Source organism: Typopeltis vanoorti, chromosome 1 (assembly GCF_054136105.1).
Source record: "Typopeltis vanoorti isolate ZY-2024b chromosome 1, IOZ_Tvanoo_1.0, whole genome shotgun sequence".
Classification (NCBI taxonomy): Eukaryota; Metazoa; Arthropoda; class Arachnida; order Uropygi; family Thelyphonidae; genus Typopeltis; species Typopeltis vanoorti.
The window spans coordinates 9570189-9636196 of NC_143549.1; the positions used below are offsets into that span (position 1 = coordinate 9570189).

Sequence of the window (66008 nt, forward strand, 5' to 3'; positions counted from 1 at the left end):
TTTCTAATTGTGTTAGGTGGCTGTTTGATGTGTTTACATAGACTGTTATACCGTATCTGAGTAGGGACAGATACCGTGATATAGGAGTTTTTTGTTATCTTAGATGGAATAATGTCTTTTACTTGGAAGAGTTTTGCTGCGATGATCCGGAGTTTGGTGTGCACGTATGCTATATATTTTGTCCATTTAAGGTGGGAATCTATGTAGAGACCAAGGTATTTTGCATGTGTTGCAGGTTTGATTTCGGGACATTGGCAGGTATTTTTGTTGTTGATGCAGTGGTATGTATGGCAGTGTATCGATAGTGGTGCGGAGCACATGATTCTTGTTTTGTGTTGTTAAATTGTGAATGAAATTATTATGTATATTTTGTTCTTCATTCACATTTAACATAACCTATCATATATTAAGCATGACTTGTTTAAAAATTATTTGTTAATCCCTTGCCTAAGAATTATTATTCATGTATTATTCCTGAATTTTATCAGCTATTATTTGATTAAATAATTTTAATGTATATTTTGCTATTGGAAGGACTCAGTGATAAATATCATTTATCTTATTTACTTTATTCCTTCAATAATATTATGAGAAATTATATGTATATAATTTAATGTACCTTATATATATATATACTGTAACATATATTTTATTATTATTAATTGTAAATGAAATGAGAGAAATAAAATGGAATGCGCGTGGGTAGACCGTGAGCTTCGATAACGAGGAGAGAAAAAATATATATATGGGAGGTAATACATAAGAGTAAAAAAAAAGGTTAGAATACTAATGGGGAATCAGTCGACCGTGAGATGCGGTGATTGATTCATTCAATCCAATACCTTTGGAGGGTAATGGACGGCAATGCTGAAGCCAATGAAGTTCTAACTGAGGTTCAGCTATTGCTGTTACCCTCCTGCCATGATCAGAGCTTTAATAGCTTAATAACACCTTATCCCTACACTGCCCTCTACAGATAACGGGGAAGATGAAAAGCACCCTTTAAGCCAGTCCTTATAAGGACTAAGAGTAAAAAAGAAAAAGGAGAGTTTTTGGAAGCGGGAAGAAGGAAGGATATAAGCAACGGGGTGAAAGTAAATAAAAAGGACTGAAGGGCAGGAATTCAAGAGAGTAGTATTTAGAAGTGTGCAGAGATGAAGTGAAAATTTATAGATAGCTGAAGGTAAAGTCAGCAGTGGCATTAATAGGAATTTGGTGCCGAATTGGATAATCAAAGGACTGGAAGGTTAATGAAGGAATCAGAATAAATCCAGTTAGCTTAGAATTACTACTCATTTCTATATTGCTTTTAGGAAGAATTGTACGGAGCTTAATTTGTTGTGAAGTAGTAAACAAGGATATCAATCTGCCCCATAGTTGCCGTCGAGAATTGTGAAGCGCGACAAATAATAATCTAGTTATGACCTTGAAGAATTCTTTTTAAATGTGTTCCATAGGTGTAATAAAAATAAATTGAAGATGTGCTCACTTTAAATCTGACGTGCTGAAGATTAATTCCGGTAAGGACAGTCATGTTTTATTTGTTTCTGTGTATGAAGATTTGAGTGATAGTTCCATTTCGCTTATTCTAACATTTACTGTGGCATAAGTTAGAAGTTGAGAATAATTTGCCTTGAAATAATATCTGCCGTGATTAATGATATAATAAGTGCCTGCTGAGAGTTAAGTGTGGAGTATAACTGAGAAATATGAGCAACTAATTAAATAAGAAATTCTGTTGTATTAATCTGAGTAAGGAATCTTGTAATTGAGGAAACTGTGAAACTTGTATGTGAAGATTTTGAAGACTGAATTAATATGAATGATTTGACCTGATGTACTAACCTAATTGTAATGTTTTATTTTAGAAGTGGAATTCATATATTTGTCATATAACCTTATATTAAATGTTTTGTTTTGTTAATTTCAATAATGTGTTTGCCTGATTCTTTTTTATTGCACCGTTCATAAATAATTCGAATCTTGCGGGAGCCTCAATTGAAAAACATTAAATTTGGTCAAAATGAGTAAGGAGACTGCTAATTTAATTGAAAATTGATTCTACTATTTTATATAGACTAATCTAAATATAGGGTGGCGCAGTATAAATATAAATTTCCCTATATTTGGATTAGTGATCAAATAGCAATTAATTGATTTTATTAATAAGAGTATGTTACAACAAAATGGCGGATTCAAAACTAAGATGTACGTTCCAACAGAGTATTATCAACATCTGTGTTTTGGTGCCGTTGATTAGAATTGCGTTTTGGTAGACGTATGTTGTGATTTCATTTAGGTCTTGTGCATTGCAGAGAGCCGTGTTGATGTCTGTGTGGATTGCTAGTAGTGCAGTGTCTTCTGCGTACTGAAATATTTGACTTCTTATGGCCATGTTATGAACATCGTTAATGTATGTGTTGAATAGAGTGGGTGATAATATGGCGCCTTGAGGAACACTGTGCTTTATTTGTATGCCCCGGTTGTGACATGTACCTATTTTTGTTACTTGTGTTCTGTTTGAGAGGTAGTTCTTGAACCATGTATGAAGTGTTCCTCTTATACCTATTGAGTATAGTTTGGTGAATAGTATGTCATGTTCGAGTGTCTCAAATGTTTTAGTGAAGTCAAGCAGTATAAGGACCGCGTAATTGTTTTTGTCGAGAGCTTTGTTCATTGTGTCGGCGATGTCTTCTAATAATGCGATGGTGCTTTTTGTTTTCAGAAAGCCGTATTGCTTTTGTGAGATGATGTGTACTTCTGTAAATAGTTCTGTAGTCTAGTCTGTGTTAATTTTTCTAGAATTTTTGAGATGACTGGTAGGGTAGCTATTGGTCTGTAGTTTTGAGTATCGTTTCTTTTACCAAGTTTGTAAATTGGCGTAATTACTGCAGTTTTTAATTGTTGTGGAATAATGCCTGTGTCGAATATTATGTTCACGAGTCTCAAAAGTATTGGAAATGAAAACAAGCAGAAATAGCCGTAAAAATAATGGTATTGGATTTATTTGTTCAAAGTGTGTTAAAAGGTCTGTTGAGTCTTATTTTGTCTATTCCTGGAATGGCCTTTAGTTTTAGTTGTAGGAGTGCTTCTTTCAGTTTCTGTTTTGTTACGGGTGGAAAATACGTAGTTTTTTGTTGACTTTGTGTCTGTAGGTGTTTGTTGATCGTTATTAGATTGTCTTTCTTGAGTAGTGTGATATTGTTTGTGAAGGCATGGTTGAATGAATCTGCTAGTTCCTCTTGGTTCCTATTAATAATAATAATAATAATAATAATAATAATAATAATAATAATAATAATAATAATAATAATAATAATAAATTTAGTTTATCCCAGTGAGAGCAAACAAAGTTCGAGCCTGAAAATATCTTCAGGACTGAATATAGTGTTGTACTATCTTACCTGGTTAAGTAGTACAACACCAGGCAACTGGAGTAAGAAAGTTTGGTAGCTCGCACCACCTTTGCTACGAGTTGCCTGGTGTTGTACTACTTACCCAGGTAAGATAGTACAACACTATATTCAGTCCTGAAAATATTTTCAGGAGCAAAATTTGTTTGCTCTCACTGGGATAAAGGATTAAACTAAATTTATTATAGTCTAAGCTGGTGAAAAATAAACTTTCAACAATAATAATACTTTTTTTTTGTTTATGTCTCAGATAAATTACATACATAGATACAGTAATAATTATATATACAAGTGTATATATATATATATGTATATATATATATATATAATATTTAAAACACATTACAATTGTGAATAACAGATACTTGCAGTTAATAATATTTTTAAATAATAATAATTTTTTAATTAAAATTTATGATTACATATTTAAATTACATGTGATACATACATACATTTGATTACATTTGATATATATTACATGCGTTTCATTACATATGATTTGTATATTACTTTACCTTACATGCATTTGATTTATTTATTTATTTATTTTTTTTAATTTAATCCTGTTTTTATTATTGAAATTATGATGACATATTTACAACAGATTTATTTATTTATTTATTATTATTATTTTATTTATTTATTTATTTTTGTAACAATGACATTCTTACAGATTTTTCTTTATTTCTGTATAATGTATTACATTCTTTCTTTGGGAGGCATTTCTGATTTCTTCCTCCAAGCTTAGCAGAGTTTATCTGAGGAAGATAATAGATGATAGATGGTAGTGATTTCGTGGTTATGTTTGTATATTGGTCGCAAGCCAGGTGTTGATTTTACCGTTTGTTAATACGTGCTTGGAAGACTTCAACTGCTATTACGCAGTTTAACTTTTTTTTTCCAAGTAGGGTTGGATTTGGACGTTGTGTGTTTGTGTCCTTGTAGTGGTGTTTTTGAGAGAAGTTTGTCATAGGTTTTGTGCGTGCTGGTGTGTGTGTGTATGTGTGTGTGTGTGAGAGAGAGAGAGAGAGAGAGAAACAGGAATTGCTCTAATTTTCTTTCTCGCTATAATATTTATATAGCACCTATTCCAGCTCTCTGTATGTTCCTAGGTTTCTGTTGTCGAACCGCAGTTTGTTTATCATGTCAGCTACGTAGAAGTTTCGGGTGGCTTTGCGGTAGTGATCGTTGTATTTATATGTTATGTAGTTTGTTGACTGACTGTGGTCTTGTTATTTGATATGTTGTTCTGGTTACTCTATATGTTGGGCTGTAGTAGTGTTTTAACATGACTGTGTAGTGGCGTAAGTGTTTCACCTTAAATATTTTGTGTTTTGTCCATGCTTCCTGCATAAGAGTGGGTTGTTCCCAGAATATCAGTTTTACCATTTTATCTTGCAGCCACTGTAACCTGTTAAGTCTGTAGTCTGCGCAGAACGAGTATGATGTGATTGCATATCTTAAAATGTTTTCACATAATGCTTTATAGATTAATATTCTTATGTGGATTGCGGCAATATCTTTTAATCTGTATAGTTTGCTTGCTATTATCCTACGCTTGGTATGTAGGTAGTTTGTATGGCTATTCCAACCTTGATCTGCATCGAAGTGAAGTCCAAGGTAGCGTGTTGTTTTCACCTGTGTGATGGTTGTGGATTTAGGTTCAGCGCTTTGTGCATAGGAGGATGAATGTTTGATAGTGAGATATTTAGTTTCTATGGGCAGGGTTTGGGGGTTTTTGAATATCATTAGCTTTGTTTTTCCAGGGTTTATATACATATGACGTTTTCGGTTAACCAGTTAGTGATTTGATTGATGTCGTGTTGCATATTTGTGTAATCGATATTTGCGTTGTTGTGAATGGATACTATGGCCGTGTCGTCTGTTTACTGGAAGATTTTACTTTTTTAGGGGATGATGGCTTTTGTCGTGTGTGTGTGTGTGTGTGTGTGTGTGTGTGTGTGTGTGTGTGTGTGTGTGTGTGTGTGTGTGTGTGTGTGTGTGTTAAATAGAATGGAAGATAGGACAGCTCCTTGCGATACTCCACAGGTTACCGGTACCTCGTTGCTGTACGCTGATCCTATATGTGTTATGTGCTTCCTGTTTTTCATGTATGCTTTAAACCATTGGATTAGATGACCTCCGATTCCGATATGCCTTAATTTTGTTAACAAGGTTTTGTGCGTTAGTGTGTCAAATGCTTTTGTTAGGTCAATGAATACGACTAATGTTATTCTGTTTTTATAATGCAGCATTTACTACGCCTGTGAAATCTTCCAGGAGTGTTGCTGTTCCTTTATTTTTTTTTAAAGCCATATTGTGTTTTGGGTATGATTTGAAATTTTTCAAAACATGTGGAGAGTTTACAATGCACGATGGGTCTGTAATTATTTATAATGTTTCTTTTTCCTTGTTTGTGTATGGATGTGATTAATGCAGTCTTCAGTGTTTCAGGTATGTATCCCGTTTCGAAGATTTTATTTAACAGTTTTTGAATAACTGGAAGTAGGTTGGTTGAGTGTTTCTTGATGTAGTTTGGTCTCATTCCGTCTATCCCCGGTCCTTTGTTAGGGTTAATTTGTTGAATTGCCAGTGATAGTTCTTCTTTTGTTACTGTGGGGAACCACATCGACTGGGTTGCTCGTGGACCTAGTGGAGAATGTTCGTTTGTGTGAGGAAAGGTTGTTTCTTGTAGTTTTTGGACAGGGTTCACAAAGTGCTGATTAAAGTTGTTTGCCAACTGTTTGAGGGATTTGGGGTCGCAAGCAAAGCTGTGTTTCATAGTTTCTGAGGCAGTTGTTCTGTGTATGTTGTCCAGAATTTCATTAATCAGATGCCAGGTTTCCTTTATATCATTCTGAGCTGTTGTTAATTTGTTGCTGTAATACTTTCTTTTTGCCATTCTAATTTGTGTTGTTTGGAGATTCCGTTTTCTTTTGTATTCAGCATTTAAAGCGATATTGTTCGGCGACTTCTTAAGTTGTTTCCATAGGGCATCTTTTCTTTATATGTCTGTTAATATGTTGCCGGTTATCCATGTATTTTGTTTCGTTTGGGGGCGTATTTTTATTTTTGTTAATGCTTTGTTATATATTTTGTTAAATGCAAGTTTAAGATTAATATATATAGCTTCAGCAGAGTCTAAAGATGCTATCTGCATCCAGTCTGTTTTTCTGATTTCGTCGTTTACTCTTGTTTCGTTTAGAATGCTATAATACTGTTTTGTAGTTTCCGTGAGTTTTATGTGTTCTGGTTCAGTGTGTAACTGTAATGCTGTGAAATAATGGTCTGCCAGTTTGCATGTCATGACGGCTGCTGTGTGGCTATTTGGAGGGGCCCATATATTTATATGAGCAATGCAGAATGAGGTTGTTATGGTTCCGACTATCTCTTCTCGTGTATACGACTGTATGGATAGGGTTTATGTTATATGCTGATAAGAGGTCTAGGTATTGTGTTGTGTTGATATTTATGTCCTAATACTTATATTCATGTCTCCTTTAATTATCAGGTATTCTGAGGCGCCTTATTTCGTGGCTGAAAGCCATCTGTTTAGTTCATCTAGAAATTTTGTGGTGCTTAAGTTGGGTGGTCTGTATATTGCGCTTAATATCAAGGAGTTTTCATGTTTGATGTTTTTAATTTCGATGCATATGTTTTCTGCGTATTCTAATTTATAATTTATTTCTCTTACTTCTAGTTTATGTTTGGTAAATATGATTATACCAACGCCTCGTTTTATTTGTCTGCAGTGTTTGTGTTGTTGGAAGTGTGGCATTTGGTAGGTGGATGCCTCTTCGTTTGTCGTAGATACTTCAGTCAGTATTAAAATGTCTATGTCTTCCTTCAGATAAGCTTGCAAGGTCAGCCAGTATATTTGAATGCTTCTGATGTTGGTGTGGAGAATAGATAGTCCTTTTTTTGGGGATAATCACTTGTTTCCATTCTGTTATTGATTTCATAAGCATGCAGGGTCAGCCAGTATTTTTGAATGCTTCTGATGTTGATATGGAGAATAGATAGTCCTTTTTTTGGGGATAATCACTTGTTTCCATTCTGTTATTGATTTCATAAGCATGCAGGGTCAGCCAGTATTTTTGAATGCTTCTGATGTTGATGTGGAGAATAGATAGTCCTTTTTTGGGGATTGTCAGTTGTTTCCATTCTGTTATTGATTTCAGAATGTGGCAATTATCATGTTCCGGGGTAATTACATCTGCTTGATGGTCTGCATTCATTTTGGTTGGTGTGCTGTTCCCTTTTTATTCCTTTTAATGTGGCAGCCTGTTGAGGTCTTCTGCAGATTTTATTTGGGTTGGTTTTGCCTCTTGTATCTTTTAAAGGAATATTTTGCTGTCTCTTATCCATATAAACTGGTAATTGTTTTCTGTTTTTACTTTCCTTGCTTGGTAGAATCGTTTCTGATAATATGGCGTTAAAGTATATTGGAGTATTGTCGTGGGCTCCTTTCAGATTCTTGACAACTAGTTTTTTAATCCTGCTAGCTTTTATAAGTGTACTTTTTGTTGGGCTGTTGGTGAATCGCACCACGACGGGAGGAGGACGGGAATTATTTTCTCTTTTCCTTTTTTGTTGTAACCGATGTACTGACTGGATATCTTTTGATTCATTTGGAGCGCCAATTTTTTGGCTTATACGTAATACAACTCTTCCAAGATGGGAGAGTTGTATTACGGTGTATTTACGGTACGATGTATTACGGTCTCTTTTAGGATGTTCCGTAGAAATTTCCGGGAGACCATCTATCAGGAGATCATTTTTATATACTGCTGTTGATTTAAGAGTTCGTACTGTTGCTTTAAGGAGTTTAGTTCTTGTCGTAGTTCCGTTGTCTCTTTAATTAAATGATGCTGTCTTTCTGTCAGCTCTTTAACGCAGTTTTTAATTTCTCTGACGGTCTGTAATACACCTTCTACCGAGTTATTATTAAATTTAATAAATTCCGGTTGAATTTTTCGCTAATCTATATGGTGTGTTTTTCAAATAGTTCTCCAAGAAAATTGATTAAAGAGTGCTTCAGGTTTTTTTAATCTATTTTCAAGCAATGCATTCAAAGTTGGCTCACCTGGGTTTCCGTTGTATAATAATAATAATAATAATAATAATAATAATAATAATAATAATAATTACATATATTCAAAAGTGGGTCGTTAAACAGACTTTTACACTACGATACAAAAGTCTGTTACAATAAGTAGAGTATATATATATATATATATATATAATTACAGATACATATTAAGAAAATCGCAATAGACACATTGACATGAGGAGTATCAGGATAGCGTATTATGATGCAATAATATGTGCATTGAAAATGTAGTTACCTTTTAACAAATGCATCCAATCATTATTTACAACAACGATGCATTTCCAAGATGACAATGCTCCCTCCCCCATGAATAAAATGTTATCATACATTTTACAGTACTTGCTATCATATCAGCATCGACTGCTATTGTTTTCTTTTGTTTACGCTCTGTGGTTCTCATGCAAGCGTATTACGGAGCGTAATGAGTGATAATTCATGTTAAAAAAAATCGGGAAATGGGAGACTCGTTCGACTTTGAAAGAGGACACGTCGTTGGCAGTCGTTTAGTGGGAGCGTCAGTGACAATAACTGCCACATTATAAGGTGTATCGAGATCGACAGTTTCTAAGTTATTGGTAAGACATCATCGAAGACATTGGGCAAAGATCAAAAATGTCAGAAGGAGATTGGCTTGGTGGACATTGAGGATTGTTTTTAAAAATTAGAAATGGTTGAAGTAGTGAGTGCAGCAACTGAATATTCGTCTTGCAGATCACATTTCTACAAAACCTGTCCGACGTGAGCATCATAAATCCAATAATCTGCTTATCTCTGCAATTGCTAAACTTCTGATTGCTGAAAAGAATGCTCAGATGCGTCAACGATGGTGTCACGACCATCAAACGTGGACACTGAAAAACTGGTAGCGTGTGAAATTGTGAGGAGTCAACTTTCGCGCTGTTTCCTATATCATGACGAGTTTACGTTTGGAGAACACCGAAGGAAGCTTACAATCCGGAATGCGTGGTTCCAAAGGGAGCCGTTCTCTGATGGCTGGGAAGCAATCTCGCGGTATTCTGTTGGTCCAATTATTACTCTTCATGGCAGAATTACTGAAAGTGATTTTTTGGACATCAAGTGATCAAGTGCATCATGATCTAATCGTTATTTACAACAACGATGCAGTATTCCAAGATGACAGTATTCGGTTGACTCTCTCCTCCCATGAATGAAGCTTGGACAGTCGTAGATTGAAGGCGAATGAACTTGAACATATTCTCTGGCCAGCGCAATCACGAGATGAGAACATTATGGAGCCACTCTGGGGTCAGTTTTGGAGACTAGATTAAGAAACAGATTCCCACCTCTGACATGTTAAAACAATTTGAAGATGTTTTCAAGAAGAACTGTAAAATATTCCACCAGAAACTATTCAAAACTTATTTGAGCCCATTCTAAGAAGAATGCAGCCTGTGCTGAAGCAAAAGATGCTCCAACACCATACGAACAAAGAAATACGCATGAATAACAAAGTTTCCATTATTTCGTCTAACCCCTGCGGATTGGACAAACTAATACGAGCGTCATCGTTATTGAGGTTAATGTTATTAGTGTACGCTTTAAAACCAAACAATGCGAATATTTTCTTTTTCTTTGTTTCCGTTCTCTAGGTTGGATGCCAATGTGGCACAAGTTGTGTTAAGTAGCAGTTAGTCCGAACTGTCTGTGAAATGAGTGACTTGTCAGACTTCAAAAGAGGACAAATCGTGGGAGCCAGTTTAGTAGGTGCATCTGTAACCAGAACAGCCATTTATGTTGCGTCCCATTTTATGATTTTTATTCTATCTAGTAATTTCCTCTTATCTATGTTCTACTATTATCTATGCTCAAGATATCACCAAAATTTTTACTAATACTTAAGTTATTTCTCCCCTTAGTATCCCTAATATTTGTATTATGCTGCGCCTTTTGGCGGTATGACAAGAACAGCAGTCTCCACGGTGATGACTGTGTATACAATGCATGGCAAGACTTTATTAGAGAAGAAGAATAGTGGCCGAAAACAGAAATGGAATGACAGGGGACCGTTGAACCTTAATAAGGACTGTGTCAAAACACAGGACTACTGTGGCAAAAGTGACAGATGAAGTCAATATCCACCTTGAAGACCCTGCTTCCACAAAATAAGTCCCCAGAGACCTTCACAAAGCCAACATCTATGGACGATCTTCGACTGCTAAACCTTTAATCACAGAATTCAAAGCGATATTGCAAAAAAATATGGTGTCAGGAACATGAAACCTGAACAGCTATTCACGAGAAACTAGTGATATGGTCCAATGAGTCGGCATTTAATTTATTTCAACAGCAGATCAGGTTTATGTTTGGAGGATTCCAAAGGAAGCGTACAATTTGGACTGCATTGTTCCAAATATCAAACATGGATCAGTGATGATTTAATCTACCATATCTTGGTATTCAGTTGACCCCATCATAACTCTAAATGGTCTAAGTTACTACCGGCCCATGTGTGGACATTTTGGCTGGTCAGGTGCATTCTATGGGTCAAATGATGTTTTACAACAATGACGTCATTTTTGAAGATGCTAATGCTTTCATACACACTGCCAAAAGAGTTCGTTCTTGGTTGGAGGAACATCGAGAAGCACTTCAGTATCTGTCTTGGCCAACTCATCACCTGACTTGAATGTCATCGAACCGGTGTGGCAATTTTGGAGAGAAGAGCGAGAAGTGGATTCCCTTCTTCGACATCTCTCAAGCAATCGGCAGATATTCTGATAGATGAATGGTAAAGCATTCCACTGGAAACTATTAAAAAGTCGTGTGAGTCTATTGCAAATGGTTAGCAGATGGATTAAAGGCAAATTAAAGGAGACGCACCCACGCACGCACGCACACACACACACACACACACACACACACACACACACACACACACACACACACACACACACACACACACACACACACACACACACACACACACACACACACACACACACACACACACACACACACACACACACAATAATGGAAAACACCTGGGAAGTACCTGTGTAATGTATATACTGTATAATTTTTCTCACAATTTATATGGTTTATATAAATGTGCATACTGTCAGCAATACTACTACTACTAGCAGTAATAATATTAATTTAATATTATTATTAACATTGTTATTAAGTGAAATGAACAAGTAAAATTGGGTGATAATAGAAATTTGTTAATGATAAAGTAAGTTATAAAAAATATTGATAGATATGGATTAAGACAAAAACAAGCGTTATGATCTACACAAAGATGTTCTCTGATATATTTAAGAGTTAAGTACAGGGGCGATGTTCAATAGATGATACACTTCACATTCCATAGATAATATAGCTTAAGGTAATGTGGCCTGGTTGTTAATTGTAGTAAAAGGATTTTAGTGTGGTTTTATAACACAACCATCATCTAAGCTGCTTTTGCGAAGAGAGTGGGAATATTGCTTACTGTTTCTGTTTTATGGAATGTTTCCTCTATAATCTGCTAGATAACTGTCATGTGTTTCAATTCTATGGGTATGTTGTGCTAGTTATGCTGGTACAACTTCATTAGTTCTTGTTTGGGTGTTCGATAACTGGTTAGGCGTTTTGCTGATCAGAGGCTGATATCAGATGATCTCTCTCTCTCTCTCTCTTTCTCTCTCTCTTTCTCTAATAGTTGCCCCATGTAAATTACTGAAATTCCTGGCGGTGTAGAGAGCGATAGACACAAATGATTGTGTAGTGTCTCACATTTGGTTGGCTTAAAATTTTATGTGAGGCCATTTAAGAGTTTGTCAAAGTTTTCTGTGCACTGGCTGTCGAAAGCACCACGGAAATTATTCTTTTCTGCAACGCATAAAATTGTACATAGATTCTTGAATTAATATAAATATAATATAATATAATTAATATAATAATAATATTTGGGTTTTGGTATTGTTTATTATGACACTGAGTTGTTACGAAAGTATCTCGTTAATTCATTAAGATATTGCTGTGCTTTGGGGAAAGCTATTTTGATAGCTCTCTCGAAATCTTTGCAGATTACACTGCATTGCACTGCTCCCAATCTGCAAAGATTGGCAACAGTGCAATGCGGTGTTGATTATATCTGCATATCTGATTCTGTACAAGAAGACTGTGAACATTATTTATGTATATGTTGAAAAGGAGCTGCCACAGCTCAGTCAGTATAGACGAAGCCCTTTGGTCGGAAAGACGTGGGTTCGATTCCCGTCAGTGACGTGAGGAACCTTTCGACTGGTTTCCTTCGACAAAAGGTGCTTTAAACAGTGTCATACCGAGATAGAGGGTTTTTTTCACCCGGAATCTCGGGTTTTTCGTCCCTCAGAACGGGCAAACCAGCCCCGTGAACACATGCATCTACAGGAATAGAACACACCGGGAGGCAGAGGGCCAACCATCTTATCCTCAGGTTACAGTTACGGTTGAGAAGTCCACAGCTAAGAACTTAAGGGTTCGTGAAAGCTTAAAAAGAAGATCTGTTGAAAAGGATGGGTGATAGTATTGCGCCTTGACTTGAAGAACTCCGTGTTGGATTTGTATATCTGTACTGTAGTTGGAACCCATTTTTGTTACTTCAATTCTGTTTGACAAGTTCTGCAATTTCTCAACCAGGAGTGTAGTTTTCCGCGAATTTCAATGGAGTGCACCTTGTTCAGTAATATTTGGGGTCTAAAGCGCCGAACGTTTTTTTAAGATCTATCAGCATACGTATGGCGAATTGCAGTTTATCTAGAGCTTTTCGTATATGGTGTCCGTAATATCTTGTGTTTTTTTGTTTTTTGGAACCCGTATTGTTTTTGGGTGATTATATGGTATTTCTGTAAGTAATTTTGTAGTCGAGCGTGTACTGTTTTTCTAGAGTTTTTGAGATTAAAAGTAAATTTGCAATGGGACTGCCAGTTTTTATTTAATTTTTTATCCTCTTTGTAGAAAGGTGTAACTTCTGCTGTTTTTAATTTGCTGGGGATAATAGTCTTATTGAGCCTTATAGCCTTATAACAGCCTTATAGAGCTAGGGATAATATCATTATAAAGATATGCCTTATAGAGTCATTTCAAAAAAGTAGAGGATGTAATTGGCCAAAATGTGTTATCAGATTTCTTAGCCTGATTTTGTCTATCCCTCGAGTGGATTTCGGTTTTAGTTGGGAGAGAAAGCATTTTTCATTTCGGATTCGGAGACCCTTGGAAATAAATATAGTTTGCTCACTGTGGTGAGACGGTTTTGTTTTGGGTGCGATTTGACTGATGTCTCTCTTGAGTAGAGTGATGTTTACAACGTTTTGGTTGAAGGATTCTGCTGGTGTTGTGGTTCCGTGACTTATTCGAAGTCTTGGGGGACGTTTTACGTTTTCTGCTAAGCAAATCGTACAGTGTCGGCCATGTTTATTTCATAGTGGCACTGTCTGCAGAAACTTTCTGGAAGTAGTAATTTCTTTGGAGAAGCATATTTTGGTGAAGCTGTTAGGTGATTTGAAAACCAATTTTAGTTTTTGTATTTGGTGTCAGTTGGTGATTTTTTATAAAAATCGCTTCCAGAGATTATTCTTGAGGACAATACTGTGTAGCGTTTCGCTGTTTTTTTCAGGAGTCTGTACCTGTTTTTTTTCTTTATATATATCAAAATATTTTGTTGATTTTTCGTATATTTCTGAAAAACGGGGAAAGCGTTTTCCCACAAAGTCATCAGATCTTGTAAAAATAAAAAATCTGCTCCATGCTGTTTTTTAGTTCGTGTATAATGTTTATTTACTATGATAGTCGAGTCTGGTTTACTGTTGTTCGGTTGCTAGTGTCTGTTTTGTAGCTGTTGGCAGTTGTGCTGTGGAAAGTAGTAACTATTATGTAATGATTCGCAATTTTTATTGTTATTATTGATGACTGGTGTGTTTGTGGGCGCTCTTAAGCTGATGTGATAGATGAATGGTTACGTAAGTGTGTTTCTCAATATTTCCTCTCTTGATGGAGAACTGGCGGCAGAGGTAGGATTTAGTGTATTGATATTGAGGTCTCCTATTAGAATAAGGCTGTGCGAGTGGTGATAGCGTACAACCCAGTTTCTAGTTCTTGACGAAAATTGTGAGGATTTGTGTCCGGAGGTCAATATATTGGGTTAATAATGTGTTCGTGTTTTTCCCAGTCTGGTTGGCTGAGTGGTTAGCGTGTCAGCTCTCTAGGCAAGAGGTCGCGGGTTCGAGTCCCGCCTGGGACATGGTTATTTATGATTGCATTCCACCTTCTTGTGCGTGTCTCGTTAACGCACATTGTCACGCACAATACCAATTTTTGTATGATTTAGAACCATCGGTTGTAACCTAGTCTGTAACCTTCATTTTAGCTTACTAGTTTGTATTCCCTGAGGATGCCAATAGAAACAGATTGGCGAAACATGTAGGAGGATAAAATAAAGCTACCTTGATAAAGATTATATAAAAAAGTGTAATAGTCTTATGAATAATTGTCAAGAAAAAATTTAACATAATGAACAGAGTACATGGTCTGTTTTTCTACGGTTTAAAAGCATTTTTTGACTAGATGGGAACAAATGGTTAACGTATGGTCTGCTTTCCTTCCACATTAGGGAGAGGAATGCAATCTGAATACCCGATGAAAAAATATATATTTAAGTTAAAAAATTCTGCAAAAATAATAAAATCAAAGAAATTTAACACCGAAAATCCTAATCCTCTTATAAATGCAAATATCGTAAACTGTGTGTGTGTGTGTGTGTGTGTGTGTGTGCATACATTTTACTTACAGATTTGAAACCCGAATTATTTCTAAGCGAATCGCAAATATCAAGTTTAACAACCGCTGTTCGTACATTAACCTAAACTACCAAACCTTGCGATTATTTCTGATACAAGGATGCCACTTATTGCGACATTCCATCCCTAGAATAACTTCTCAAATTCTAATCTTTTCAGTAGAGTCATTTTCGCAATTTCAGTTGGCTTCCTTTCTTTTTTCAATTCAATGGAAAAACGAAGCCTCAGAATTCGCTAAAGTAACAAACCATCCATCAACCGCAATAGATAGTCCTCTTCACCTTCCGTGCACACTTTCTTAACGGGTTCTCTCTTCAAGTATATACTGAAATGCTGATCACCTCTATAATTGGTAAGAAATGACTCCAGGCATCTACAATATCTTTATTTTCAGTTTTCATGTCACCTTTGTCATCTCATCTCTGATTCCATTTACAGTACTTTTTTAAGCTTTTTCAATAACTTCTGGAATATTTTGCCAGCACCCTGATATTTATATTTTATATACTTACCAAAGCCGTCGTTTTTTTAAACATTTCTTTCTTATATTTTTCTTTGTATTCTCTCAGAGCATATGCTGACTTACTAGAACTGCCTCTTTAGTTTTTCCGATTCACCCTGCGGTTTATATTTTTTCTATATTTGCATAAAATTTCGCCTCATACATTTGAGGCAGAAAAAATCAATGTTTCCTTCAGGATATGCATTTGTGTTTAAAATTCACTGTCGTAAAAGCACTTCACTTTTTAAAATTTATTTTTAAAACTTTGAAAAATAGTCAGTATGATAGTGAATCCTATTCACAACTTAATTGTGATCCATTCCAATTTCAAATCCTCTGTAGAATAGTCTATAGAATAATAATTCTCTGTAGAATAATCTATTCTCTCAATGATTTGTGCGTATCTTTAATTTGGAATATACAGTTGTGATAGGGTCATATCTAGAGCCCCCGCCCCACACACTCTTTCTGTGTTGTGAAAGTACCTTACCACGATAAGGTAGAGTATGAGATCGAAATTAGTTGTAACCCTTTACTTGGAAATGTGTTATACCATTTTAGAAGTGAACATTCATTAGAATTTGTGTTGATTTGATTTAAAAGGGCTTTGATTTGATTCAGAATGCTCAAAAAAAAAATCTTTATGATTGCCTGTTTCTTTTCCCGCAAATATAATCATAACTTTTTAAAATTAATTTGATCAGTTTAAACGAAAATCCTTCGATCCACGTATTTTGAGATTCATACACACCAGTTGAAGATGCGAAATTACTAAAATAAATAGTGTTCACTATTCGAATGTTATTTTGTTTAAAAATATTCCAGAGAGCATCTTGTGGTTTTTGAAATGCGTAACCTTAAAAAGGATTTGCAGAAAATCACACAAAACTTGATCATCGAATAGCTCTCTATATATTCTACATTTCTGTTATTCGTATTAAAGTAAAGAACGCTGCAATGCTTTTTGTTATAAATCTCCTTTTTACTTCTCAGAAAAGTCCTTCGTAGAGTGAAAAACAAAACAAAAAATTCTTCCCACCGCATGCGCAGTTCACCAAGACGCGTCACTTACTCACTGAATCACTCTGCTTACGAGTGAACCTCTGTATAGTCAGTAGTGCTTCGCAGCTCGGTGAGATTTGTCTTTCTGAAATATCGAAGTGAAGTGCGTGTCTATAATGAAGGTGAAAAGTGTCGCAGTTACTCTGATAGGTGAGTCTGTTTACTTTAAGTTTATTGGGTGCCGGTGTTCAGATAAACTGCTTTGTGAACGAAACCAAATAAGCGCGTGCCACTCAATTGGAAACTCCGCAATACTATACTGTTTAGTATTGCGTGAGCTAAATTTGGACCTCCAAATGTGGCTGCGCGAGACGATCGGTTTTACTTCACTAACGACACGTGCTCAGTACACGTGATTTCCAAACTTAATTTAATGACGCCATCCTATTCTGAGAATAATCATATTATTTTTTCACTATTATTCAGTTTTAATAATTATGATAATAATATTTTGCTCTATATCTGCAAATAAACATTTTAATGATAAACATTAAAATCTACTCACGAAGATGATCATTGAATACAAATTTACTGCTGAAATAATCTCGTTATTTCGGTAAATAACTTTGCCGTTATTTCAATTGCACTGTCAGCTTTTCCACACCCACAGAATTGGGATTGACTAGAATAGCGATTATTTATTAATAAGACGTATGAAGCAGGCACTACAACTTATTTTATGAGCTACTTTTGGCTAATTATAATTAATCGTCGAAACTATGAAAACTGTTTTCAAATTAATGTTTTACAAGTCTTCTTTTATCGAAGCGAATTTACAAGTTTGTGAATTACGTTTGCGAATGTATATTTACAGACTTGCGAGTGGCTTAAACACGCATTTATTTTTGGTGATATTCATAAGCTGTCTTCTTTCTCGCATGCTTGCTCATAGTGGAAAATATCGTGCGCAAGTAGCGCTGTGGGAAACACGGTAAAGCGGCATTGGGCTCCAAAGTTTATGTAATTATTTGCACGTTACTTTGCCATTCTCCTATCGACCGATGTAGCATAGAAGTGCCCCATAATGTGTATTGTGCGTGTAGAAATCACAAAGCAAATCGTGAGTAATTCGTTATTTGGGTCCAGAAAAATCAATTTCAGGCGCGTCTACCGTAGATGTTGTGCGATCTTCTACAATAAGAGTCGAGTTTTAGCAGACGTGCTCAGTATTGCTTTCCAAGAATCTGCTATTTGAATAGATGTGTTCCAAATACTCTTATGAATTGAGAGAGAGAGAAAAGGAATAGCAAACAAAACAGATGCATTTTATAGCGATTCGCATGCCAACAAATTCATGTAAGACTGTTGGAGAGGCTTCAACTGCATAACAGCGAATATCTACAAAAGAACATTCAGTTAAAATTTCTCTTCCCCCACTTCCATGGGGAAGCACGAATAATGTCTGCATCTGGAGACGAGGGTGTGACGGAAGTTCGGCTTAAACATGCAGATTATGTTAAAATATTGCAGAAAAATTCTGTTTTAAAATTGCAAAATTATATTTTCGATATCTTAATGAAATAAATTATAAAAAAAAACCCGAGTTTATAGCAGAATTTAGTGGGTTGCATCTCACGTGCAATGACCTTCGGAGTTGTAAAGTTTTAGTTAGTGATTCATAATAATAGTAAAAGACCGAAATGAAACCGCAGTTGAGTGTACTCCTGAGAGTACACTGAGCCACCTACTTGAAAGAAGATTTAAAATTTTCATTTAAAGGACAGCTCGATACATTAACAAAGGTTTTATTGAAATCGAAAATACCAATTCATCCGCTCTCTAATTTCACTTGGAATGACCCATTATAAGTAATATGTGTAAATAGATGTTGCACGCAAATGACTTTTCTTTCGTGTTGCTTTTATGTTACGCTACAGAATTCTATTTATTGCGGACATTTAAACTTGCAGAGCAGCATTCCAAACAAAAACTGAAACATGTCATGACTTTGTTTTACAAATAACTGAACGAAGATGACAATAGAAAATGTGTATGACCTTTCTTAAGGTGCTTTCCAAATATGTAGGCTAATGCTCTTTTCACTAAGCTTGTTTAGTCTTGGTGAGGGTAGTTTGATACTCTTCTGCTCAGATTACCCTTCTTAAATTGCGATCTCACGGTGTCTGCTTGCTGAAGGTCATGCGGATAATGTTGAAAAAGAATTGTTCGGAAGTCAGGTTGCTGCAGTAGGTGGGTGGACCTTTGCACGTGTCCTGTTGCCACACCACTCTTCAAAAGTTACTTATCAGCGAGAGACTTTCTCGATACGGAGGAACCACTCATCGGACGCAGCAATTTTCTGGTGTTGAGTCGGACAAGACCCAGATTTATTGTTAAAGGAAAAATAAATGCGACTGGGGACTGACCGTGTCTCCCTGAAATCCCTGTCGAAAGATTTTGAAGCCCTCAACAACGAATACAAAAGAAAAGACGAAATATTGTGATTGGAGCGAGCGTGAAATCACTATTTGAACCAAGGACGTACATTTCAAAGGAAGTGGCAATTGCTCGTGGGTAAAGATGAACGTAATTGATCGGGTCGATTTCATTCTATGGAAAATTGGAAAAGCTGTTTTAACGAATATGTGCAATGGCCTTCACAAAAGAATGTACAGTATTTGAAGGTAATCCATTGTTATCTAAATTTGTTACATTAGTGATTCACGCGAGTTAGAAAAGACTTCTCAGAAAACAGTCACACAGAGGTGAAAAAAAAACGTAAGCTCAGAAGTTGGTCCCTAAAAGGATATTGGAAAGCTGTTTTCACAGTTTAATGAAAGAGCAATGCCACTTCCATGGAAGTATCCGGACAAAAGACAGTCGGAAACAGTGAGTGTGATTTGGCTGACAACAGAACTGCTGTATTCAGAGCATCCGCATTTCTCAGGAAGCTAATTGATGCCTCATCCTCAAAGATGAGAAAGTTTGGATGACTTATAATTTTCGAAAAATTAGAAACGGGGTGAATAAGAGGAACATTTTATTTTACAGAGAAGAGCAGTTCCTGAGCTAGAGATAAACTACAACCCAAGAATGGATGCTCCTGTATTATCAAAATGAATTTACATTCTTTCTCCTTTTTTTACTAACAATGAATCCATGTTTTGGTAGCGTTGAATGTTTAGGTTTTCCTTTCTCGCATTGGCGAATGGTATCTTCCCAAAATTGAGACTTACGCAATAAAAGATTAGTAACAGTTTAGTTCAGTTAAGAAAGATTGGTTTATGTAAGTGACCGTTTATAGCTCGATAAACGGTCTCTCTCTTATGTATAGCAAGAACGGTCTTCTGCAATCGATTAACGGAGAATCTGATAGTAGTTGGTTTTCTCTCTGGAGAGTGACTATGATTCGCAGTGATTAGCCAGATAACACTGGCTACCCAATACAGGAGCAGGTGTCCATGCCCGACCAGATCAGGTCTTCAGAAATAGCAAGAGCCAGAGATTCTCCAAACCTTTTCGAGGATCATAGCCTGATGTAGTGTAATAGATCTGTAGTACATCTTCACTGGATGAAACCAGTTAAATGCAAGTAAAACGACCATTAACTTAAGTGGGGGAATTAGGTGATAATTGAAGACTTGCTTTTATGCCGTGGGACAGATTCCGGTTGGGCATGAAAGTAGTGCATACCAGATGATCTTTCACTTCTGAATCACATTTTATGTACAACTGGTGGAGTTTAGCACCGTGACGGTTGCTTGTCTGAGCAAGGAATCAAAAGGCATGGGTGCTATTTGTGTATGAGTCCAATTTCATTCGTAAGGCTATTCCAAGGAAGATTTCAATGTGTTGGTTCTTTTGCACTTTTAAGAACCTCAGCTTGGTCTGTGAATAAAGCTGGACTTACTGTTCCAAGCCGCTTGAGGAATGGCTTTTCTTTCTCAAATCTTACCTTGTTAAACTCTGACTTGGACAACGATCCAGAATTTCGATGAGAGCTCGGAAAGAAATGCGAGAATAGTAAGTACTATTGTCAAACAGTATTTAGAAATCAGTGGTCCATCAGGAAAGCGTATAATGACCGTGGAGGTCATTTCGGTTGACAGAGCCATAGTGCTAAAAGTATGCATGGTTTTGAAAATGGCTGAGGAAAGTGCTCTTTAATTTAACATAGGAAACGTGTACACGATTATGATCTGAGTTATTGAGTAGAGACCATCTACCACTGGAGGAGAGCCGTTTGAGAAAGTGTGCTCAGAAAGTGGACAGGACATCCATCTGGTTGTCCGATGGATGATTTGTTAGACCAATGCAGTCAGCAAATGCTGAGGTTTGCTTGGAGATGTTGAATTGCGGATGTTGAGATTTCGATAAGTCGAAAAGAGTTTTGGAATTTGAATATCAGAAAAGCCAGAAAATGATGCACAGAAAGTTGTTTTAGAGTGCTTCAGTATGGAATGTCCTAATAGCGTCATCCTTGTGGTGGAAAGAATTACAAAGGGGATAGTTTCCGATATTCACAATGTATGAACAGTGCCTGTTGCTTATTTATGGTTCGCTCAAAAATGGGTCAATTTTCAGTATCAGAAGTGTGTGTACGTCATTTGGGGTCAGGATCTTTATTAAATATGTTTTTTGGTTATTTATATTTTTTATTTATAAAAAAATAAATTTATAAGTTATTTATAAGTTTTTTGTCTACTCAAATATTAACATCGCATTCCTGTCTAATATAGAAGGAAAACGAACTGACTTTACCATTTAATAACCAGTCAAAAATATTTTAAACGTTAGGAAAATAGACAGCAAAACTATTTCAGACAATAAGGGCGATTATACTAGAACCAGAAGACGGTAACACTTATCTACTGCTGTCGTCTTGCGTTTTTATAATAACCTTGGCATACCTCTTGTTTCCGACTTTCAGACTTTTCCTCCGAAGTCTGAAAACTAAACTCCGATGATCTTGACGAGTGGAGCTGGCTGTGTCCAGATTTCCAGAGGTCACAGCTACCAGTTCTTGCTGTCCAGCTTGAAGAATCAATTTTAAGGCGAATACTAGAAACTAGAAGTATCGGTTTGCTCTATCATTCTGTTACCGCTTTTTACGTTAGTAGAATTGAATTGCAATTGTCAGTGTTGGTACTCTATTCCCCCCCCCCCCCACACACACACTTAATTTTATGTGAATTGGGTATATCGCGTATGGCCTCTTTATTCAGTGACCGACAGGCGGCAGGCTTCACGGCGAGTTGGGTTTTCTGGGTTTGAGGGAAAAGGATTGGCAACAGAACATTACCAGTCTTCATTGCTTTTAAATTTGCGCAGGAGTTTAGGTTTGGGAGTCGGATGACCGTGGTCAGTTCGGGGGAGAATTAATTGACTGGGTATATGTTCATGACAATGTTAAGCTCTTTGCATCTTGCATCTGGGGGAGGAAAGAAAACGCTTAATTAGAAAGCTTTAAGCTTCTGTAAATTTCGCTGTACGTTCTGGTAGTCTGATTTATACAGAAAAAATGAGCAATGTTTTTGAAATAAAAAATAAATTGGAATACTTCTTAGTTGAGAGACTCGGGGATTTACATTGTTAAAATCCCAAAGACGTGCGTGTTTTCTACTAAGCATTTTAATTCGAACTTTAATGATCACGATCGTGAATATAGCTGTAATGTCGTTGACATGATGACCGAATCTCGCTACCAGAGTTTCTCTCAGTTCTTTAGAGTAAGAAATGACTTACAGCGAATTATGGAGCACTAAAGCAGGCCCTGGCACTGGTGCTTTTGTTTTTATCAATGGCTACTATTAATAACCCACATAACGTTAAAAACAAGTACTTGAACTACTTCTAAAACCAGTAGCTAGAAGACACAGTTTTAGTTGCGGTATTTGCCTAGCTGCAGGATGAATATTTTTTTATTAATTTTGAATATTTTTTTATTCATTATTACTAAAAATATTAGCAACAGTGCTTCAAAAATATTTCAATTTTCGTTTTTCTAAAACTTTATTTTATTTTTAATGCGGTCATTTTCAAAAATATCTAAATGCCATATCCATTATCTCAACGAATTCGACTTAATTAATCCAATAAATCTTCCAAACTGATTTTTTTTTTTTGTTTGCGATTTCGAGTGTTTTTGTTTACATCGTAATGAGCATTCAGTATACGTTTTTTTTTTCCAGAATACAATCAAGATCTTATCTTTAATATGGTCAGAAAAGGAATTAACTTCTTTATTCATGAATTAAATTGTGGATGTAATACTCGAGGATGTGGAGGGTAGGGGGTGGATTTTACCACCACAAGACCTTCTGCACGCTTTCACTTGGATGCGGTTGGATAATCTTCGATAACCACTTCAACTGGAATGGATCTTCTGATTTCGATGACTAACCAATCGCAATGCTTCATCAAATAGCCTAACTTTGTGTATCCGTTGGACCGGAGTATTTATTTTTTTTATTCAGTCATTCAACAGTGCGAAATTCAAGCCTTTGTAGTATCAGTGATATGTTTGTCTAATCTTGCAAAAAGGAAAATTTGTTTTGAAAATTGCTCGCTTAGCTCATTTTCCTACAGTATTCATTCTGAAATATTAACAAGAAATTATCGTTCCTCTATGTAGGGCACAGAAATGTGCAGTTCTGTTATACTTCCGCCTCTGCAGGCTCTGACTCAAGCCTCACGTGTGCGGGGGCACATCCTTTGTGTAAACATATGTTATGAATTAAATATTCGGCAGCTAACTATCATGCGTGGGCATGATAGTTTGCTGATAGATAGCATAATAGATATCATGATAGTGGGCACATACCAAATGACTGCTGAACATATAAAGCTGACTACGCACATTAAAGTTGAAAAAGTAGTTTTGAATATTAAGTGTTATTGTCTGTGTATCGATAAGTAGGAGTATACTGAGATGAAGCCCTATTGTTTCAATAACGCGACACCGACTGGAACAGTTTAATTTATATATTCCGTACTCTACGGAATTAACGTACTTCACGTAAATTAATTTTCCCTCGCTTTCTTCTTACATAACAGGAAAGAAAACGAATAGTGAAGCATGCCCAGCAATGTCCATAGAAAAGTCTTTGAGAAAATGAGCTACCAAGAAGCACTGCTGGCTACAATAAAGAATTAAGTTTTGAGTACACCATCTCAAATGCTAGAACAATACTGTAAGCTGGGTTGGAATTGGGATTAATAAAATGCTCAACGAAAACGATATCGGATCATTCGAAGCTTGAGGATATTCCGCGAATTGAGGAGCTTGGAATTTTTAGGAGATTCCGTGATTTGAGGAGCTTAGAAGTTTGAGGAGATAGTGTTTATTCCGTGATAAACCCAAGGCGAAAGTCGGTTGAAGAGGAAACTTATTTTGACTGGAAATAACAATATTATCAAAATTAAGTCATGATCTTTATCCCTGGTAATAAGACGAGATTCTGTTCTGAGAGTGGTTGAAATTCAATCTAGATTGGCCTCACAGAACTTGAGTATGATGAGGAGATACATATGATTAAGATAAGATATTAAATATGGAAGATCTTGAAGCGTGAATCAGTCAGTACTAAGTTTTGCTAAACAGGAGTAAATGTGGTCAGCGAACAACTGAATCGTATAGGAAGTTAAGTCATTAATGCACACGAGGAAGAGCATGGGTGAAAGCACAGAGGCAGCTTCATCATTGATAAAGAAGTCCATCAAAAGGAAATTTCCATAATAATGTCCCGAGAAGTTGGCGATCTAATCACGGAAGATACGAGGAAGATCATAACATGGTAGTTAGGAAAAAATGTTTCGATGCTAGACATCAGATGCCTCAGGAATATCAAGAATCAGTTCTTCGTCTATTGTTATTCAGTCTGTACATTAATGACATTGGGAAGAATTTGACATCGAGATAAAACTGTTTGCTGACGATGCAAAGATAGGAAGAGTAATCAGGAGTGCTGCTGATATGCAGTACTTGCAGAATGATTTGAATAGACTGGAATTGCGGGCATGTGTAAATGGGTGTCACTTCAATGTTAGTAAATGCAAAGTCATGCACTTTAGTGTGATTAGATACCAAATGTTGTATTATATTGGTTGGATCATGCTAGAAGAAACTGAGTCCAGGGATCTTGAAGTGTTAGGAGGTAGGAAGTTGAAGTTCAGGGGTCATGTAGCAAAAATTGTAAATACGACTCGCAAGGCTTTGATAAGACCTTAGTTGGGGACTATTGTGCACAGGTCTGGTCTCCTGGTTTCAAAGCTGATGCTGATGCTTTGGGGAGAGTGTTAAAAATGATATCAGGGTAGTGGAATACTGATCATGAAGACAGATTGAGAATTTGTAGGCTGTAGACACTAGCAAACAAGAGAAAGAAGGGTGATATTGAGACTTACAAAGTTCCGAAAAGTTCATGTAGGATTTCGGTTTCGCTTGATGAAATTTTTCATTTTATGGAGGGTGGGGAAAGGATGCGAGGCTCTCCTCTTGTAAATGCTATTAAGAAGGAATTAAGGGCTAAATTTTTCTCTCATAGTGCGCGAGTCTAATGGATAGCGTTTAGATGAGTGCAATAACGTGAATGAATTCAAGGACAGCCATGACAGCTGGAGCGAGTTGTACTGGTCTCCCTTGATGAGCTCCTGATTCTCTGGAGGTCGTTTAATAATAATAATAATGGCATGTGTTCAAAGTTGGATGAAGTTAACAAGGAGAGGTCTACTGTAGAAAGAGAATGACGAATCCGTATTGGTGTTCACTAACTGATGGGTCCGTAAGTAATAACAAAAAAAAGCTGATTATCAACCTAGTCCATCACTTTAGAACGTATTTAAGGAAATGCATTGGGATGAGTCTTACTTCCTTTTTAGTGGTAGTATAGATAAAGGCTTTCTTCCGTGCCGATGGACAGATGCCAGATCTAATAGTTCTTATAGAACATGCGCTAATTCTCAAGACGACTGAAGGGATACCACTAGATCAGAACTCTTGTTAATATTATCGAAGATTTTTGCAATGTCGCTGTGGCGAAGAAAACACAGGAACACTTTGAACCAAACTGTTATTGTACGACATTATTTCATTTGGTCTCCTTAATAGGAGACGGAGGAAGGGACTTATGACAAGAGGACAGTCTTCTTGTTCGGGCTATTCTTGTTTCGTCAGTATGTGTGAAAGTGGCAATAAAGGGCAGAAGTTAAGCCCAATAGTAAGGTGCCCTCACTATTGAGGACCCTTGCATTTAGTCTTTACGAAGTGCACTTTGGATATGTTTTTTTTTTTTTTGCAGTGGCCATTAATATTTAATAGCATTATGTATTTAATCACAACGCATTCCTCCTCGAGCGTTCTGCTTTGGATAACGCCCATTGCATGTTCGTGTTTTATGTGCCTACACCTTTTCGCCAGCTGATCTGACTTCTCTGTGGCCACACTCGACTCCATTCATTTCAAATATCCATAAAACTAAAAGTCGAATTATATTATGGAGTTCTTCAGATCCTGTAGAATCGCATTTGAACCTAGTCTTAAAGAAATAAATTGTTTGGGCATTTCAGTTTCGATGGGTGTGAATCCGTGTGAAAGACTGCACCCTGTATCGATGGCTTTCCGATGCACACGGATGTAAACGTAAGCTCTTGCCTGACCGATGTTTTGAATAAACGCACCTTGCAGAAGCCAATGACTTGAGATTATATGACAATGAATGAAGCGATAAATGGAAGAAGCTCCTTTTGAACAGCTGGAACTGGAGACTATTTCGGCATTCTGAATCTTACCTCAGGACTAGTTGTTCATTAAGAGCAACTGAGACTAGTGAAGGAACCTGTTTGGGGTGTGTGTGTTAACGGAGCATCTTGTATATTCTATCGGTTGGTGTCTTCATCAGTGGCATGCTCAAGAGTTTCCTAGACTGAAGGTCAAATCTGAAGTATTCTACTGATTTTAATCTGAAGTATTCTACTGACAGATTAAAATCCATTTTAGCGGAATGCTACAGACCACGTGATACACTTACAGCATATACAAGTGGTATGGATCCGAGAGGTTGCATTCTTTATCAGAAGTGCCTGGCGTTCTGTAATAGGACACTTTTCAGAACTACTGGAACTTCGATTCTCCTTCTGTCTCCAAATATTTCAGAGTAAATTCCGTTTTAATACTTATTTCTATTTCCTGTCATTAGGAAATAGTTTTATAAATTGAACGAACGTTCTTTGGACGAGATTTCAGATCGATGCATGATTGTACTAATTTAAAAATGTTAATGGAATCTCCATTTTCTTTCCTCTTCATTTGATCGGAATTAAATTGGTCCCTTCGAGAAAAGTCTTAAATTTTCACTTCTAAGGTTATTTTTTAATTTATTTATTTTGTGTTCCATTCTATTAAGTCAGATTTTTATTAGTATCTGATATTGGTTAGGCAAACGGACTGTTTGGGCCGCCTGCACGTTATTAAACTTAACAATAGCTACTTTTTATTTTTTATTCTTATTTATTTTATTTATTTTTTATTGGTTTTAAATAATGGTCATTTTAAATTATCATTGAAGTTGGTCATTTAAAATTTTATTTGTTGCAGAAGTGGTTAAAAACTACCTTATATTAATTTAAGATTGGAATATGTTTATTGAATAAGGTTAAACTATTATAATAAACATAATCACATGCTGGCAATGCAAATAACGCATCTTGAAATTCTGTCAAAGTAGGAAATATTTATCTTCATCTCTGATACTTAAAATCACATCGGTTTATATACTCAACTCCAAAAAATCGCATGTGACGCCGCAAAAATAAATGATGTTGCTGTTTTTTTATGCGGAAATGAAGACTGAAGAATTTTATAAACCTATCTATTGAAATAGCATTCACTTTTTGTAAAACTTAAGCATTTGAAAATTAAAAGGAATCTTAAGTCCCTCTTTGGAGGAGGTAGGGTTGTCACTATTTGACAATTTGCAGTGACAGAAGTTAATTTACGAGGAAATGTTTTGACTAAGTGATGTAATTCATTTAAAATATTAACTGTACTGAATTTAAATGGCCAGGGTTTTCAGGGAAATGTAACTATAATAATTAGAAGCATTCATTGAAAAGTGTTACATTATTATTGCTGATAGAAATAAAACTAAACGAAACATTTCATTATTTTCTGTACTGTTCTACCTCTGGTGTTATGTATTGCACGTGCCGAATTGATTGCATCTCTTTCTACTCTTTTTATCTTTGAAACTGTCTGACCTGCACCGTCTATCACTGCAACGTTCAAGCACTTAAAGATTAAAAAAAGTTCTGACGTCGACTTCGGTGCCCTTTGCAGCCTTAACTTGATTAAGTAACTGTGACCTCAGCACCCGATGTTGGTTAAACTGAGCATGCCGTGCCACAGAATTGGAACAGGAAGAAAATGCTATCCGAGCACCTATTTTTAGTAACACCCTCCATGGGACTGAAGAAATAGCGCGCCTTTATTTTTGTTTTATTTTTTTTTTAGCATTCTTTGTCAAGTTACTCGTGTTAGAGAAAAAAAAATCCGCTAGGGATATAATTAAAGTGGCGAATTTTATTTAACTAATGAACAAACGTAATCACAATCGGTTTAACAAATCATTCCGATATTCAGCGATCGCAATTTCATTCAAAATTGAACTAAAACATTAATTTTGCAAGCAAACGTTTTCTTGATAAAACGATGTCCCTCTTTCGTCGCTGAGTGTTTTTGGTGTGCTATTCAACAGAACGACTTGCTTTTAAGGATGCGCGAGAAATAAACTGCTCAAAAGTAACAACGTGAGTCCAACGTGTTGCTCCCCAACCAGAATCCTGCCTTGGCACGGAGACAAGATTTTCTAAGCCAACTGTGGCGTAAAGTGATGAAACACACAGTCGGAAACATGGCAGATGTATTTCATCTACCATGTTTCCGAGATTACCGTATTCCTTGGTGGGTATCTAGAACACGGTGTTAATGTCAAATATTTAAGCTATTTTCGTGGATGGGCGTGGCCCATCCACGAAACTTATTCCTTAACTCTGTTGGCAATGGCTGCCTTTCAGTCGCAGATATTCAACGTTTCGTTAGTATGCATGGTTCAACGGAGGTGAGTCTACGCAAGATTATCAGCAGCTGAAGCCACATCGAATCGCCTGATTTTAAAGGCAGAATATTTCACTGTGTGACAATCTGCGTTTTAACAACGTAGTACCAGTGGGTCACCAGAAAACTGATACTCGATTCTTGCCGGTAATAAAGAAGATAAAAATTCCAGTGAATGAAGTTTGGTTATAAAGTATCAAGACTGTTTCTTCATGATATAGCAGTGTTTTGACGGCGCAGCATTGTCTGTGCCGTCAGTTATCAAGGCTATATTCTAACTAGAAGATTAGTTGGAAGATAGTCTTGAAAGAAATGAAACGCACACACAAAGATTAATTGCAACATTAGAATTTTGTCCTCTCACTCCCAAGTGGTATTGTATCTACACGTTTCCTTTTTTTTTCACCTTTTTGTCTGTTTAATGCGAACTGCTCAAAGTATTTCTTAGGCAAACTGCTTTTATGGAGTGCCACGTCATCGCGGGATTAAGCACCAATACGCAAGCTTTATATTCGTGGTGGAGGATAACAGAATTGTCGTGTGGAGGATAATAGAACGCAATCTTGTGGTTTAGTTACTTGCAGTTTCTTGTCTTGGTTCGTTGTGTACTTCGCTTAATTCGTATTTGATCATCTCCTAATCGCAGGCAGATGTGAAAGGCATGCTCCATTTGGCTGGAAAAGATCTTGGTTCGAATAGTGCCACGAACGTCATTATGGCGTGGAAAAGGTATTAAAATAAACTACTACTATCATACTATTAGTGCATTATGCACCATTGCACAATACTGTTAAGAGGAGAGACCAGGGTAACGGTACTGTGTTGAATCAAATCTTACAGGACATATTAGAGACGTTGGAAGTGCGCATTCGCTACTGGTATTCTATCTTCATTCGTAATCATTGTAGTTGAGGAAGGGCACGAAATATTTTGTGCAAAGACTCTCAAGAATAATGTGCGTGAGAGAGAGTCACCCAACTGAATGTATTTTTGACCCAGGTTATGAAACTCATTTGATTAAGAACTTTTCTTATCTGAAATCTTATCTCTTTTCGGATATGAAAAGATATGAGAAATGTTCTTGTCTTCTTTATGATATATTATGATATAAAAATGTCTATAAAACTACATACCAGAGTAATGTGGTTTGTAATGTTGTAATGAGCCTAAAATATGGCAGGGTAAATCCCTATTGTCAGGAGTTAGCTGAAACCTTCTCTGGATTTAATTATTTCTAAAAACGGTTTCTATGGTTACTGATACCTTGGCTCTGAAAGATATTAGATACTATTATATCTAATATCTTTCAGAGCAAAGATATTATATATAATCGCTTGCCTTTTAGATATTATATATAAAAGGCAAGCGCCTTATCCCCCCCCATTCACCGTGGTTTATTCCTTATCCCCCTTTATTCCTTATCCCTCCCCATTCCCCGTGGTTTATTCCTTATCCCCCTTTATTCCTTATCCCTCCCCATTCCCCGTGGTTTATTCCACGGTGCTTTGTTTTCGTTTTCCGGATGTCCACTTGTTCTGTCATTCTCTTTGACGGGTTCAATGAGCTTAACAAACTTTGTTTACTCTACTTCAGTTCTGTGCTTCAAAAGAGCTGCGATCACCTTCCTTCCACTACCATTGTTTACAGCGGTGTTGTTGCAAGGTTTAATATAAAGGAAGCCGCGCAGTAAAAATTACCCTAAATACGTCATGAGAAAAGAGAATGTCCTCTTCTTAACCAAGTGATCATTGGTAGCATTTCTGATTGAAAATTTGGAGCGCAAACTAGCTTGTCTTGGATGAATTTATCAAAGTGTATCCAACCCTGAACTTTCTCTGGATGTTTTTATTCAGCAGTGAGGAGGGTTCCTTTTTTCCTCTCATTCAACATTAAATGCAAAGTAGAGCGATATCTTTCTGTAGCGCCATATGCATTAACTCACTGGATCTTTCTATCCATTTGGTTTTCAACTCGCATCAGAAAAGAAAACTAAGATATTACGAATTTTCTTTAACACCTATTTTTTTTTCTCTTTACATATTTTCATTTTTTTAAAAATTCCTTCATCGTTTGCGATGTTTGTTTACAAAGCATCCTATTTCGTTCTCAGTGATCTTTAGCGTTAACTTCCCTTTTCCACGTACTTGTAATCTATTGGTATTGTCATTTATGTTAAGTCTCATAATAAATACCCTATCCTTTGTCTATTTTATTAATAATCTTTGTCTCTAGAAATCAATTCCGTGTTATCCTTGTATATTATGTGATTAACTTATAGTCCTCTTTTAGCATTTCACGGCAACCGCCTGGTCATTGTATATAGCCTGATCCAAATGTAGTTTCGCCACTGAAAACGAGGATAAAATTTAAGATGCAAACAGTGGAAGGCAATGTTGGTCTATTTAGTGAACATTGCCTATTCTAAAAATGTCTTGTATGCGTCTTAAATTTTCGGTGACGTTTAATTCATCTTTTCTGTTCTATTATCTCAAAATCTAGTGAACAGAATACTAGTAACTAGTAACATTACTGGCTTAACGGGTGAAGCAAAAGCTTTTCATATTCCCGGCTATCTTAATAGAGACTGTGAGTAGAAAGAGTTTATGAGCTAATTGCTCGCCCTCAGCAGGCTAGGAGATTAATCCTCAGTGAGGGGTTTGAGGATGGCTTTAGGTCTTTTGTGCTTCGAGTAGTCCATAGCATCATAGTCAGCAGCCAGTTGGATCAGTCTGTTAGGGTGCACAGTTGCCTTTGAAAAGAATTTGGTTGCTATAGTCTGCATGAAGGTGTAGATATAGGGGACCTCCGTGTCCCGGTGCAGTCGGACAGTTCGGACGAACCATGGAGCGCCCAGGATCATTCTGAGACACTTGTTCTGAATGCGTTGTAATTTAATGATATTTGAGTTTGAAGTATGGCTCCAGGCCGGTGAGGCATAGGTGAGTATTGGACGAACCATCAGTTTATATATGAGAAGTTTGATTCTGGTGCTCAGCTTACTGTTTCTGTTTATTAGCGGATAGAGCTGGGCTATGGTTTTTGACGTGTTTACACAGAGAGTCTTGATATGGGAGTTGAAAGTCAGTTTTCTGTCCATTACTACACCAAGATATTTGATCTCTGTTTTCCACTGAATTTTTGTGTTAAACAGGAGAATATCTTCATTAGGAAGCACTGATCTTCTAGAGAATAAGACGGCTACGCTCTTCTGAGGGTTCACCTGGAGTCGCCATTTGGCAAAATATTGTTCTATTTGTAGTAGGTTTTCTTGCAGTTTCTTGATGGCTAAATGAGGCTTTAATGATCTGGCCAATATCGCCGTGTCATCAGCGTAAAGAGCTTTAATTGAAGATAATGGGTTGTGTGGGATATCATGCAAGTATAAGGAGAATAAGATCGGTGCTAATAAGGATCCTTGTGGAACTCCAGCCAAGATGTGTTTCTGTGCAGACACTACTCCACTTAATCTCACTTGCATGCGCCTATCGCAGAGGTATGTCTTGATGAGTTGAATGATTCCGATTGGGACACCGGATGATATAAGCTTGTATAGCAAACCATAATGCCAAACCTTGTCAAATGCACTGGCTAAGTCTAGGAAAACAGCCCCAGTGCATTGACGCCAGTTAAAACCTGTAATGATATGTTCCACCAATCTGTGTATTTGTTGAGTGGTACTATGCAACTGTCTGAAGCCAAACTGCTCCTCAGGCAGGATGTTTAACTGGAGTACTGAATCTTGAAGCCTAGTAAGAATTACCTTCTCAGCAATTTTTCCGAGATTAGAGATGAGACTGATTGGTCTGTAATTTTGTGGCAGAGTGGGATCCTTTCCAGATTTATGAATTGGTATTATGTACGCCAGTTTCCAGTAGGAAGGGAAATACTTGTAGTGAAGTATGGAGTTGATTATGTTTGCTAAATGAACAATAGCTTTGCGAGGTAGAAGTTTTATAACTTTGTTGGAGATGCCGTCGGGTCCAGGAGCCTTTTTATTTTTGAATTTCTGAACAATAGCATATATTTCAGCAGGCGAGGTGGGTGTGATTTGAGTGGATTGTGTGGGAGCAGAATTGAGCGAATATCTGACATTACGGTGTATCTTGTAAATATGACTAATGTCAAGGTGGTCGTAGGCAGGTTTGCACTGTTTTTCAAGATGATTCGCTATTGCCTCGGCTTTTTCAGCATCAGTGTGGATGAGGCCTAAATCTGTTTGTAGAGGGGGAAGAGGTTTGTTTTTGTTCTTGATCTTACGGATAAGATTCCATACAGAGTGGTTATCAGTGGAGATGGAGGTCAGTTTTTCTTCCCTGAGTTGAGATCTATGAGTTGCGAGTGCATCTCTCACTGCAGAATTTAACCTATTTAAGATCCGCTTGTCTTGTGGTGCCCTAGTGTTGTGGTATCTTTTCCTAGCCCTGTTTTTTTCCCTAATCAGATTCATAATATCTTCGGGCAGATGGTTGGGTTTGTGGGTAGTTACAGGGGTAGTAACTGCTGCACAGGCTGCTGTGATCTGTTCTGTTAGATTTTTGACAGCTATCTCAATTTCCTCTTTTGATTTAATGATGGGAACAGGACCAATATATTTTGGAAGCATCTTGGAGAGCCTTTCCCAGGGAATAAATGAGTGAGGGGGTGGAGATAATTTTTCAAGATTTCCTAATTTTAATCGTATTGGGTTATGATCTGATGATAAATCATTGATTGTCATTAAATTGTATTGGAGTCTAATGTGCTGCAGTATGGCAATGTCCAATACATCAGCCCTACCATAAGTGTTGTGATGGGTGGGATCAGCAGGGCCTATTACATGAAGGTTGTTGAAATCAGCATAGTTCTGTAGTATCTGTCCATTTTTGTTAGTGGAGTGGCTATTCCAGGTAGGATGTTTGGCATTTAGATCCCCTGCCACAATGGTAGGCTCTCCAGTATCAAATATGGCATTCAAGTCAGAAGATAGTAATGATTTTTGTGGTGGATGGTATGCTGCAAAAATTTTTAATTTGCCTACTGAGCTCGTGAGAATCTCAATGCCAGTGACCTCAAGAGTGGAGGTAGGAGGAAGGTTTATGGAGTGATGTGCGATAAAGTTCTTGATGAAAATTGCTGTGCCTCCACCTCTGTGGGTTGATCTGTCAGTTCTATATGATTGATATCCGTAGATTTTGGGATTGTCTGCTGGTCTTAGATGTGTTTCGTTTAGTAATAGAACATCTGGCCGATGCCTATGGACAAAATTTTTAAGTTCTAGGATCTTATTTCTTAAGCCGTTGGCATTCCAGGCTATTATCTCTAAGGATTCTGGTTTTAATTTTTTACTGTTCATTAGTGAGCGCTGAAATGATGACTTGGGTGTCTTTGAGGAATCTGTTAGTAGAACTTTGTGAAGGATTAGATCTGCTGAAATCTAATAGCATATTTGCCAGGGACGCGGTGATGATAGCTGTCAAATTTGGGCGTGAAGCTGGCTGTTCTAGGGATGTCTGTTTAGGGCGGGTTACATCCGCATATGACCTGGACTGCCTTTTTAGAGTTGTTTTTTGAGGGAACTCAGTTTTCGGCAGATGGGCTTCTGAATCTTTATTCTGAACTTTAGGAGACTGTGAAGTAGCTGCAGATGTAGGTGAGCTAATGGAAGGAGAGAATGTTCCCTCTTCTGACCTCCTATTACGTGGATTATGTAAACATCCTTTGTAGTTGGATGTGTGAGGGCCGCCGCAATTGGCACATTTAGCCGGGGTAGATTTTGGTTTAGAGCAGGTGTTCGTTGGGTGACCAACCCCACACTTCAGACACTTGAACTCTGCCCTGCACATTTTCTGGGCATGCCCAAATTTTTGACATCTGTGGCATTGCCCAGTAGAAGCTCTCTTCCTTAACGGTTCTACCGAGATTTTCAATCCACAGATGGTTGTCAAGTCATATATGTGTTTGTGGGCTTGACTGATTTCGATCAGCACCAGTGGCATTGGAGTCTTGTCCCTCCGGGTCATTCTGCTGACCTTGATTGGTGGTAAATCATTCGAGTGCAGATCCGCAATGATTTCATCTATGGAGACATCCTCAGGTACGCCTCTGATTACAATCTTAAGATTTTTTTCGGAGCCGAGCGAATAAGTATGGTACTGGACCCCTCTAGAATTCAGTTCTGCTGTCAACCTACGGTAGTCTGAGACAGTGTTGGGGTGGATTTTGACACCATCTGTGATATTCTTTGCATTGTTGTACGAAATCTTTAGGTTGTACATCATGTTCTTTATTGTCATCCATTTTTTCTTCTCACGCAGGATAATCGGGGGGATCTTTTCCCTTGCGGAGGTAGGAGAGTCTGCAGCAGAGCCATCTTCTACTACAACATCCATTATTGGTGATTCAGAGGTCGCGGTTTTTCGCTTTTTGCTTGCGCGAACCTCCTGAAAATTAGCATCAGCATGGTCAGTGCGGGAATGATCATCAGCCGCCGCTGATTCCTCAGCAGCGCCGCCCTGAAGCAGTTCAAGAAGCTGAGCATCGTCAGCATCAACCTCTTGGATTTCATGAACTACTACCTTGCCAGGCCATTTTGTGTGGAGCAGATTTCCAATGTGCTTGAAAATGGCCAGGAGCTGTTTAAAGGTGAGGTCCTCGTACGGTACATCTGTGGTTGGATCCGCAAGTTGTTCTGCGGAGCAGTGCATGCTGTCCATTTCCACCGCACTATGGTAATAGACAGTTTCTATAACACAATGGCGATGCTGATGGCAGTAAGCCTAGCGTATCGCCGTTGTTTTAGAAAGAAAAGGTTAACTTACCTACTAGATAAAGCACTGAGGAAAATATGTGACTAATTATGGTAGCAAGCAATTAACTACTAACCCTAATGATTAAGCATAACTATAAATCGCTAAAAACATATCAAACCCGATTATAATTCACTATCAATAATACACGACACTGAACACTACAACACGAGCCGCCATCTTTTTTTTTTTTTTTTTTCTTTTTTTTTTTTCTTTTTTTTTACATACTCGTACCTTTCTGAATGCTGTATTATAAATCACTGTTAGAAACGCTCTCTGAACAGAATACAGCATCGCACACTTTTTTTATACGCCACCTGACTCTTTCACATTCTTTTTTTAGTCTTTAATTTACTGAAGCAGTCTCTAATATTAGGTTTTCGAGAGAAGACTCGCAGTTTATTTTTATAACAGTTGCCATCAGTATCATTCTGTTTTTCAGTATTGGATTCAATGCCTTGGAAATCTTGTAGTATTACCTCTTTACTGAATTGCTCGTGTCTCCAGTTTATGTCCTACTGTTATGTTTTTACCTTGTCTTTGTTTTTGATGGTGGATCAGTCATCTCCATAGGAACTTGGTATATTTTGGTTTTCACTTCTTATTCTCAGTAACCCCTTTTCTAATTTCATTTCTATTATTTTATATCATTGTCCTCCCATCATTTTTGTTTTCATTTTGTTGTATGTTCTGTGACCGTCCGCTTCAATTTTTTTCTTCGGTAACACTTCCGCTAGCGAAACTTTCTCAGACTTTCTCAATGAATTACTTTCTCAGAAAGTAATTCATTTTCCACTCAAATAATTCTTGGTCATGGAAGTTTCGATAATGGTGGTCAGAAAGGCATTTATTGAAGCCCATGTTTAGCTGTTTTAACGTTTCCTGCATTAGCAGAGATCGCAGCAGAACTAAGAAGAGCACTTGTCAGTTTTGCTGCGATCCACAAATTCCGGTTTGATTCGTTTCTGCATATATTACTGCCAATTTAGAAAGTTGCGGAGTTGGCTTTAATTAGGAGGTTCCTGAGACCAACGAGGACAGCATGCACATTGTCTGATCATTGCATGTGTTGTCCAGCATTTTCTGAATTTTCGGAAAGGAAGTTCTTTTATCTACAACCGGATAACCTCTTGCTAAATAAACGAACTATTTCGCATCTCAATGCACCTGTTAACGAGTATCGCAGAAGGCAGTACAAATAATCTTCACATGGAATCGCCGTTCGAATTCATCTGTGAATGGTCATTAATTACCGTTCTTGTCTGTGAAATGCGGAATAATTCGATGTAGCATTCAGTGTTGGTTTCTTGCTCTTCATTTGTATAATTCGATATAATCGATATCAACTGCAGTTTGTGTAGACAGTTTTTCGCACAGCAGGTGGCGTTTCGTTGCAGCCGAATTTGAGAATTCAAGTGAAATTTGTAGAGAGAATTTCTATACAAACTTTTGATGCCATTTTTAATAACACGTCCACTGCGGTTCCGATTTCCTGTCCACTTACTACATACTGGAAAGCAAACTTTTGTAAATGTCTGCTTGGATCGCATTCTGCATGTCCATACAATTTCTGGAAGAAAACCATTTACATTTTTAAGTCTAACGAATAAACAGGGACAGGAATAAAGATACACCTCTTGCCCATCATTACCTATTCGTGATATTTAAGATTTTCTGTTTCTGTCAGGAGGATAAAGAACAGAAGTGTTTATTCAAGTTGGAGAGGAAATCTTCTAAGTGGGAGAATTTTAGCATTGCAATCGAGATGTGAGATTAACGAGACAGTTACGACATGAAGGGAAAGATTAAAATGGAAAACCAAAAGTATTTCAGGATGTTCATTCTCTTATTATTATGCTGTTTTGGAGTCATGAGCGAAGAAAATGGGGAAAATAATTCAGTTATCACATATTGAGAAGAAAACCGCAATGGTCACGATAACGGTTTGGTTACTGAACGTTCTTCACATCCGAAGGCACTTAGCGAAGGAAGAAAGAACGAGAAATGTAATTTTACTGCACCCGATGTTTGTGGCTGCTCAGATCCCCCATGAGACTCGCGACATGACCACAAACGTTTTTTCCTTTATTTTGTTTCTCTCCTGAGGAATGATAAATGGCTCGTGGCATGCTATTCTCCGTTGTGTAGGTCTCCTACGGACCGAGGCAAGCTGCTGAATTTGGTCTCGGATATCACCTGTTATTATACTTCGGTTACGGGAGGTACTTCCTTGGTAAAGGAAGACAAATGATTTAAGCGGGAAATTTATTACCAACACGCACAAACGTCAGTGTTTGTAATGTAATAAAACTGCTTTTTTTTAAATTTTTCTCTCAAAACAGTGCTTTTTTCTTTTCCTGGAATTAAATGAATTAATTTGCATTTCCTAAACGCTTTCCCAATTTCACGAAGTCCTCTAAATCATCTTTCTGAACTCGGCACAAAAGTATGCAGTTTGCAGATTCGTACACGACTCCACTCAGCTCGGAGTTTCCGCAGGCTTTTCCGGACTCTCCAGCACAAAAAACCCTGAAATATAATGCTGTGAAAGTTTTCTCTTCGTTGAGTAACCTTTCTTTCGAACATCTTATCTGTGCGTGTGCTTTAAGCATACTGAAAAAACAATCCTACTTACCTACGCAAGTGCTACTTTTCTTCTTCCTGTGTCTTTCTCGAAAGTTTGACAGCTTAACTAACAGCTGAGCGTTCTCCCTCCTTTCGCTAGAGAATAAGTCGATGTTTACCAATGTGACCTTCCTGTTCAATAAGATATTATGACACTCAATTTTTTTCCTTTCCTCCTTCGCTTGTCTCCGTACAAGATTAATTAGCCAATTATTTCGTAAAGTGAAAGACGTCTGATATTCTGGTGTTTATTTTGCTTAGCGTCATTAGCAAACAGGTTGATATGAAGGCAGCGCGCACTAAACGACTTTAGTTGTGGATGCTAATGTTAAAATGGAATTTCGAACAAATGTTTATTTTGTATTTTATATTACTTGCGAATATCTTTTAAAGCAATGTGGTGAGTATTATTATAAAGAACAGCAAAAAAAGGACAAGCGTCTTATTATTACCATCCTATTCGAAATGCATTACACTACATATTTAATTTCAGTAATTTTATAATATTCAGTTTCTTCTTTTTATTATTAAATTTATCCACTGTGGACTTCCTGTTCTGGCGTAATATCTAGGAAGTGGTGTGGTTCGTCTCTAAAATGTGCAATAGGATGATAGAAACATGCTAATGTGTTTAAGTATGAAATGTGTTGATGGAATCATTAACTCGTGAATTCAGAAGAGTATCGGAAAGATACTCTTCTGAATCCCCCCCTCCCTCTCTTATATATAATAAATTGTACATGCCATTGGTTGTAGGGAGAAAACAAAAACGTTTAAAATCTCAGCACAGTGCATGGAAAACGTCAGACTTGAAGCAATGTTAATCTTGAAATTCGTATTCTGTTTGTATTTGTTGGGTTACAGTTTCAGACTGAAGACAGATGGAGTGAAGATCAAGTTGATTCAGTAAGTTTGAAACTTAAACGAAGTGCGTTCTGATGAACAAAATTCAGCGCTGTTAGGGAGGGTGGGTTTGGGATGCACTTCCCCAAATCAGTATTCCACAGTTAGGAAAATGTTAGAACTTTGTGTTCAACTATAAATCTATCTAGAAAGAAGGCAAGTTTTTGGAATCTGGGGAACAGAACCAACGGTGTCATTTATACGAAATAAGATGGAATGCTGTTCGTACATCTTCGCAGACTGTCCATGTATAGATTCACAAGCGTTCGGTAAGAGATGCTACCATAATAATTGTTATGGTTTTATTTTCTACTTTCTGTTTCTCGCCTCGTACTTTAAAAGAAAGATGTAACAGGAAAATCAAATGGCAAAATATTAAGCGAGTCAACGGCTTTAATCAAAAATTAAAATTTGAAAGAAAAAAAAAATAGTGCTCCTGAGATTGTCTTTTGACAAGGAATTCAGCTTCCAGTGTTTCAATGTTATCATAAAAACGAAAGTTTTCGTTAAGATCAGTAGACGATTATCAATGAACTAAACTAGGAATCAGTAACAGAAAAAATTAAAATATCAACATAAATGGATGGAACACATTGAAAGAATGAAAACAGAAAGATTACCAAAACAAACTGTAAATTACAAACCATTAGGAAAACGAAAACCAGGACGTCTTCTTAAAAGATTCAACAATGATTTCTAAGGCCCGAAAAGGCCAGTCTAGGCCTAAATCTTTGACAGGCATGATGTGATCAGACGAGTTTAGCTATTAGCATACATCACAGTTTAGTTATCAAATGTTTTAGCTATATATATTTACGTTGATGCATTTAGAAGCATTTTAAAGGAACGGGCTCTTCATGAGAACAGTTGATTAGCTTTTCTGTTGATAACATGGCAGCTGTTAGCCTGTCTAGCATAAAGAAATTCTGACCAACCTAATTTCTGTAGAAAACGTTGACGCAACGAGATCGTCGTCGTCTGAGAAGGCGTCAAACAGCTGTAAAAAAACAAACTACTTGATAGAATGACTTGCAATTTCACATAGATGCTTATGACAGATGTATCGAATTAGAAAAGGAAAATAATCTTGCCGATAGTGTTGCTATCTCTGGTCGAGGCCGAGAACTTTTCAGACCACTCCCGTTATTCAGTTTTGACGATTTCGTCTTATTTCATCAAAACGATGTTTCTCTCGTGCATCCACTCCAAAAATAGCATGCATGCTAGTCGTTGTCATCGTACAAGAAAAGGCACTTCGTAACAGACATGCAGATTCCGACAGAACTCGACAATAACACGGAAGTTGTTTTTCTGATGCGACATACACGTTCGATGCGATGAGTAGGCAAAGTGTTCGCTCTGCCAGTGAATGATGAGTTTGTGCGCACGTATACACATAATTTCATTGTTACTTCCTTAGTCATTAACTGATTAACGACTTCTTTCTTCTATTGATTTAGCTGCACGCTGAGCGGCCATTTATTTCGACCAACAGTCAGATAATGCAACACAGCGCAAACGCTGTTTATGGCATCGAAAAGGAAAGACATCTGTTGTATCAAGGACTTAATTGGCGAATAAACTGCGTCAGTATGGAGAAAGTGCAATTTATTCAGTTGTCAACCTTTCCGATATGCAACGACATTAGTCTCACTTTTGTTTTCATTGACGTGGTGAATGAAATTGTCCATAAACAGAATGGACAGCAACTTTCGCAATTAGTTATTCACCTAAATCATTATTCAAAAAACTATTTAGGACGAGTAAGATCCCCGATTTGTTAAGCTTCAGACCTCATCTGCCACTGCTTGGTTGTGATCGCCTCTTTTGACGGGGGAAACTGAAGTTAAAGGTAGAGGTGGTGATAACGAAACAAATTGTGGATTAGAAGTAATATACTGCTGTGTACTCTCCGAGAGTATATAAATCAAGAATTTGACGATTTATTCGGGAAGTCATCGTAGCTTGTGATAATCCAGCGATGAGCTTTGGTTGTGTAACTGAGTCAGTTAATACCCAAAATGCTGTTAGTACCCTTTCGTGAAATATTAATTTGCATAAAAATCGTTAGTTTTTGTGTGTGGATCCAACTTTATGCAATATTGTCGTGCGTGAGAATAACCTACTTCAAAACATTCCTTACCTAGGATGGGTTAAGTAATCCTCTTTTCTTGGTCTGGAGACCAAGCATTGAGTCCTTATTCGAGCAACTTCAGGACTGCAATAAGCAGTATGCTTATTGCCGTCTTGAAGTTGCTCGAATAAGGACTGCTGCTTATGGACGTCACTTCCATCCAACAATTATCTACCATCTAGCGATTCGCATGCATCCATAGCCATGGTGAGATTCTCATCCGCAGTTCGCTGGTCGGAGAAGGGAGTTGCTGTTCATTCATCCAACCGTAAAGTAGGGAGAATAAGGAAATGGACGGTCATAACTTGAGAATGAATAAGAACTATTCAGGCTTTTCACGTGCGCGGGGGGGATTGAATTAGTTACATCGAAGTCTTTAGAACACTGCTGTTTTTATGTTGTGCTCCGGTTTTATCTTAAGAGATGACCATCCTCGAGCACATTTTGTATCGTTAGGTTCATTTCAACGCACAGTCAGAATTGAGTCATTTGTAGAGTGCATGGGATTGGCTTCTTAGATGGTTCGTCTCCTTGTGAGCGGACGAAGTAGTTCGTGTTTCTGTAATATTTTTGTATCATTTTACTGAAATGAGATTCCAATGGAATAGCACATGCGACATGCCTTTTAAGTGTTTAACATTTGTTTTCTTGCAGGTTTTCTGTGCGTTGTCTCTGGGCAGCAATGTCAGCAGTCCGAAATAGAGAAATGCATGCGTATGATGGAAGTGATGGGGACTGACAATGATATGACAACCGCTTACACGGAAAAGGAGCTGGACTCCATTTGTGAGTACGTGTTTTCACTTACCTTTTTCATTTATTAGGAATACGTTGTGCGTTCCGCTTTTTATTAATTTCTCTTTACCTTTTCTTCATACCTTCCCCCCCCCCCCGTAATGTATTATATCGTTTTGTTTTCTTTCATTTCTTTACGAAGGTGCCATAAACGTTTCTATTTGGAACAGTTGTGTGAAGAATTCCTGTTCCAAATAGAAATAGAAATTCCACTGCTGTTCTAATGGAATGAAGTTTGCCGAGTACGACGCGTACTCGGCAAACTTCATTCCAGTAGAACAGCAGTGATTAAGTATATTTCATTAAGTATGGGGAAAAATGAACGAATAATGCAATATTCTCTCTCTCGCTTACCGTCTTGTTAAAAGTATTTCTTTCTTCGCTTACAGAATCGTTGATAATTTGAAAAGTCACTGCGACTCTTAAGTCACAGACTTCTACATAATTCATGTTGGGACACAGCTGTAAAATATTTTGAGTTAAGTGCATTTAGACGCATCTTTTAACTTGAAGTGCGCCACTCGTACCGCGTGCACAATCTGAAGATTGCGAAAGTGGTAGCCTCGGATGAGTCTTCCACTCTGAATAAAACTTGTTGTCTCAGTATTCTATCCCCGCATTTACACCTTCTTAGTACTGCTTTTGTCTTTTTTAATTCTTAAATCAAATATTTTTTTGAACCCCGATGCTTTCCGACTGGAAGTGCAAATCCAGAATTCCTTGATTGGCTGCTTGGAAATTTGAACTGTTTCGTTTCGAAACGAGAAGGAACGTGTGAATATATTTCATCCGGGAAAGTTCCTTGATGTTGTCCATACAATTCTTTCTCTTTTCCAAACATTGCAATATTTAATTACGATGGTTCATCTGCTCTCATAATGCGTCAACTTCTTAGTAAATGCTTCTAAGTAACACGCATTGCTCTCACACTTTCCTATTACTTGCTATTAGTGGGATTGCCCTACCTGCAAATAATTCAAAGAAATTTGTTTGCCTCCTTTCTTCCTAATAATCCAAGCATCACATTGGGAGTAAAAAAAACATTGCTTTAAGAATTCTAACTTTCGTGGACTTGACAAAATTATGAAAAGATAGATGTTGATAAGTTTAACATATTTTTGACCAATAGCTATCCTTTTTTAAAATTTATCTTCGCATTTACTGTTTTTTATTCTGGATTATAGTGAACGATCATGTTCAACTACTCCTATTTTATTTCCTCAATCAAAAATTCACCCAAATTATCAGAAGCCACCACTTTTACTGATATTTAAATTCATCGCGACTGTTTTTTGCTTTCCCTCTTAACTGACAATCAACGACTCAAGTTCAACTTTCTACCATCATTATGGCCGTAATTTGAATACTCAATGTTTTACTCTTAATTACTGCTGAGTTTTTATCCAAACCATTCCTATTCAAACGTATTCACTATAACTATTAGTAGATTCGCCAATAGACTTCCCCTACCTTGAACACCGTCCGTTTCTTGAAAAAGGTTTACCGTAGTTTCTTGTCCACGAGTTTCCTTGTGGCATCTTCCATTGCTTGCATCAGCTCGGTTTCCACTATCATAGATTCAAAACTGAACTGTCTTCCTTCACATTCTTATTCAGGGTCATCTTTCTTATACAAGTTTTCTAATCCTTTCCATTTTTTTTTCACTTCAAACCTTTTTTCAGATTAAATCTTATTCAGAGGAGAGGCTCTGGAACTGTTGACCTGGATGAGGGGTGGAAGCTCTACTACTCTGGTGTGAGCCCAACAATGTCTGCTAAGGAGGGTGTGGGGATAATCGTAAGCTCCCGGCTGTCAGACTGTGTTGCTGAGTGGGGGGACGGGTATGTGTGTTAAGGCTCCAGATGAAAAACCACAACTTGGTTTTGATGCAAGCTTATGCCCCTAATCTGGAGTCAGAATACTCTGCCTTTCTAGAGGAAGTGGATGCTGCTTTTGATAGGGTGGCAGACATGGAATTCAGTTCTGCTAATGGGAGACTTCAATGCATATGTTGGAACAGATGACCAGACGTGGAGATGTGTGGTTGGGAGGAACGGAGATCCTGACCTTAACGCGAATGGGTTGAAATTATTGGACTTCTGCTGTACTTACAGCTTGTCCATATTGAATACCTTCTTCCAGCACAGAGAAGTACATCAGTATACCTGGTACAGGGATACACTTGGACAAAGGTCTTTGACTTATTTATAGTCTTAGCAGACCTATTTTCTTCAGTGCTGGACGTTCGTGTGAAGAGAGGGGCAGAACTGTCAACTGACCACCACCTTGTCTGCACACTAGAGCTTCAGGAACCAGATGCTATCGTCAACGCTGGTAGACCTAAGCAGCTATATCGCGTGAAATGGGAGGCACTGGAAAATGAGGCTGTGAGGAAGAATTTTGCAGATGACATTTCCTCCAGGTTCAAAGAGTTTCGCAAGCATACTGCAGATGTTGAGGAGGAGTGGGATCTGTTCAGAACTGCGGTTACTGCCTCTGCACTCTCATGCTGTGGCAGAAAGCAGCTCAGCGTGGCGACGGGCAGCGAGAAAAGGACACCTACCTAACATGGCTTACGGTTAGGTCACCTGAGATGCGTTTCCGTACATTGAGGCACGAAACGCTTAGGCAGTAAAGACAGCAAAGCAGAAAGCTTGGGAATCCTTTAGAGAAAGATTAGCCTCATCATATGCAAATGCAAACAAAGTATTCTGGCAGACCATCTGCCGCCTTCGAGGAGAAAATCGTGCATAGCAAGGGCAGTTAAGGCCTCTAATGGTGCACGTTTAACAACCGAGAAGGATATCCTCCACAGATGGAGGGAATACGTTGAGATCCTTCTTAATCCAGGTGGTCCAGCAGTTGTGGACATCCAAGAGGTGCAGATCGGGGAGATGACTAGTCTCACAGCAAAAGAGGCCCATTTAGCAATAAAATCGCTAAAATCAAGCAAGTCTGCTGGTGATTATGAAATTTGGCTCGAAATGCTAAAAGCTCTAAATCGAGACGGCGTTCTTTGGCTGACTCGAGTGTGTCAGGCTGCTTGGATATCTGGACGAGCACCAAAGCAATGGCAGACAAGCATAATAATACCAGCCTTCAAGAAGGGAGACCAGAGAGATTGCAGCATATCGTGGCATCTCTCTGCTCAGCCTGCCTGGGAAAGTATATGCTACGTGCTTGGATAGAGAAGGTGCAGGAGCATAGTTGAGTCAAAGTTACAGGAAGAACAATGTGGCTTTCGTCCTGGTAGAAGCACAACTGACCAAATCTTCGCTTTAAGGCAAGTCTTCGAGAAATCTTAGGAATATGCCAAGAATGTCTACACATATTTTGTGGACTTGGAGAAGGCATATGACCGGTTTCCGTGGGATACGCTTTGGCAAGTAGTACAGGAGTATGGAGTGGATGGCCAACTATTAGCTGGCATCAAGTCCCTGTATGAATGCCCAGAGTTTTGTGTCATGGTAAACAGCACAAATTCTGAACCTTTCAGTCTCCGTTGGACTCCGCCAAGGGTGTGGATGATGGTTCTGGATGACCTAGTTCTGCTTAGCTCTTCCACAGATGACCTCCAATAGACCCTGGATAGGTTTGTAGCTGTTTGTGCAGAAGCTGGAATGAAGATCATTGTGGCCAAATCTGAAACATTTGTCGTCTCAAGACAAGTATCCCAGTGCATTCTACATGTGAATGGAGTCCCACTGAGGCAGGTGGAGAAGTTTTAATACCTTGGGTCCATATTCACGAGTGATGGAAAGTGGGATGTAGTGCTAGATACTGGGATTGGCTCAGCAAGCGCAATATTGCGGGAGCTTGGTCGTTCGGTAGTATTGAAGAGGAGTTAAGCCAGAAGGAAAAGCTGGCTGTATTCAATACAGTCTATGTCCCCATCCTCACCTATAGTTATGAGAGTTGGGTAATGAATTAAAGAATGCGGGCATGAATCCAAGCGGTTGAAATTAGGTTCCTGCGAGGGGTTGCGGGGATGACAAGACTCGACAGGGTCAGAAGCTCTGCAATTCGGGAAACCCTCAATACTCAACCGTTGCTTCTCCGTGTTGAGAGATCACAGTTGGTACGGGCACCTGGTCAGAATCCCACAAGAAAGGCTTCCCCCAGCAGGCCCGCTTTTCCAAGCCAGAGTGTGGGAGGCTACCTGGAAGGCCAAGGACTCGCTGGATAGATTATATTGTGTGGACACTTTTGGGAGTTCCACCAGAACACCTGAGCTTGGTGGCGGAGTATCGCGATCATTGGAAGTTCCTCTTGCAGCTACTGCCCCCACAACCCAATTAGGAAAGGCGGGCCTTGAAGATGTATATATGTATCTTATTCCGAATCTAGGTATAAAAGTTCTTGTAACGTAATCTTTCAAAACTGATCTTTTGTACTTCCTGTGATGTTATTTTTCAAACCTGCATTGTTCTCTTTTCTTTTAGATCGTTTCCTTTATTTTGCCGCCTGTGTGTGAAAATCTGCATCAGTTTCATTCTGTTTCCTGGAAGTTTTAGTTTTCTTTCTTGTATTACTTGAATAACTTCTGACATTTTACAATCCTTGTTCTGTTAATTTAATCGGATTCTTCTTTTTGTCTTATAGTACGGTATGTTTTTGTTTGTTCCCACAGTTTTTCTATTCTCTTCTCTTCCTGTCTTATCCAGAGTTTTTTTAATTTTTGTTTTACTTCAACATTCAAATTTACAGTTCTGTTATCTTCGCAGCCCTTCATTTAAATATTACGGCATCAGAGTTCCGTGGTCTCCTGAGAAATCTGCAAAAGGAGGAGTTTTTACTACTTTGACTGCTTCACTTTCTCTTATCAACAGTGCGATTCTGATTTTTCTGTATTCGCCATTTGGTGGTCTATTCTGTGTGCAGTCTTCTTTTATGTTGTTTAAAGTAAGTGGCTGCAATATTATTCTTATCAGAAAACTTCTTTTATCCTGTGTTAATTCCTCGACTGTAAGCCAAATATTGAGTTTTTCCACTTTTCATTTCAATTTATTTCAGTTTCCCAGTATCGGTGGAAAATCTGCTTTTTTAACTCTCTTCAAGTAACTGTAGTGGATGTACATGCAAGTGACATTTACTGGATATACCTTTTTATGTTGACATGGATGTGTATCTTTATGATGCAATCCCACAGATTTTGGATACAAATTCTGTTCATAGTACTGATGACAGTATTCTCCGGTCCAATTTTCTCATTCTGGGAAATCTCTAGTACCAAATGACTTGAAATCTTAAGATTTACGCAGCCAATGGGTTAAATACTGATCTTCTCACTATTATAAAATAGGATGAAGGTAACTACTTTAATTTAGTTTCGGATCCGGCCAAGTTTGAAACCTTGTTCTCCATTTAGGATGGTGCACCCAAATCTCTCTTAGGAATTCTTGACAAACAAAAGAGGAAGATAGTCATAACAGTTGATCTCTCCCTCTTGCACACACACACACACACACACACACACACACACACACACACACACACACACACACACACACACACACACACACACACACACACACACACACACACACACACACACACACACACACACAGAGAGAGAGAGACTTCAATTACTTTCTTTTAAGGGCTGTTGATTCCCAATGGCTTCTTTTTTATAGGTTCTTCGTTCTAGCACTGCGCCTCCTGAATTAGCTATTGCTGTTCCTGCACTTCTTATAATCATGTTAGAACTAGAGCATCTACTATCCTACTCCAAATATACAGAACGAACTTCTCATCTTTGCCCATTCCATCCACCTCTGTTCCTCGAAATGACCCCTTCCCCATTCTCTTTTCTCACTAAAATACAACCCGAACTCTTTAAGAAACATCAATACTTAATTACTCAATTATTTGCTCACGTATGACAAATAATTGAGTTATTTGCAGGTCCTATGTCTAAAAAGTCATTGGACCTGCTACACAACAATAACAGTGTTGTGCAGCAGGTCCTATGACTTTTCATGTGTAAGAATCATTATTAAAAGTTTATATATATTTACTAAAATAAAGAGCCAAAAGGCTCCAGTTCGGCGATGTGAAATTATATAAGTTAAGTGAATATTAGATCCAGCATTATTTCAAAGCCGAATGTAGAAACTATGAAGCTTTCGTAACTAAGGCAAATCGTGAATGCAACGGATTACATTCCCGGAAGTTTTCTGGTGAACTTGGCTTACGAAACTTGCATAGATCCACTTAACTTATATAAGTGTGTATGTGTGGGTTTTACATCATAATTCGTAACGAGCAGTGTTAGCGCTAATTTGTTGCATTGTGCTATTTCAGTAAATTACGAAGTGGAATGTCGTGTTTCGATGATTATATGGATAAATGTGTACCGACAGACCAGAAAACAACCTATCGCACTGCGACCGTTGGGATTCAAGGAATAATACAAGACATGTGCATTCCTGGTGCGGGAATGAGAACAAGTAAGTCAGCAGTAAACAGGAGTAGAAAGTCTGTCTCTACTCCTGTTTATAAATTTAGAAACTAAACCTTAAAAGTTATTTAATCAATTTGATGTAAATTAGGCCAATGTGAGATTTTACACGAGATTTATATTTTAAAAAAATCCTATTTGTTTTTGTTATCCAAAGATGTTTGTAAGATACGATTTATCTTCAGTTTAAAGAATGAAGTCATATTTTTTCTGTGTCCAGTTATCTTAGGTTCTTTGTGACTTTCGACCAACTGACACGGAATTAAGGTAAAGGTTGAATCATCCCCGGAAGGGATACAAACCCAGTGCAATTACGCCCGTAATTAAATTTCAAATGAAGTAAAACCTTCAGAGCATCGTCCTTTGCTATCAGTGCTTTAATTTAAAAAGAAGTTATCGCGTCCAATACGGAGGCGGTTTCGTATTCACAAAAACTAATCAGATGCATACACATATAAAACTGATCGCACTGTTTAGTAATTCAGCTTTCAGTGCATCACCACAGGTGGCAGCACTATGTATAAAGCATAGAGTAATTGTCAGAATGTTTGCAACCGCATCTGAGGAAGTTACTTGACATTGGCATTTTAGGCAGAAGTTCTTAGGTCTAGTTTTTTTATTAATCAGATGGTGAACGATTTTCACGCATGCGTGACGAAATTTATTGTGCAGTTCGAGACTTTATCTCGAACTGAGCGTATTTTTACAAGCAGGTATTAATCAATGTAGATTTGGCAGGCCAGTGCATGATTCTTATATTTTCAGTATTTTAGTTCATTTGCCTCCTGATGTGTTCCTACTGTTATGCGCTAACCGCAGCATCCAACTACATCGCAACAATCATCGTTTTCCTACTGCTCTATCCCGCTTTCGTTTCCTATCTGAGCCCTAGTTTGAACCTTTCTCACCCTTTTTACTTCGGATATCTCCAGAATTCTGTTCGATATTAATATTTTACCATCGATTTGTAAGGGGAATGCTTTTTTACGCTTGCTAACTGCTGTGCTCTAAGTCGTTTCAAAGCGGCATTCTGTTAACAATTTCCTGTACACCTGTCTTTGTAACACGTGAATATCAGGTGGACAAGGTTCCCCATTTAACGCATTTAACGAGTTACCTTTCTTCTGTACAATGGATTCAATACCAGGATATTCATATTATGTTATTCTCTCATGTTTTCTTTCCATATGTATTACTTCAACGAGTTATTTTGTATAGTTTTTTGAATTTTACCGACCTTCCTCTTACCTAATGAGTATTCATTTCTGGTAATGAATCTGTCTTAACATTTTGGTACCGGAGACCTCTCTACGACATTCCATTCTTTAATTTTAATTCTTTAAAACAGATCTCATAATAAACATTATAGCTTGTTATAGAATGTAGTTCAAGTCCGTTTCTAACATTTTCTACTGGAAATAGCATTTTTTCCTCAATCCAGTGGAAATAAGTAAACCACCTGAGCACACGAAAACATTCCAGACCACATGTCTTATACACTCTCCATGTCAGCAGCTATTCTTCTCGTCGTGAGATTCTGGAAGTTATAACTGAATCCTTGGATCTCATTTGTATCGTCTTACCAACACAAAATTTCAAGCACGAAACGTGTCCGGAATACCACCCTTCTAAACTGCAGAAGTAAAAGCCGAAATGATGCCCCTGATCGATTCACACCTTTCAAATAGGAACATTAGCTGTAGATATAGATGAACTATTGATGCATACTGGTAAAATGCCAGTTTCCCACATTTGACAATAGTTCTTTTTGAAATTATGACCGAAGAAACGAATCCTTTTTTTTTTTTTTTTTTTTTTTTTTTTTTTTTTTTGAGCAGCTTTGAGCTTGCTTGCCTGTTTTGTGGAACACAAATTACTTTCATGAAGAGGAAATCGTACCACCTCCCTATTTCAACTCGCCTATAGTTAAACTATTACAATGTTCTTCACATCTTAGTTGGGGTTCGAACCCAGTTTGTTCATATTTAATGACGTTTAGAAGGGTTTTCAGATTAGGTAATGATTCCTAGCATTTGGATCATTAGCTAGTATATCCACATTCGTATTTTCTTTGAAAAGTTTGGAATCTCTTTAGATTGCAAAGAACTTTGAAAAGTTCTTTTCATATACGAGTTAGCTGGTCACATGCCAATTTTATAGATTTATCATCTCACAAAATGAATACTCCTCGGAGGAATACTTGTATATGCAGCACAGCAACAAGCTAACATTAAATAGAACTTAGAAAATGCAAATTTGTAGGTTAGGAGGATATTCAGTGCATCTTAATTTTAAAAGAGTAATTAAAATTTGAGGCTGCAGTTTTAAATCACTGTGCTCTTAGTGCAGCAAGACTTTCCCAAGTGAGAAAGTTTATCTTGCAGAAGTACTAAAAATGCTCATATTCATGACCAAATATTCACTGAATAATCGACGCTGGCTTCTCTGAGACCCAACAAAACCATCCGACATTCTAAGAAGTAAACCGTGTGGAAATTATTTGTGAAATACTAAGACATACACTCTGCAGAAATAGACAATTTATAGCCCATTTTGCAGAATATATTGAATAAATTATCTCGACTACCTTGAAAGCAAAGTATTCTCTTGGTGACTAATTATGATATTGAAAATAGATCACTTGGTCCTATAGGAACTGGTCTTCTTACACAACTGATTCAAAATACAGCCGGAAAGTACTGACAAAATTGGGTCAACTGACTCAACATTCCAACAGAATCCAATTCTACCGAACTTTGAAACACACGTTGAGCTGTACCCAATTCCTTCGATTCATATTCTCTGCAATGAGATCAACTGAGTTTCAGATACAAAGGTACTATTGACGTCTCTGTGATAATCCAAAAACTACCTTTTATTAAAAGGTTTCTCGCATTCATTCGGTTGCGTTGATATCTTTGCTTCCATTTGCCTTCAAATCTGCACCGAGCATGCCAGAGTTGGACTATGGTGTTTTAAGTGGAACAAAATACCTGCAATTTTCTTAGAAACATTAGCAGAAAATACCCTTTTCGTTAATATCCGATAGTCCAGACGGAGCTAACTTCCGCTTTTACCCCTGGCCAACAGAACTTGAAATAGCTTGCAGTCACTCGAATGAGATATTTCGCTAGTCCTTCTATAAAAGAAAAAAAAAGAGTACAAGGTCAATTATATGCATTGTGTTTAGGCTTGCGAGTTCTCTGTAAATACAATACTTAAGCATCGTCAATATGTCTGCTGTATATTCCATCGTCATGTGACTGATCGGTTCTTTTTGTGAGGCCTGGTAACCATTCCAGTTCCAGTCTGGAATTATTGTAGGAATACCAAATCCAGCTCTTGAAAAATACTTACCGTGTGCTGGATTAGTAAGGAATACATATATAGATATCTTGTGGCGCATCAACTATACGTCCAGCCGAGTGACAAAATCGTCCATTTCACATCTCTTTATACTTCGAAGAATGTTTCCAGAATAGAGTAATGATAGGCCACTGAAAAGGAATTGGGAGGTTCCAAAATCTAAACACGGAGTGAATATCTTTCGAAATGCGTTCCAAAATCTTAGTAATGATAAAAATCGTTCTGGATGGAGAGAGCATCCAGATGAATCGAAAGTATCGAAGGAATTGAGTATAGTCAACGTGTTTAAAGTTCGGTAGAATTGGACTGTCTTGGAACGTTGGGTCAGTGACCAATTTTGCCAGTGGTTTCCGGCTGTATTTTGAATCAGTTTTGTATGCAGTCCAATTCCTATAGGAACAAGTGATCTCTTTTCAATATCCATAATTACTCACCAAAAGAATACATTTTTTCGAGGTAGTCGAGATAATTTATTCAATACATTCTCCAAAAAGGGCTATAAATTGTCTATTTCTACAGAGTGTATGTCTGCTTTGTTGTTACTCAGCGACTCGTACTCACTAACCTCCAAATAGTATCCCATTTAGCTGGATAGCTTTAATAAAGTAAAGAATGATCTGTAGAAAAAATTCTTTCCATCTGGAGAACCCTTTGAATTTGTAGCCACTCCCTTTCAAAAATAAATAGAACTTCATTATTTGAGCCGAAGGAAACTCTCTTCCTGAAACTAAACATTATTTTAACACACATTTGAAAATAAAATCTTATTTGAACGCTTTAGATTATTTGAGCTATTTTTCCGTTGTGACCATCATTTTTTGCGATTTTGAAAACTTAACACATGTACCTGGCACTGTATGTAAGCTTTTATTAGAGTTCTGATAGCTTAAAGTACTTATTTTGGAGACAACCACATATAAAGTAAGAGATATGTGACGTAACAATTGGAGTACTGTATCTAAATAACTCGCTGTGTATCAGAATCTAGTGCTATGTCAATAGCACCACACACACGCAATTATTTTACGGACAGAAAAGCAACCGTGACATTAAAAACCATAACTGTAGCTAAAGATGTCAAACGAGGCTGTCCGCAAGGTTCTTGCTATGGGCCAGGTTTCTTAAACATCCAGTACCACTCGCTATTAAGACTTCCGTTCACTACTGCAACAAAAGTCATAGTCTTCGCCGTTGATGCGATGATAATGATTCTGGGACCCGACGGCTAACAGAAGTAACGGCCAACGAAGAACTCTTTAAAATTGCAGAGTGGGCACTAGATAAAAAAGTTACCTTCGATAGCAGCAAGTCTAAAGTGCTCTGGATCTCACGCAAAAAATCGAAACAACCTGTAACAGTCTTCCTAAACGGAGAAGTTCTCGAGGTAGCCAGTGAGCTAAAATACTTACGAGTAACAATAGACGAAAAATTCACCTTCAATAAGCACATCTCATATGTAGCCGAAAAAAGCTTACAAATAGTAAACCTCCTAGCTAAGTCGGCAAGGATTGAATGGGGATTAGGCCAACGAGCGATGAAAACAATATACACTACCACTGATATCATATGTTGCACCTGCCTGGAAACATACACTAAAATCAAAGATAAACCGACAAAAACTAAACAGACTTCCACACCTTATAGTCATACGCATAATCAAAGGATACAGGACAATATCTTTCGAGGCAGCTTGCGTTATTGCAGCTCTAACACAAGAATTATATTATATATGACGTCACTTTTGGAAGATATAATGAAAGTTACATCTATCCAAATTGCTAAGAACGTCCGCTTCACTACAGTAGGCGGCCTCTCCCAGCAAAGAAAACAAATATTAAGGAGAAGGAAAGCTCTGAAAGTGACGAATTCCAAATATACACTGACGGAAGAAAAAACCGAAAGGAACGTCGGTTGTTCTTTCACTGCATACAACAGACAGTCCATTATACGAGGCCGTTGCTGTAGGCTGCACCTCTCTGTTCCAACAACCAAGCAGAAACAACTTGCTATAGTTCAGTCACTTACGTATCTCCAGGAATTAGAACTCAAAAGACAGCAACAATCTACAGCGATAGTAGAAGCACTATAGAGGGCATAAAAAACCAGAACAACCATATAGCCTTAAAATAACAGACAAGAAAGCTGGTTCGGAATTTCACTCTAGAGTGATGGGAAATTAAGTTCTGCTGGGTGAATACCCCTATTGGGGTAGAAAGAAATGAGAGAGCGAATCTGCTGGATAAAGAAGCAGCTAGAAACAAGTTACCAAAAGTACTCAAAATCTGCTATAAAAGCACTTGCAGAAGAGAAAAGCCTAGACTTCTGGGAAGAAGAATGGACATCAAAGAAAGGATCAACAACAAAAGAATTCTTGCCAAGCATCAGAATCGGACTCCAGCTGAAAAGACACGCCATTTCTCCAGGTTTAACCACGCTATTAACGGGACATGGAAAACTAAGACAATACTTACACAGGTTCCATATCCTGGAATCGCCATCATGTGTTTGTCGTTCACAACTCCAACAGACTGTTGACCACATACTTTACGACTGCCAGCTACTGGACTCCATCCTGCTCTTAATGCAACACGTCATTACTTCTGGAGACAAGTGGCCAGTGTCGAAACAGAAACTAATCGAAAAGTATTACTCAGAATTGCTAGCAAAGTTTGATCCATTGGTAGTCTCTGCTACTAATGGCTCACGCAAAAAGATAAGCAAGTCTGAGCACGGTTAGTAGTTGGAAGGGTTCAATCGTTCGATGCTACTGACACTCTGCTGGGGACTGGCCATTCTCACAGGGTTAACTTCGGCCTGTAAACTGACGTATGTCAGACATCTGTACCCTCGAGGACACGTGGGGATATGATATTGATATTGCTCAGAATTAATTAAATTTGCCAATAAGATCAACTTCCAGTGCTTGTAATCTGACATAAATTCATGATATTGTGTGATTTATATGGTGTTAATATATGGATATACAAAAATATATAAATAGGAATGTTAATCAGTACTTGTAAGTTACATGTAGTATAAGCATTGTAATGCAATGGATCATGTAGGAATAAATTACCTCCTGGTAGGGTTACTATTGGGAGGAAAATACACACAACGAAATGTCTTGTTTACTCAACAACTTTGGGAGCAAAATCTCTCACTTTTCTTTGACTTTTCTCCTCTGTTATATAAAGTTGTTGTCTTCGCTGAGGTTTAAGTTTTCACCTTTTATCGAGAAATACTGGAATGAGATAGTCAACCATTTATCACCTTCGACTCCCGTCATGTCCTCCCTCTTCTTACTTTTGCTACTTGTTTTTCTGTGCTCCCTTTTGAATGTGACATCTCTTCTCTTTAGTGCATGTCTCGTAGTAGCTTGCTGGAATCCACGACATCCCTTGTGGTACTTTGCACTTTCTCATCGCGTTCTCTTTCACTACATGCAGATGGCGTTGTGTTAGCATTACATCCTACTAAATTTGAGTTTTTGGGAGGACTCAATCATTGGGGCTCAGCTGTTATGGCTGGGTTCAAACAAAGATTATACCTAGAAAATTAAGACTTGGGGAAGAAATTCTGCTGATGTATAACGATGCCAAATTCTACCTTCCGCAATGGCTCTTTACCAGAGCAATGATTTTTTTCTCATGTACTTTTATACACATTAAACATGTTACTTGAGAACGTCTTTCTTTATTATTGAATGTCTGGTCTCTTTCATTTTTTCAAAATTCATCCACTCCTGATGTTACTATTTGTATCTACTTGTGCTCTCTTCTCAATTTCTACAATTTCATCTTCCAGTTCATCTTCTCCTGTTTGTGCGTTTTATTCTGTATTATGCTGGACTTTTTTCTAAATCTATTTTTATAGAAGTTAGTGCTCTAGATCAGGTTTCTTTACTTAATGTATTGTTTTTATTAATCTAAGTAGGCTATGAAAGATTTTTTAAAGGTTCAAGTTAGTGGCATAATCCCACGTGGATACTGATCTCATAAACGATATCCGCTGTACGAGTGTGTGTGCGAGATCAGTGATCTGTGAGATCACTTCTATGGAAGGTCATATAGAAGTATAAGAATCACTGCTTATTAACTTGCAGGACTTCGGATTGAATCCCTCATCGGAGGAGAACCACATTTATCAGGACTCTTCAACGGAAGATGATTTGACAGGTTTTATACTGATGATGTATTTTTGGCCTGAGGAATCAGATTTTCTTCCTGCACTAAGGTATAATTTTAGGGTCTGTAGAAAACGCACATCATACAAAGTATAGTTGTTAGTATCCTACTAACCACCTGAAATTAAGGTTTCAAGAATACGAAGCTCGCTTAAGGGCTTAGAACTGCTCACTTTTTGCGATGAGTTCCTGATTTTAGAAAATGTAACAATTCCTTCTCCTCACTGGGGTTCATAGTATATATACTGTGGAAGAAATCACTGTTCTCACACGTTGTTGCAGTGATCAGTTTTGATTATATAAAGGTAGGTTGTGGTCGTAAATATTCCGTATTGCATAGCGCTTATTACATGATGATGAACTTTCAATAAAGTTCAGAATCGGTTGAAGGATACTTTTACCATTATAGAGGGAACACACACTATCTTTCTTTCCTCGAAATTCTGCGCCACATTACGAAGTTCAGATTTTTCTCTCTCCTCACAAACAACTTTACCACTTCCTATAGCTGCGACAGAAATGAGCGCATCCAACTATCCCCAGCTAATGTTCTGATGAACCTTAACTGGTGATCGTTGCCTGTTTCAATTCCCACATGCACTCTTGTATTCTTATCAAGCTTGAAGATATCACCTTCTTGTTTTTTTCATTGAAATGTTCTTCGCAACTTTGATTTATATGCAAATCTTTCTTTTTGCCACGGTTTTTGTTTTGTCTCAAGAAATTATAAAATGAAGTTAATTAACAAATTCTTTTTTGTATAATGCTGATATATTTAAATCGTTCATTGATGCATCTGTGGAGAATCCTTGAAGTTCGTTAAATGATTCTCTTCAAGAAAAGGAAATTGATTATTAAAGTCTATTTTTTTCCCTATTAAGTCAAATATCCGTTAATCATTTGAAGCATTTGTTTTCTTCTTTTAGGATATTTTAGTCATGTTGATTGTTTTAAGTCAGCAGATGACCAGTTGAAAATTTGTGAGAAAAATGCGAAAAGAAAAAAGGAGAGTTTAACGGGCTTAGGTCAGAAAGAACAAATTGAACAAGCATGTTGGTGAGTTGTGGCTTCGTTTTCAGATTTTATTTTATTAGTATTTTTTAAAAATATTTGTTTTGAATCTTATTAGTCGAAAATATGAAGTAAATAGTATTTATACTTTTATTTGTTTATGTCATGGCATTGCAATTTCTATTTTGAGTGCATTATTTGCTCTAATCCCCCCCCCCTCCCCCCACCGAACCTAAATTTCTCATTTTATTTTCTAGCATGTATGATGAGTCGAAACATTGCGGAGAAACTGCACTTGTTTCCGCCAAATGCAGTTCTGAAGCAGTAGGAGTATTTCGTGAATTGATGATCAAATCAGGAGGACCTGTATTGCAAACTATGTGTGCAGAGATCAAACGTGACTCGGCTCAGTGCAGCGCCGCAGTCAGTGTAATCGCACCATCCCTGATGCTACTGCTCCTGGTGGCATTGTGTTTGATGAGAGGAATCTAGTTCTGATGGCTGCCAAAAAAGAAAAATACCTCACTTTATTTTGTTCGAATTCTTGTGCTTCATTCTATCGAGAATTTTTGTTTGGCTGTTTTTTGGGCATTAAAGGAACTGAACATTTGTTACCATCACCGCACAGATCCTAATAAGACCACTACTTAACAGTCTTAAGATCTGTATGTGTATGCTTTACTTGTATAAGTAGAAAGACTGCGTTATGTTTCAGTTTGTAAACTGGTTATTTGTATTTGAAAAGTCTAAAGTTTATTTTTCAGTAATTTCTCAATCTATAGACTTCACTGGTTTCTCATTTTGTACATAAAATATTAATTTGTTTTATTTGAATATTAAGGGAAGGAGCATGCGGATGTGTATCCAAGTGAATCTCTATTCTAGCTAGGTTAACAGTTAATATCTCGCTGTTAATTTTCTTTCTTTCTATGACGTTATCATATGGATTTTAGATAGTATGCGTGACATCACAAATTTAAAATTTGTACCAGTTCAGTGAAATTTGAGAATGGTTTCCTACTAATATTTCTTTCTCTTTATTATGCCTTATTGTATCTATATGCCCTGTGTGTATACTAAAAAAGACTTGACTTTTGAAATGGAGAATCTTTTCACTCTGCAGGACAAATTTAACTTTGTTAGTTTTTGTTTATCTGAAAGCAAGAGGCGGGTATATGACAAGTGCTTATATTTATGCTTTATGTATGCGTTTAGTAATATACTTCAGGACAGTAGTGAAACTGCACAGCACATAAATTTCATATTTAATACAATTGTTATATTTATTGAAATATTTATTATAATATGAACACTTAGTACAATGACAATCGAAATGGTTTTCACTATACGACCATCGAATATTTTAAAATATTCACTTCACAACGCATCGTGGTTTGAATTATTTGTAGGAATATGTGTGCAGTGATCTTCATTCGAAGTTTAAAACAGTTCAACTGTGATCCTTTCATCCACTACAATACAGTATATGTATCACATAAATGCATTTTCTGCACTTGATTATTTCTGTCATACCTGCTTCTGGGAAGCAATTAACTGGGCCTTCTTGAAACAAGCTATTTTGTTTTAAAAAAGCTGCTTTCTTACACTATATCGAAGTTGTTAAAACAATCTTTCATTAGAATAAATACAACTTGTTGGTAATGAAAGAGTACTTAAATATGTATATTTTTATGGGACTTTCCATTTTATTGCTTTGCCAATGTGGAAATAATAACCTATCAGAAAATAATGCGCATTGGCTCTAATGTATTTTGTACGCTTTAAGGTGCTTTAGCAAGCTGTCTCCAATTAGCACGTCTGTTTCCTATGAATGAGAAAGACAGTTTTGTATTTTGCTATCAGTCATTATAATTGTAACTGTTATTGTTATTAAATAAACTGTTTTTGTTCCTAAAAAATCGTTTGCATTACTCTTGAATATAATTCGTGCTGTGTATTCTCTAATTACCCTACAGGAACTGCATTATTTAATTTATTGCATTGAAATGGTTTTAATATTCTATAATCCACTGTAGCACATTTAGGACTTGAGGATCGAGGGAAATCACCGTTTCTTGACATCTTTCTCCAAGTATCTGAAGAGGAGTTTTTTTTTTCCCTTCAGTATTCCGAAAACCAACCACATCTGGAAGATTCCTACATTCCCCGCACTACCATTCATTACAAAAGATGGGCTTCATTGAAAGATGGAACAGAGCCTACAGGATTTCGAAACCTACACGAACGCAATGGAGAACTTCGCCACCTTAAACATATTCTTTCGCTCAATGAGTATAAACTGAAGATGATCAAAGTTTAAGACAATTCCATCAACTCTTTATAACAAACAGGATTTCAAAAAATGCAATCACTTTATCCTGCATCAAGATTGTTATGGACAAGATTACAGGGATGCTTCATCAAAGTGGCGGCTTCTCCCAATATGAAAGATTTTTAAGTTATTGCAGTGCTTCCACATCAAACAATAAAAAATCTTCAATATATAAAATTCATTCTTCTTATAGCATTTGCTATGTTGGCCATACATCTAGATGAGCATTTCACGCAGCAAACGTACGGTACCAAAAAATTGCAAAAAATAGAAATGCCGCACGTTAATCATAACTGTTTTATAAACTTAAATAAGCATCAGAAATGGTTCATAATCCCAATCATAGGCGTGATTTGTTTGGTCTGTATTTGCTAATCTAACCAGTAGCACATCTGGGACACGGTACACGTTTCCACAGAACGTGAGAGCAACTAGCGTTGTTCAAAAGCTTGCATATCAACGGTTTTTGTCACTGTTATACTAGACTGAAGTTAGAGATAAATCTGTCGTGTTATTAACAAGTTCTTTATCTCTAATGTTAGTCCGGCGATTTGCGAAACTAGTCGGGTTGCACTGTTATTCTAATTCAACTAATTTTCCTTAATAAACGTGTGGTCTCTATATCGAAAGGCAAATAAACATAAATGTAGGTCTATTTGGGAAGTGTACGCTCGGAGATATATGCTAGTTGGTCTACTACAAGAGCAGGCAACGTTTTTTATTTTTAGTGTATTTAAGTTTCTGAGGATAGGTGGGTAATTCACCTATAGTAATATATGAATGGTGCTAAAGACGCCGCTTATTGCAGCAATGACTTCGGCAGGAAAGCAAAACAGTGAATAATGCTGTTATCATCTGAATGTCCTTAACCATTAAGGACGTGAAGAACTTTTCTCAGGTCTTTTCAATCAAATGGTGCCACATGCAGAGGTAGTGGATTTTTTCTTCCCCTCAAAATAGAAAAGTCAGTACCCTGAACACAGTATCTACTGACATAAATAGTGAAGGGATGCAACAGCGGAGTAGCCATACTCAGGGACTGCATCCATTCTAAGGGCGGATTGGTTGAAGCTCCGTGTATGCAGTTCCAAGGGATTTGATCGGATTGGGCCTTCTTATCAAATTACAATCCATTCTTACCACTTATCCTTTGTTAGTTAAATTGTGAATTTTCTGCCGGATCATTCTTTATGCGTCATGGTGGTGGCTTTCTACTTCAGATTTTCTCATCAATGCTGGCTTTCCCAAGCGCCCGTTACCCTACCACCTACCTGAAATCCAACCCATAATTTTGTTAATGAGATAGTAGTTTATCTAAACAATGCCTTAATCACGATGTCTTTGCCATGCTAAACGGAGTGCTACACCTTTGTCAACTCCAATGCCACCAAAACAATTTTGTGTGATTTCATATTTAAAAAAAATATGACCATTAATAATATGCGATCTGGCTATAAGACCAGGCATATTATTTTTCGGACTGGCTTACGCATTCATTTTCCCGAAATCTACGTATCCTTTTTAGTTCAAAACCCTTACTTCTCAAGAACCATCTTTAATATTGTATGAATCCTCCCAGGTTGAGTACTGTTCCTAGTTCACATACGTATGTGGGGGTAGCACCAAAATCCTCTCTAAAATGCTTGATTCTATCCAGAATACAACAATACGGTTAGTCTGTGCTTCTCCATCCCTCCTTTTCTCTCGCAGAGATTCATTTATGCAGGCGTTCTATTTCTATCTTAAAGTTGTTTTCCGATACTTCCATGAAGGTGGTCAATCTAAACTTGCTTCCGTCATTCATCGACCTTCCCTATAAGCCTGAACATCTGCCAGTCGGTATCCGTTTTTCAGAGAAAAGGAGACAGATTTCCATCTGTCCTTGAGCTGTGGAATGTTTTTCTAAGACCAACTTCCTGTTAAAAAAAAACGAACAGGTGACGTCTTCTTGATTATCTACCCACACACGAGGAACTGACATGTTTTGCAATCTTCCATTTGTAGGAATGATTAAAAAAAGATTTTAATTATTTTACTGATGAGGTTCTGTTTTCCAAGAAATCCTCGTATTTATTTTGTGAAAAGACGCCAGATTTAATTGCTAGAAATGTGGTGACGTATTTAAACACGACACTGGAATCTCCTTCACTTTAGATGGCTCCTTTCACCGAAAATTGCTTGCAGATTATTATGCATCATACGTAATCGCAGCTATTACACCATAGTTGGGGAATGGGCTACAAAACTGTCCGAAAATTATCAGAGTATGAAACGTTTTTTTTTTCTTTTTTTTTTCTGATTGTTCATGGTTAATGTCGCTTATTTGAGCCACTGTCGTCGATAATTTTGTATGGACCTACATTTTTCGACCAGGTATAGTATATAAGTGACCTACCTTATCTTTTCTTATCCGTCCTAAGACGGGTTGAGTCTCCCTCTAATGAGGGCGCTTTACTATGAATTAATGCAGCCAGTTCGTCACTCCTCTGCTGTAGCCTCTAAGAGCAGCATTTGTGACTGTAATCCCTGTGTGTGTGTGTGTGTGTGTGTTCTTGGGGCTGCTTGCCTACTTGCGGGAAGAGAAACCCCCAGATAAACTTGGGAGAAAAAACATGCTGTCCACGAACAAGACCGGCTAACTTGGCTATGACAGAGAAAAAATCCTTAAGCTCCTCACGTCGGCGAGAGGAATCCAGGGCGCTTCCTTTCCCAGGCATATGGTTGAGAAGCACATAGCTACTAGGCTAACCGCGCGAACTATAAATGATTGTTTCATTTATAGTTTGTTTCATGGATTGTTTCATGGATTGGACTACCATAAAAAAATAACGGAAGAAAAATACTATGAAATGAACGTTTCTTAGAAATATAATAAATATGGAATATACTTGCTAACAGATATAACCTGTTTATAAGTGATTTTTTATTAAATAAAAACTTCAATATCACATTACGTTTTTAATCCCCCATAATTATTTACATGGCGGCGCCATCTTCCATATTTCTTACCGAAATATTTATCTGTTTGTCATGGATATTAATAAAAAAAAAACTGTAGAACTTACCAGACAGTAAGAGTGTCAGACTTTAGGACAACAAATAGCCTGTTGTAATCGTCCCTGAAAAGCTTTGGTGCATAAGTGATCAGACATACGAACAGTAAAAGCTTGAATGGCTGTCGGTGTATCTTCAAAAGGTTAGTTAGGGGATAAAGAAGCTATGCCTCTGCTCCCTTTTTGAAGAATAAAAGGGGGTCTGGAAAATTCTGATAAACGCCTAGAGCAAAAATGATATATTAATCTTCTACTAATATGTTCAAAAGAACATACTAGTAGCAGAGTTATGAATGTGACTTATATTCTTATGCTTTTTTTTTTTTAGTTTTATCAGTTGCTTTAATATAATTGTTCTAAGTGTTTATCAGATCTTCCCATATCCTTCTCCCGATTGCTCCTATTTGTGCTGTTTGAGGTGCATTTAATATTTGTTTTCGTGTCTCAGCGGAAGGACACGTCGACAATTAGGGTTTGCTTGTGACTGACATCCTTTAATGTTAATAGCAATTTCAAAGTATCTTGCATACACACACCCATATGTGTATCTCATTTTAAAACTCTCTACAGACGTTAATACATCATGTAATCTACAAGATTTTTGTTTTTTTTTAATTCTTCTTTACGAAGTTGTTTACGAGAAAGAAGATTATTCATATTTCAAGCAGTAGCCACACTGGAAGCTATGATGAATCAACCGGGGGGGGGAGAAACTTTGTTCAGTGAGTTTCCGTTCTGATAAACTAGTTGAAAATAGCAGGCTCACGGTTGGTTCATTTTGTGAAAAGAGATTGAAGATCGTGCAAAAAACGGATCAAAGGAATGACATGAATAATGCCTTATATGAACAGCTGGAAGGACTAACAAAAACAGGAAAGGAAGGGTGCATCTGCTCTACAGTTTATTTTGATTTATGAGCATAGAAAGTCGCTTAACGTTTTTTGAAATTTAACTTGAAGTGTAAAAAGATCTGATCAGAATTTTACGAAAAGAAAATTCTTTGAAACGTTGCGTCATCTGAACTGATCTCGAAGGGAGGAAATTGCGATTTCTGAGAATGCAAAACATTCAACCGTCGGCAATTCAATTTTTTATTTTTGCATTTTATAAAAAACATCTCGTGCTCTTTGTGAACTACTTCGCTCGCAAAAATTAGTTGCTTGCCATTACGTGCATTTTTTACACGTCTCATAAATAAAAAAAAATAAGCCCAACGGTAAAGAAAAAAATCAATTCTTAAAATTAAAATTAAATTAAAATTCTTGCCGAAATACCCTGCTGTGTGAAAATGAAATGGGCCCGACGGATACAAAACTCCTCCATTTTTACAAACTTCAAACTGTTGTCTGCTACAGAATACGATTTTCGTTGGTTGGCCTTTCAAGATGTTTGATAAATGGACGCAGGTCTATTTCAGCCTGCTCCTGTAATGAAGCAGAGCTCTCGCTCTAAACCATCCTTTTCATAGATTTGTGATGTATACGGTAATATGACAGGATCACTAACTTCATTATATTTTGTGTGTGCATCCGCATTAAGGCAACACAAAATATAATTTGGTTGGCAAGTTGCCGACCGATTGACGCTCGTTCGGTAGGGGTTGGATACTGGATCGGAAGCCTAGTTCAGTCCTCGGCCATTTTTATAGGCTGTGTAGAAATTTCCTAGCTTCGATTTCTAACCAATACTTCGTTACTGGCCTAATCCGATATCGCAGTTTTTCCCACAAGATAATATGGGAAACCGTGGATTGCACACAAAATATTTTTATTTGGATTCCATGAAAATTTTCTTCAAAACAGTTTGTTTTCATAAGAAATATGCAGAAATGAAACAAATTAATGCATTCAAATGTCATTAGCAGTGATAGATTAACACTATTCCGATGATTTAATAATTTATTATATCATAATAAACGTATGAATAACGTTTTTTCTTTCTTTTAAGGTTACACGGTGATCAGCATTCATATTTATGAATTTAGGGACACAAAACACACGTGTTGAAAAGATTATTTTACTGATTAATAATAAAATAACTTGACGTTCCGACCCCTGTATTAGAGTCATCATCAGAAGGATACATCTGTATAAGAACCAAGCTACATGCTGTTGAACTCTATACAGGTAAATTACATCTACGTTGTTAACTAATCTTTTTTCTTAGCCTGCCCTCTAGTGATTAAAAACAATACAATAAACTCTGCTAAAGTCCTCACGTACTAGGATTCTTCTGGAATTATACAGTTCATATTGTTATATTACGATTATCTTCTGGATTTGTACAGTAAGGTTGCTATTGAATGTTCAGGAAAAAAAAACACTTCACCGAGTCTTCTTGTATTGAGATTTTTCTTTGAGGTTGCTATGAAGGTTGCAGATGGGTCCTCCACATTCTTGGAATGGTTAGACCATCATTTTTATTCAGATTCGGATCACGTTTGAGCATTTCACATGCTTCCTTGAATTTCCGCACGAACCTGGTTGCGGTGTAGGAATTTGGTACCTTTCCAATCATTTCTGTGGTATGTTTGGTGCGCGTGGTCAGAAAGGCCGGTTTTTCCAAAATGGAGGTATTTTATGTGTCGTTTGTGTTCATCATTCCTGATTGGGATGGTTCGCCTTGTTTTCCCTATGTACGGTATGTTACATGTGCATTGTATTTTGTAAACTCCTGGGTGGGCCAGATGTGGCAGAGGATTTTTGGAAGAACTGAGTAGGTGTCTTAATTTTGTCGGGGGTTTAAAGGTGGTTTTGATGTTGTATTTGTGTAGTGTTTTGTCTATTTTTTCGGAAATGCCTCTAACATATGGTATAGCAATAGCATTTTTGAAATCTTTTTTGTTATTAGTGGTATGAATAAAGTGTCGGTATCCCCATCTTCTCTCAAGAAAAGAGTACCACACAATATAACCTTACGCCTAACATATTTGACGTTTTCTAGTTCGTGCAAAAGTGAAATACGGGACGCAGAATAAGCTACCCAATCGTTAGAGGATTATTAGCACGGATTAAGTTTCTTAATCCGTGCTAGCATCAATGTGCCAGTAATTTTTTTCCCTAATCTTTTTGAGACCATGTAAAACGAAATGCATGTTTCCTGGTAGATTTTTTTCGGGGGAGTGGAGAGCGAACCGATCCTCCCCTGAAGTTCTGGCAATCGAAGGCGGTATATTAACACGTGCGTAATCACTATTTTATTTTTTTTAGAAAATTAATCCTAAAATTTCAGGATAAACTTTCTAGAACTTTATTGTATCAAAAGTTGTCACGATAACCATGAGAGATACCATTTTGAATATTTCAGTGACAAATTTGTTTATCAGTCCATAATTTTTTCTTTATCTTTCTTTGATTTTAAAGTTATGATAATTTAGTAAATGAAAAAAGAAACGTTTATAATTTTATGTTAAAAAGTATTAAAAATGATGATTCAGC

At 37.3% G+C, this 66008-nt stretch overlaps 1 protein-coding gene across 1 annotated transcript; it reads left to right on the forward strand.

The window, feature by feature from the left end:
* The first annotated feature begins 16891 nt into the window (after positions 1–16891).
* Positions 16892–59105, forward strand: LOC150109772 (uncharacterized). The gene is made up of 5 exons (XM_090409366.1): positions 16892–17022; positions 42026–42161; positions 48470–48615; positions 57102–57231; positions 57444–59105. Exons 1-5 carry the CDS (start codon positions 16989–16991, stop codon positions 57676–57678), a joined length of 681 nt encoding a protein of 226 aa, XP_090265492.1. The 5' UTR covers positions 16892–16988; the 3' UTR covers positions 57679–59105.
* The last annotated feature ends 6903 nt before the right edge of the window (positions 59106–66008 follow it).

Bases quoted from the DNA above. Each gene is read 5' to 3' on its own strand.
- LOC150109772 (XM_090409366.1), top strand. From the start codon at position 16,989: ATGAAGGTGAAAAGTGTCGCAGTTACTCTGATAG. The intron at 17,023-42,025 runs GTGAGTCTGTTT...GTTTTCTTGCAG, and splicing joins TGTCGCAGTTACTCTGATAG to GTTTTCTGTGCGTTGTCTCT. The intron at 42,162-48,469 runs GTACGTGTTTTC...GTGCTATTTCAG, and splicing joins GAGCTGGACTCCATTTGTGA to TAAATTACGAAGTGGAATGT.